General features: G+C 38.1%; 5 protein-coding genes across 12 annotated transcripts in view; 2 read left to right on the top strand and 3 right to left on the bottom strand.

Moving 5' to 3' along the window:
• Positions 1-31, top strand: part of LOC107831860 (uncharacterized) — a 3,008-nt gene extending 2,977 nt beyond the window's left edge. Inside the window, exon 4 of the mRNA XM_075239312.1 lies at positions 1-31. This exon is cut by the window's left edge and continues 730 nt beyond it. Within this exon, the coding sequence (XP_075095413.1) occupies positions 1-31 (31 nt within the window).
• Positions 32-14,075: 14,044 nt separating this feature from the next.
• Positions 14,076-20,577, bottom strand: LOC107831862 (uncharacterized). The gene is made up of 5 exons (XM_016659659.2): positions 19,879-20,577; positions 18,990-19,107; positions 17,408-17,760; positions 16,407-16,505; positions 14,076-15,704 (listed from the first exon to the last, which is right to left on the bottom strand). The coding sequence occupies exons 1-5, from the start codon at positions 20,463-20,465 to the stop codon at positions 14,522-14,524; spliced, it is 2,340 nt and encodes a 779-aa protein (XP_016515145.1). The 5' UTR covers positions 20,466-20,577; the 3' UTR covers positions 14,076-14,521.
• A 582-nt stretch (positions 20,578-21,159) lies between these two features.
• LOC107831863 (DNA polymerase zeta catalytic subunit) lies at positions 21,160-34,560 on the bottom strand. Of its 7 annotated transcripts, XR_012702928.1 has the most exons (16): positions 34,324-34,555; positions 34,162-34,244; positions 32,793-32,850; positions 32,303-32,352; positions 32,079-32,191; positions 31,415-31,457; positions 30,744-30,812; positions 29,688-29,840; positions 29,408-29,579; positions 29,231-29,322; positions 28,740-29,120; positions 24,900-28,510; positions 23,452-23,755; positions 22,261-22,547; positions 21,933-22,165; positions 21,272-21,620 (listed from the first exon to the last, which is right to left on the bottom strand). XR_012702928.1 is itself a non-coding variant. In XM_075238503.1 (15 exons), the coding sequence occupies exons 1-15, from the start codon at positions 34,433-34,435 to the stop codon at positions 21,447-21,449; spliced, it is 6,060 nt and encodes a 2,019-aa protein (XP_075094604.1). In that variant the 5' UTR covers positions 34,436-34,552; the 3' UTR covers positions 21,160-21,446. The 7 variants fall into 7 exon arrangements, 6 of the variants coding, with proteins under 6 accessions (XP_075094604.1, XP_016515146.2, XP_075094606.1 ...); XM_075238503.1 differs by having other exon boundaries at positions 21,160-21,620; positions 21,933-22,547; positions 29,205-29,322; positions 29,404-29,579; positions 34,324-34,552; XM_016659660.2 differs by having other exon boundaries at positions 21,160-21,620; positions 21,933-22,547; positions 34,324-34,551.
• A 5,968-nt stretch (positions 34,561-40,528) lies between these two features.
• On the top strand, positions 40,529-43,770 carry LOC142173836 (uncharacterized). 2 transcript variants are annotated; one of them, XM_075239675.1, is made up of 3 exons: positions 40,529-42,554; positions 42,636-42,797; positions 42,864-43,770. In XM_075239675.1, the coding sequence occupies exons 1-3, from the start codon at positions 42,498-42,500 to the stop codon at positions 43,203-43,205; spliced, it is 561 nt and encodes a 186-aa protein (XP_075095776.1). In that variant the 5' UTR covers positions 40,529-42,497; the 3' UTR covers positions 43,206-43,770. The 2 variants fall into 2 exon arrangements, with proteins under 2 accessions (XP_075095776.1, XP_075095775.1); XM_075239674.1 differs by having other exon boundaries at positions 42,636-43,770.
• Positions 43,771-70,961: 27,191 nt separating this feature from the next.
• Positions 70,962-71,630, bottom strand: LOC107822680 (protein DMP10). The gene has a single exon (XM_016649237.2). It carries the CDS (start codon positions 71,628-71,630, stop codon positions 70,962-70,964), a length of 669 nt encoding a protein of 222 aa, XP_016504723.1.
• Positions 71,631-72,089: the final 459 nt, after the last annotated feature.

Below are 72,089 nucleotides of genomic sequence, written 5' to 3'. Positions count from 1 at the left end.
GACTTGCCTTTTCAGCGGCAGGAGGACTTAATTTCCATAGTATTATTGCAACTACCTAATAACTGTTTCTGCTATTATCTTATTCTTTTCTTGTTCTTTCTGTTTGATGTTTGTATTAACTCTAGAGCTTTGATTTTATTGTAGTGAAGATATGGCTGTGGTTGTGTATATAAAATAAAAACGATGAGCTTTGTTATTATGTTCCTCCCTTGAGTTTCTCTCTCTGTGTGTGTTTTAACTTGTACAAACACAGTTTGCTTAAATAATGTAATATTACGTCATGTCCTTATCTTTCTTTTAAAATTCAGGAGTCTCCGCGTACGTGCTTTGTTTCGTAACCAACTCTCAATACTATAATGTAATTGATTGCTCTATTTTTTTATTTCTTTCATATTCAATGCTTAGATGATGAATTTGTAGAAGAATTGAATTGGATTCTTTAACAAATTAGTTGATTCAAAGAGTTATTTTGTTAAATCAGTTAAAAAATTAATTACTTTTTCTCAAAATTAGAGGAAATAATTTTTCTTGATTAAAATTCTTAATATTTAGCTCATTCCAAGTTTTTAATATTTAACTATAACAATATATCTATCAAATAACAATTATATGTTCAAAGGATAAAAAAAAATTGATCTGACGTTTCACTTAAAATTTTTTAGTTAATTTTAAAGTCTTAAATATTAAAAATATAATTAAATTACAATTATTTTTCGATATCAAATTTAATTTTAACGGATAAAAGATTGACCAAAATGTCATTGTAATAAATTCTAAAATTTATTGTCCTTAACCACTTTATTAGAGTGTAAAATTTTAAATCCTTGATGTATTCAAGTAAAATACCAACATAAAATTATTAGTATACTGTAACATTTAGTTGAGTCGTCAATATAGGCTTGGCCCGTTGGGCCAGCCCATTCTGGCGCGTGAATTAGCAGGGGTGGCTTAGAATTTGTGGAGCCCATTTAAAAATGAGGCTTTTAAGACCGACCCAAGTAAGCCCGTGACCTGTGAGGCTTGACTGAGGCTGGACTAGGCCGGCCCGTGGGCCTAATAAAAATATTTATTCAAAATATAAAAAATATACTGCCTCTAGTGATGGAAAGTGAGAATTGGGTCTTTACTTAGAGGATCCAAAGCTTGATTTTGAGAAGTTTCAAGAGATGGATGTTGTCATGTATTGGAAGGACAATTCTAGAAAATATCCCGATCTTTCAGTAATGGCGCGTGATGTACTTAGTATTCCGATTACTACTACAGCATTGGTGGGCGTGTTCTGACTAAGTAGAGAAGTTGCATCATCATGAAAATGTCCAAACACTTGTTACTACTCGAAATTGGTTGCACGATTTTTCCCAAACTCAAACTGGTAATATGTTTTTCTGTGAATTTGAATATCATTAGTTTTAAAATTTAATTATTCTTAATTTTTAACTAATTAATATTGCATATGAATTGTAGATGTAGATAAAAGTAAAGATGTTAAGACAACATTGTCACAAGCGGATTCAAATGTGTTTGATGAAGATGATGTGTTGAATATCCCATAATCGCCATGGACGTTCACTTGAATAGTTTGTTTTGAGTTTTGACTTTTAGTGAATGAAATATAGTCTTGTCTTTTACTTTTTTAATGTTTATTGTGATATAGTGGAATAGTATAAAAAGTTATTAAGTTTTGCGATATTTTTCCAATAAGCAGGGCTTTGAACCCAAATACGTTACCTACAATGGAAGTAAATATGTTGGTAACAGAACCTATATTTTTTTAACTTTTAAATATTTATCTCTTTTTTAGGTTAGAACTTAAAGAAAAAATATAAAATTATATTTTAAAAAATAATGGGCTGGCCCGTGGGGGCCGCGGTCCACATAGGAGTGGGTTGTCACGACCCAAAATCTATTAAGGTCGTGATGGTGCCGGACATCGCTGTCAGGCAAGCCAACAATACAAACTTCACTTAATTACCCATTTTAGTATTTTTGAAATCAAAACTTCTTCAATGAAATAATAAAGATAAAACTCATAGAGTAAATAATAAATATTTTTAGCAACTAAATTTTTAAACAATTCACAACAATTTCCAAAACCCGGTGTCACAAGTGCATGAGCATTTACTAGGGAATTAAAAATAAAATACAGCATCTGTCTAGAATACAAATTAGACAAGGAAAAGTATAATAACCCTGAAGGAGACTCTGTTGGTTGCGGATCGTAATACATAATGCAGCTCACATATGTCCCCACAATTATTAACCACACCTCTACACCCACAAGGCAACTAGACATATATGTACATGTATAATAAAATATGCAGCAAGTGTAGTATGAGTACAAAAATAACGTGTACCCAATAAGTATCAAGCCTAATCTCGAAGAGGTAGAGACGAGATGACCGATTTTGACACTCACTATGGGTCAATAATATTAAATAATCATGAAATAGAATATTTATATCAACGTGATTCACAGAGTTAACAGTAATTTTATTGACCAATAGAAATAATTAAATTCCTTCAAATGTAGTAATTCTCAATATATTAATTAAATTCCTTCAATTCCAATAAATTTCTAAATTTATCAATTAGTCTCATTTACAAGAATAACAATAATTCCTTAACAAGCAAAGGTAATAATTCATTAAATTTCAAAGATTTTCGATTTATCAATTAGCTTCACAAGCTGCAATAAACTATTAAGGTATCGTGTGATTATTATTATTAAGCACGATTTCTGCCGAGGACGTACGGCCCGATCCAGAGTGTCGTGTACCCTGCCGAGGGACGTGCGGCACGATCCATATATGCATCTATCATGCCGAGACGTTCGGCCCGCTCCACAAGAAAGGAGGACATTTTCCTATGTACCTCCGGAATGAGAGTGTATTTATTATAAGATAAATTCAGGAGGAAGAACAATTTCTCTTAACAATTAATTAACTTAAACAGAAAATCAAGTATATGAGATTTCCATCAATCCATAGATGCATCTATCCTGCCGAGGCGTTCGGCCCGCTCCACAAGAAAGGAAGATATTTTCTTATGTACCTCCGGAATGAGAGTGTATTTATTATAAGATAAATTCAGGAGGAAGAACAATTTCTCTTAACAATTAATTAACTTAAACAGAAAATCAAGTATATGAGATTTCCATCCTTTAATATTTTTATCTAACAATTCACAATATATATATATATATATATATATATATATATATATATATATATATTAATTAAACAAAGAATATAATTTACACAAGTAATTCATGCTTCGAGTCCTAAACTACCCGGACTTTAGCATTAATAGTAGCTACGCACGGACTCTCGTCACCTCGTGCGTACGTATCCCCCATAATTAGCAATAATTATTTAATTTTTAATCACCTATGAGGAAATTTCCCCCTCACAAGATTAGATAAGAGACTTACCTTGTCTCAAAGTCCACTTTCCGATTACCACGTCGCGTTTTCATATTTGAGGGGAGAATTTTTTTTTATTTGTAATAAGCATTACTATAGTGGGATTTCAAAAAAATGGGCTTCATTTTTTAAGCTTCTTATTACCTGCAGGAGTCCCACTGCCATTAGCACCTTTTTTAGTACTCCTTGAGCTAATCCCTTATTGTTTTCGAGCATTAAGGCGGTGAGTGCTAAGTACTTCGATTAATAGTTTGCAGGATTTCTAGAATAGGAATAGGCTTTTTCCTTTCTATTTCTTGCGGGCTATTGATTTCGGGTAGAGACTTTGCTTGCTTACTTTCACACTTCCTTCAGTGAGCTACTTAAGGTTTAAGGTAAGGGGACACCAAGTGGGCCGCACCTCTGAGGACTCAATATGAAACAGAAAGGTGTTGCACAATTCGGTGCCGAAAAATCCGAAGCTATCCAAATATTTTACAAAATAATTAATACATGTTCAAAAATTCTAATTTAGGAAATTGAATAAATTACCCTAACCAAAATAATAAAATTTCTAAAACTCACCCCGATCCCACGTGCCCGGATTCTGGAAATTTTTGGATGAAATTATTACCCAAAATCTCAAGAACTCAAATATATAATTTCTACCCAATTCCATAACTATTTTCGTGGTTAAAATCTCATTTTTATAAAAATCTAGGTTTTTCATCTAAGCCTTTGATTTCTAAGATTTACTAGTTATAATTTACTTATAATCTATGTATTTAACTCAAGGGGTGTAGAATTAACTTACCTCCAAGTTGTTAGTTGAACTCCCTTCTCAAAAGCTCTGAAATCGCCCGAAAATGGAGGAAAAATGGACTCAAAATGTCTGAGCCCCGATTTTTAACCATTCTTCCAAGCAGTGGTTTTGCACCTGCGGAAGGGGTACCGTACCTACGGAAAATCCTCGCAGGTGCGAGTTTCGATCGCCTGCCCCCTCTCTAATCTGCGTGCACTGCCTCGCACCTGCGCGTTCGCAGGTGCGCCAAAATTCCGCATCTGCGGCGGTGGCCTCCCCTTCCCTTTTTCCGCTTCTGCGCATAAACCTCGCATCTGCGAGAGTCGCACCTACGGCTGTCCAAGCGCAGGTGCGAATGTACGAGAAACAGAAGGCTTCAGTTCTTCTTCAAATTTCTAAAATTGATCCGAGCCTCGTCCGGTTAAAACTCGGGGCTCCCGGGGCCCCGCCCGAACATACCAACAGATTTGAAATTATAAAACGGACTCGCTCGAACTCACGGAACATGTAAAATAACATCAAATCTAAGAATCTTACCCTAAACCAAATTGATTCAAACTTAATATTTTAAAGTTCTTTAATTTACTTCCAATGCGCCGAAACATACTTAAACTACTCGGAATGACACAAAATTTTGCGTGCAAGTCTTAAATCACTATACGGAGCTATTCTTAGACTCGAAATTCCAAACGGACCTCGATTACTCCAAAACCTATTCCAAACCAATTTTAAAGAACTTTAAACCTTCAAATAGTTGATTTTCACTATTATACGCCAAAACGCTCCTGCGTTATCCAAAACCCTATTCGAACATACACCTAAGTCCGAAATCATCATACGAACCTATTGGAACCGTCAAATCCCGATTCCGATGTCGTTTTCTCAAAATATTGACTGAAGTCAAACTTGGCCTTTTAAGGCTAACTTAAGGAACCAAGTGTTCCTATTTCAACCCGAACACTTTCAAATCCTGAACCAACCATTCCCGCAAGTCATAAATCATTAAAAATACATACGAGAAGTTTTATTTAGGGAAACGAGATTCTAACAGTCAAAACGACCGGTTGGGTCGTTACAGATGGGCTGAGCATTATAAGGCCCATCAAAATGGTGGGCTAGCCTAAACCAACCCGTCAATTGCTAAAGCCCACGTGGGTTGAGCTAACCGGGTCCGGCCCATATTGCCAGCTCTAATATTTAAGATTCATATTGAATGTCTACAAAGATTTATATTAATATATTAAACTTCTATCTTAGCTAAATGTAAACCTTGACCCAGAGTTGGAGGAAACGAAGTCTTTCCTAATCTATCTCATAGTATTACTGAAACAATATGGGCTCTTCTCGAAGGAGATTCTGCTAATGTTACAGCCCATGTTTTCGTACGTACGAGTACGTCGTAAGTCAATTGACGTAAGGTCAGAAATGAAATCATATTTGAAAAGTTTACAAAGTAAGTTAATCATGTTACCTCGGAAGTTACAAATACTGAAGATCATGAACAACAAGTACAAAGAGGGTTGGAAGGTTCAGAAGCTAAAGGAATTGAAGAAAATAATATTTCGTCGAAAGTCGACAAGTTGGGAATGTTATAACATGTACTTTTGGGGTGAGACCAGGGTGTTTAACATGATAAGGAGGTTATGTTATGATTTATGTTATTCGTATAATAGTCGTGTGTTATGTTTTGAAGTCAAGCGAGTGGCTGAACAAAAGTCGATGAAAGTCATCACAAGTTACATTCATAAGTTTTACTGAAACTTTGGGTCAAATGTAACTGCGATTTTCTCCCAATATACTTAGAGTTATAAGGTGTTCCACCCATCAAATTAAAGATCTATGAGTCTATTTTTTAACTCATTAAACCGTTTTCCAATACAATATTGGAGTAGAGAGATATGAGCGTTTTTGCAAGACTACACAGACTGTCACCTACTTGCTTAAACGAGAATCCAAAACTAGGCCAGTTTGGGTCGCCCAAAAATGGACCAGTTCGAGTCGTTAAAAGAGGACTTTTTAAAGGCCTATCCCCTTCATATATTATGCTGATAATAGGTCAAAATAACCAGACTTATCCCTGCAAAAAAATCCTCCCAAAAAATTTCTCACAAACCCCAATTAATTTTCTCTCCCTTTCAAGTTCTAATTGGAGGTAAAGCCTAGAGTTTGAAGAACCAAGATAGGAGCTGAGTTATCCAACAAATAAGGTAAGTTTACTGCTCTATTTCATCCATTTTGTTTTGCTGTAGATGCATAGTAAGTCATTCTATATTTGTAAGAACTCACGGGACTGTTTTGTGGACTGTTTTATGGTGTTGTTGGGCTGCGTGTTTTACTACTATTTTGTGGAGTTTTGAAGGAGCAAGGGTATGGAGAAACACCACATAAATGCAGGATGTTGGGTTGGTCGTTCGTCGTAATATTTTTGGGTTGTTGACACTACTACGGTGGTCGTTTTGTGTATGAAGAGATTGGGGTGTGTTGGGCTATTTTGTAGTATTTTGTGGTGTATATAAGGTTGAAAAATAATGTATACATATTGATATTATTGTATTCTTGTGTTGTTGGTATTATCTTGAATTTAGAGGAAGTAAGGATTATAGGGGAGTTGCTGCCCGTTTTAATACAAAATAAACTTGTCGTTCGTTGTGCGATAGTTGTACCTTTCGTAACTTAATAATACTATTATTATCGTTGTTGTAGATTAAGGTATGAAGAGGCGAGTTCAACTTGGTGATTGGAAAGATTGTGATAAGGTATGTTAAGGCTAAACCTTTCTTCATTTTGGCATGATCCCGTAACTACATGAGTTTGATAACGAAGCATAAAGAGAAGTTCGTATTTCTGAACTTATGTACATTATCCTAGTCTCATAAGTTACAGTATTGTCTCTTATCGGGACTTCATATTCAGTTTAGTATTGTCTTCTTTTAGCCAAGAGAGCATAGAGTATATATATACACAGTATTACAGTATTTTCACCACCATCGAGCTATAATCGATGGGCAGGCCCCTATTAGGCAACCTCTGATCAGATGGTAAGTTATATACCGAGCCTACTGTGGCCGAGCGCCTATGAGCGAGCCCGTAATGGCCGAGATACAAAGTCTAGTATGGCCGAGCGCCTATGAGCGAGCCTACTACGGCAGGGCAGTTACACATACCGAGCCTTATAGGGCCGAACAACTATTTACATATTATATGGAGAGAGTTGAGTCAGTATCAGTAGGTAAGCGTATCTTCAGATTATTTTTGACTCCCAGTTACATTCAGTTATTATATCAGCAGTTCAGTTTCAGCTTTCAGTTATTCTGCTGCCTTACATACTCAGTACATTATTTTGTATTGACGTCCCTTTGCTGGGGACGCTGCATTTCATGCCTGCAGGTCTTGATAGACAGATGGATAGACCTTCCTAGTAGACAGAGCCAAATATCGGCTTGGTTGGTAAGCTCCACTTTTCCGGAGTTACCAAGTCTAGACCTTGGAGTCCGTTTTATATATACAGGTTTGATGGGTAGGTCGAGGCCACTTTCCCGACCATGATACGGTTCAACTATCTCTCACACACACACACACACACACACACACACACACACACACACACACACACACACACACACACACACACACACACACACACACACACACACACACACACACACACACACACACACACATATATATATATATATATATATATATATATATATATATATATATATATATATATATATATATATATATATATGAGTTTTGGATATTTTTACCCCTTAGATGAGAGAGACGATATTTTCAGATGATTCAGAATATGGCCTCATCGGCCTAGGTTGAGGGTTACCCCTCTAGAGTTCACAGTTACAAAGTGGTACGCTCGGGCCGAGTATGGTACCGGGTGCCGGCCACGCCTCTTCAGGTTTGGGGCGTGACATAATTTTCTTTCCTTAGGTGTCAAATGTGATTGATCCGACAGAGTTAATAAATCTTAAAAAGTTATATAAATATTATCTCATCCATACCAATTTATTTTGCGACTTGGACTTTGAATAATTTTGATTTAGGGTTTTAACTTTGTGAGTTAGGCAATTATCCTTTATACTAATGACATGCTTAATGGTCTAAATCATGAAGTAAAAAAGGATCTAATTCTTTTTTCTGCTTCTCCCTTTTTTTTGTCAAATAAAATTTAGTGACTTCAAATATTAAAAAAAATATAATTTCACCAATCAAATTTAGACAGTCGAAACCAAATTATTTTGCTAGTAAACTTTGTGAGTTTGAGGATTAGTGCAATTTCAACAACAACAACAATAATAACATACCTAGTAATATCCCACACAGTGGAGTCGGGAGAGGGTAGTGTGTACGCAGACCTTACCCCTACCTTGTGAGGATAGAGAGGTTGTTTCCAATAGACCCTCGGCTTAGGAAAGCATAAACACCACATTAATAAAAATATAGATAAGAAGAGACAGTACCAAGAAGCCATATAAAAATAGAATAAAAACAACCAACACTCAGCCCCATACAACATCGTTGGTCTGACTACCACTCTGTAAAACTTACCCTTAAGTTTCGGTGGCACCTTCTTGTCACACAAAATAATGAAAGTGAGTCTCCATTTCATCCATCCTGCCCCAATACGATGTGCGACATCTTCATCAATCTCCACATCCCCCTCAATAATAGACCCAAGGTACTTAAAACTCCCTCTCCTAGGGATGACCTGCGAGTCTAGCCTCACCTCCCCTTCCTCTCCTTGAGTCTCGCCGATGAACTTACACTCCAAGTATTCTGTCTTGATCATGCTCAACTTGAAACCTTTAGGTTCCAGGGTCTGCCTCCATACCTCTAATTTTGCATTCACACTGTCTCGCGACTCGTCAATCAATACAATATCATATGCAAATAGCATGCACCACGACCCCTCCCCTTGGATGTGGCATGTCAGTACATCCATCACCAGAGCAAACAAAGAAAGGCTGAGTACCAACCCCTGATGCAACCCCATCATCACGGGAAAATGGTCTGAGTCCCCACCCATCGGATTAGTGCAATTTCAATACTAATAAATTTGTAGTTGTAGTCGTCCATCATTATTTACCAATAATGTAATTTCTGGTATAGAGAAACTATTTGTTTGGTTGGAGTTTTTGTTGTTAAAATAAATATTTCATATCACTAATGAATTCACAGTATTTCTACCTATTAGAAGGCTCTTGATTATTAATAAATAGAAATTAGTTCTCTTATTTATCGTATATTGGCTTATTTTAACTCGAATTCCTCGTCTAGCTTCACTTTTAGAATAATCAATAGTATTGGATCCAAAAATAAAAAGAAGAATAAATAGTAGTAGTTCTTTTCGTTAAAAAAAATAGTAAGTAGTACTTCAATTTCTTCCTTTAGTGACTTGAGTCCAAATCTAATGCTTAGTGTTAAGACATTAAAAACCTAGAAATTTGAATTCCTATAAAGTAATTCAAATATTAGTACTTTAAATTATATATGAAAAGTTTTAGTTAATATTAATATCCAAAATATTAGGACTTCCTAAAAATGGAAGTTTTAATAAAAAATTTTTTAGTTGATTTCAATATATAAATATTAAGAAATTCATTAAATGACTATTTTTCCGTGTAAACTTTATATTTAAAGGATTAAAAGGATGAGTAATATTTCGCTAAGAGTCTTCGTGCGCGTTGTGCGTGCACTTTTATCATTGAATATACATTTTTCTAAAATCACATAAATATCATTAAAAAATATGCTTGAGTTATAAAAATAATTAATAAAAAACTTTTAGTCTTTAAAAATGATGAATGCTATTTGAAATAAATCTTATATCACAAAAGCCCCCAAATACTTATTGAACAATTCACATATTATTGAAATTCACTAAAACTATATGAATGCCACCTTTTAAACTATTTATCTATTAGGTTTATAAATAAATAAAAAATAACTAATATCTTTCTGTGTTCCCTCTAACATATTGCAATACATGTGATCATGATCAATATTCAGACTCTATAATGTCAGATTACATTGAGTATATTGTTGTTGTGGTGGTAGTCATAATCAACATCAATTTTTATGTTAAAAAATTGTATTTTCAACTGTAAGAAATCTGAAACAATAGTATATATATGTACAAAATTTGCATGCATATCTATATATTAAATTTAAACTATTGTGATTAAGTAGTGTTAGAAAAGTGATGTTAAACCACTCATCCCTAAGGACATTACTTAATAAAAGTATTGGAAAGAAACTTTTTATGTAACTATGAAAATATTGATCGAGATAAAAATTTAGAATGTATGATAAAATCGTGCAATTAAGTATAAAAAAGCAACAATATTATGAAACAGTTGAAGATAAAAGATATTTTAATTCTCCAATAGAATTTTCATGATGAGAAAAGATAAATAATGCATTCCTAGAATTTCTAGAAAAAGATTATAGAATCCTAGAATCATTTGCATTAAAATCCTATTATTAGTTGACTTCTTTATTTACGTTAAAATCTTGGACGTATTCAATCATTTATTTACTCACCTAGGATTTCAGGGATATTTCCCTAAATTTCAAAACTAATAAATTCTTTTATATAAAAGTTGAGTTCAAGTATTAAGTATTAAAAAATTAATATAGAAGGTATTATAGTTATATTAATATAAGGAAGTATTAATTTATAGAAGATCAAATCTTAATGAATTTTAAAGTCCTAGATATTAAGTCTTTTTACATAGTTCAAATAAGGAAAGATTTAATAATAAATTTTAGTTTATTTTAAAGTCTTAAATATTAGAAAAATAATTATAAAAGACTATTTTGTTCAATGTGAACTCTATTTTTAAGGGTAAAAAAGGCGAGCGACATTTCACTAAGGACCTTCGTGCTTTTAATATAATACTAGCTTTAGGGTATGTGCGTTGCACGTGTATTTCACGTCAATCAGTATAAAATATATACAAAAAAAAATTAATGTATATATTGAAAAAATAGTTGAGTTCTTCTGAATATTCAAAAATGATGAATTTAGTTGAATTAATTAAATAATAATTGTAATTATAAATATTTTATTATATGAGATACAAATATGTTATGTTGTTATATCTAGCCTAACATTTCTTTAGAATGCGAGTAACATAAGTTTGGGCTACCAATTTTAAACCAATGACACTAAGTATTTTTATAAATAATACTTGTTTCCTGATCGTTTATCTAGTAGATGCACTGCTACATCCCAAAATATATTAATTCAAATTCTAATCTATTAAATAAAGCAATTTTTCATAAAACTCTAGTCATCGAATTAGGCCAGTCTTGAGAAAACTGTTTTTTACACAAATTTTCTTAAATCTTCATTCAATCATATTAATTGAATTTTTTTAATATGTTAAAGTTGGAACATTAAATAATAACTTAGCAATTTTTCATAATACCCTTGTCACCTCGTATGGGATCTCCAGCTGAAACCCTTGGAAATCGAAACAGACTCAACTGATGTACTCAAATGCCTTGATCATGGTTATCCAACGTATAATACCATTATTCGTGATTGCAGGTGGTTGATGCTCCAACTGGAGAAGGTGACGGCCAGGCATAATTTTAGGGAAGCAAACCAAGTGTCGCACCTTTTAGCGAAGGAAGCTTCCAAGCAGTCCAACCTAAACCAAGTCAAGATTTTTGCTCTTTCCTCCTCCCTTTGTTGAAACTCAGTTTTTGGCAGATAGAGGTGGAACTTCCTATGTCAGACTACTTTCGGATAATATATATACTAAGTTGGCTGAACTTGGCAATCATAATGCCGTAAGTGGCATATCTATGTCATGTAATGTGACTAGTTCTTAGTATTAATAATAAGTATTTCAATTCCTCAAAAAAAAAAAAAAATACCCTTGTCACCAAATTAGGCCAGTCTTGAGGAATTGTTCTTTACACAAATTTTCTTACATCTTCCAATCATATTAATTGAATAATTTTCTTAATATGTTAAAGTTGGAACATTAAATAATAACTTAAATATTTGAAAAAGAGATCTAGTGCATTCCTAAGATCACCATAAAAGGAAATAATTAACAATATTTTTATAATTAAAGATATCAAATAATGGCTACAAATAAATAATGAACCTTTAAAATTACTGATATTATTTTGAAAATTAATTTATCATCAAGATTCTGAAACAAATATTTTACGTAAAAAAATGGAGGTAAGCTACTTTTTATAACAAAAGAGATTAAAAGTTTAAAAACTTGCTGAACATAGGAAATATGTGGTATATGGTAGAGAATTGCATATATAAAGATTGATTTTTCTCATCGAAAGGAAGGTAGTAAACAATGTATTTATTATTACTATAGATTATAAGTACAGTCAGTTTTTCATTTCCATGAAGAATAATAAATAAAATTTGATTTAATTTGTCAAGATTCTAAAATAAATATTTTATGTAGGAAATAAATTAAAGTTACTTTTTTATAACAAAAGAGATTTAAAGTTTAAAACAATTCTGATTTTTTTCTTTTCACATCTTGAATCTTATTCTTTTTTTTTTCTTTGATATTTATGTCTATTTTTAACATGGTAAAAATTATTTTTTGTAACCTCGGTACATATTCTTATCTGTTCAGCTGTTCTTTACACAAATTTTCTTAGATCGTCATCCAATCATATTAATTAAATAATTTTTTTAATATGTTAAAGTATGGAACATTAAATAATAATTTAGAAATTTTTGAAAGGGAGATCAAGTGCATTCCTAAGATCACCAATACAAGGAAATAATTAACATCATTTTTTTATTAATTACAAATATCAATTTATGGCTACAAAAAAATAATGAAGCTTTAAAATTTATGGTAACTTTTTGAAAATTAATTTATAATCAAGATCCTAAAAACAAATATTTTACGTAGAAAAATAAAAGTAAGCTACTTTTTATAATAAAAGAGATTAAAAGTCTAAAAACTTGCTCGACATAGAAAATACGTGGTATATAGTAGATAATTACATATTTAAAGATTAATTTTTCTAATTTAGATGAAGCTTTAGTAAACATTATATTTATTATGACTCTAGATTATAAGTAGAATCGATTTTCCATTTTCATGAAGAATAATAAATAAAATTTTATTTAATTTGTCAAGATTCTAAAATAAATATTTTATGTAGGAATAAAATAAAGTTACTTTTATTATAATAAAAGAATTGAAAGTTTAAAAACATGTTCTCAGGTTGAGTCTTATTCTTAATATTTTTTCTTTTATATTTATATGTTTGTTTTTAATATGGTAAAAATATCTTTTTTAAAACCTCGGTACATAGAATTCGTATATGTTCATATAGACTCAAAAGCTTTTCAGCTTTGTATCAAAACTAAAAGAGGTATAACTTTTATTTAGACAACAAAAGCAATTTTCTTATCTTAAAAGATATGGCGTTGCCAAGTAAAATATGGTTATATGGCATTGGTAAATAAAATATGGTCACTTGAATGTAAGTTAGTTGGACAACTAAATCAAAGTATAACTCTAAATTCCTAAATATTAGGAATTCTTACATAACTCAAATAAGGAAAAAGATTTAATAATCAAAATTTTAGTTGATTTAAAAGTCCTAAATTTTAGGGAGGTAATTAAATGACTGTTTTATCTAGTGTGCACATTATTTTAAAAAGGATAAAAAAAGGCGAACAATATTTCGTTAAGGATTTTTGTGCTTTTAATATAGTATAGATAGATAGATAGATAGTATATTATATTTTTTGAAGAAAATTGCTTATGAAAGATATCATAGGACTTAGGCAACCAGATAGCTAAGAATTGCATTAATCAGATGTAATTCTGGTGGATACTCTCTGCATAGGAACAACGGGGACTAATATCATTATATCAATAGTTAGCAAATTATTGTTTACAGAAAAACTGTCTATAGTTACAACGCGTAGATCTTATCATCAACTGAACTAAATGAAAGAAGATTGAGGATACTGCAGCTTTGCAGGTCAAGCGTACAAGGAAGTTATCATTACTTGTTCCTGGTTAGCTTATGTGTATGAAGCTTCTGCCAATCAACTTCGTATACACACAGTCACTGAAACACTTCCTTGTAGCTCATCTCTTAGTGTAAGAAGCTTCTAGCTCTCAAAGCTGACGTGACGATGGTTATTCAGAAGTTGGCATGCTGTTTCTGACTTCTGGAAAGCCCTTTGTGAAGAGGAAATGAATCCCATTTTCCACACTCGGGAGACCCGCAGTGCTATTCCTGCAGCCAACCAACTCTTGAAATGATAAGCTGTATGTTGGGACTTATCGCACATTTATTCTAGGCCTTCTATGTCTTTCATCGTCTAAGTAACTATCTGAGCGATCACCATAATTACTGCTTCTTCCTCGTTGCTGTTTATAAGATTCTTCACGCCCACGGCTTTTGTAATCATTATATCCATTATCTTGGCTTCTCCTGCTGCTGCCACGTGAGTCTCTGGAAGTTCTTTTTAAGTTATCCTTAAAAGAGGTTCTTTTGTCTCTTATCCTATCACCACGACCTTCGGATGAGTCCCATCTGCCATTTTGACCTGCCTTACCACCTCTTTGTCTATTTTTGTTAAATGACCTACCATTGTTGCTCTCCAAGTCAGAGGAGGGCTCATCTTCACTATAGGAGCTGCTTCTCCTTCCAAAATCCCTTCTTGATCCCCATTTATTCCCTTTATTCTGCCGACTTGTGAAATCCTCATCATCGGAGTCAGAGCTGAGGCCATCGTCCTCTGAGACAAAACTCATGGCACCTTTGTTCCTAGATCTTGGTTTAGAATAAGAAACCTGATTAGATTTCCCATTAGTTTTAATTGGAAGGTCATCATCTGTGTCAAAATCCACTTCAGCATCCTCAGAACCACGAAAAGCCCCTTTCTGATGTCTCGATCTCAAATGTGCATCACTTGTGAGGGAACTGTTCCTACCACCAACAGGCAAAGTGCTATCAGCATTATCAATGTCTTCAGATTCGGAGTTGACCTCAATATCCGAGAAATCTATTCGAGAACTTCTGTTTGTTCCATTACTCTCTATCTCATAACTGTCAACGTCGTCGTCGTCTTCATCATCAAAATCGTTAAATCCTACCCCTGGTTTCCCAGGTGCAGGGTATTCAGTTTCATAACCTTTTGGAGGCCTGCTGCTCTTGTAGAAACCATCTTCATTGTCCCTAGAAGTATCTCTTTGTTCTCGCCTATCTAAGGGAAAACCTTCATCCAATTTCTGAGAATCTGCATACTCGAAGGTAGCAACGTCCGCGCCATCTGATTCATCATCATCAAAATCAAAATTCCATGCATTAGAAACATCTTGCCGGCGAGATACCTTGTCCATCTGCATCCTAGGGCCATGTTGCCTCTCCTGCTGTTGAGTGACCATATAGTCATCAGCCGGGCGCTTGCATTCACAATGAAAACACACCACATTTCTCCTATAATTCAAGAAATTGCACCTGCCAATTGATAAAACGAAATAACCATTTTTGTCATTGCCACAAAAAGGGTAAACAATTATACAAGAAATATATTAGAAAGTGAAAGCTTCAGGTAAAAAAAGTCCTTCAACAAAGTTTTCCCAAACACTCACACAAATAGATATCAGCTAACTTCAACGAGCATGTAAACAAATGTATAAGTTTAACCCGGGCATTCATGCAATCATAAACAGAATTTGCAGCTTGGTCCAGGCAGAAAGGAGATTAGCAGTTGTACAATGAAGAGACGACTAAAGTTGCTTCTTAGATGTCCTCCTCATCTGGATGAACTTGCTAAAGTAGCCACTGCTACTAGATTCAAGCCTCAACCTAGGCATCTATTATTATTTATTACGGTGCTTAAACAACAACAACAACAACCCAGTATAATCCCACTAGTGGGGTCTGGGAAGGGTAGTGTGTACGCAGACCTTACCCCTACCCTGGAGTAGAGAGGCTCTTTCCGATAGACCCTCAGCTCCCTCCCTCCAAGAACTCCCCACCTTGCTCTTGGGGTGACTCGATCTCACAACCTCTTGGTTGGAAGTGGAGGGTGCTTAAATAAATACAGCAAAAATAAACGCCTGCCTAATTTAACATATTGCTGCAGAATTCAACAATATACTCATGTCAGATGAAAAATAGGAAGATTTAATAAGAAAAGGCAAGTAGAGGACATACTGGGGACATTCCCACTCTCCTGGAAGCAGCTGTCTCTTTGGCCGGTTGGCATCACATTGTAAGCATATGGTATTCTTCGCGAAATTCATGAAGTCACACCTGACAGTGTAGCTTGCTGTTAGCAATGTATCCAGAGTAGCGAAAAACGCAAAAAAGCGCTAAAGTTTATTGGAGCTTTAAGAGCAAAGTGCAATTAAAGTGTGGGCTTAGCGAAGAAAAGCGTCAATGAAGGAAAAAAACACTTAAAGACAGAACTCATGGGTGAAGGTGCCACGCGCCTTAGCACCTTCACACCTACCCTAAAGCGCCAATTATGCAAGGTGAAACGCACAACCTGGGCTTTACCGAGCTTTAGGACTTAAGCGCGCTTTAAGTGAGTCTTTAACAACACTGAATGTATCAACTCCAGATTTGACAAATTATGTTCAATTTTTTTCTTCCCGACTCTAGAAGTTCATAACAACCTGTTGTTGAGAAAAAAGTTCATAACAACCTAAACTACAGGATCAACTACAATGGTAAAGATTGAACTAAGAAAGATGATAAACAATTTATCACCATGCAGTTAATCCCATTCTAGGTGAAGTCTTGCATTGCTTTGTGGATTTCCAAAGAAGATTGTCAAAGGCTCATTTGAGGCGCGCTTTAGCCCTGGAGCTCAGAGAAGCTCATTGCTTCACTTAGGATGCGCTCCAATGTAGGCAAGACACTAAGGCATGTACCTCATTGTTGATAAGTTCCATCTTGAATAGAGTGGTACTAAACAATAAATATGATTGGCAAAAAGATACATTAATTGTTAAGGAAATCATTATGAATGAAGTTATTATTCTTTTTCGTCTTAAATACACGTTTTTGCCTTTTTCTTCGTTGCGCCTTTTTAATTAAAACCCACATGTTTATTGCGCTTAAAGCCCTGATAGACCAGGAGCGCTTTTTAACGCTTTTCACCTTTGACCATGATAGCAGACTTAGTGCAGAAGAAAAGAAATGAAACCTACTTTGGACACAGCCAATCTCCTTTTTTCATCTCAATGTCGTCACGTCCTACTCGTTTCTTCGGAGGGGGAGGTGGCTGCTTCACCTTTGGAGGTGATTTTTTAAAAATTGGAGGTGGAAGATTTGGATCTATTGGAACAGCACTCAACTTGACTACTTCGTGAAGCAATTTACGAACAACAGTCTTCACAGATTTCTTCTTCGTAAGGCTCTCATTAACAACGGATCCATTAATTGCATCGAAACCATAAGTCAGTAGGACACGCATGACATCAATTGTCCTTGCTTCATCCTCCTTATTGGTAAGTAAATATGCCCTTTCACAAGAACTCCTCAAATTGCAAGAACTGCAAACCTGATACAATCATGCGATAAGTTGGATTGGTCATTGAAAAATACAGATAGCAAATGCCCAGATCCATAGTAAGCTCAATAAATCATGAATTCATCATTAGTGAATATTCACCTTGCGAAAGAATAATGTTCACCTACTTTAGCCTTTTTAAAGCTTCCTCACACTGATTCATGCCATGTTATGTCCTAATCGGGTGGCAATCTTCAGATGCTTAAAGAATGCAATGTCAAGCACTCCCAAGTCCAAGACAAACATTACCAATAATTCAGCTAATCTGAAACCATCTTTATATGTGAGTCAAGTGAAAAACTTGATTTTTCTTTACAAATCTTAAGCTAATATAATGTTGACTTGAGTAACCGCCTGGTATAAAAGCTTAATCTGCTAGAAAATGAATGCTTTTATTTAGTTAATAGAAGAGCCTTTGATATGGCAGAAAACGCCCTTGCACATTTGAGGAATAACCTCTTGTTTCTAGTTTCTTTTGGGTGCAGCCATGAGGTTCCTATTGTATAGAAAATTGGGTGTTTCTTAGAGAACCATTTTCGATAGAGGCTCTCTACCTTCTGGTATATTGCTTGTACACGGAACATTCCCATATTAATATAGTTATTTACTTTAGGGGAAAAAACAACCCCCTCGTGTCATGGGCCAAGAACGTGGAGATGTTTTGATGGAAGAAGGCAATGAAACTCAAATTCAAGACCTATGCCTACTACAATACTATATTAAATAGTGTGAACCCCTCAAGAATGAACACTATTGTTTAGTAAATTATGCCTTTAACGTATATACTTTTTTCATGTATATTGCCACTCCATAGGCTGCTTACAAAGTATTACGGGTGACAGCTAGAGCCTGCTGCTTTCTAAAAACTATAGAAGTTTAATATTCAACAACAAAATCTGGTGCTGCAAAGTATAAAGTTTTATCACTTTCTGAAAGCAATGTACCAAGAGGAGATCTTAAAGCATTTCAATAAGAAGAAGATTAAAATAGAAAATGTTTTTCAGCAAATGCACGAAATGACAAGAACTGTGAACTTCCTCCATCACATGCCAAATCCTATCAAGACTTCACATATAGCAAGAAAATTAAATTGAGCGCACAACAAGAAGTAAATACAAGAAAATGGGAATGAAAAAAAAACAGATTTCCATAAAGAATCAATAACAGAACTTCTGATAAGGCATGAAAAACATTTTTACGACAAAGAATCAAAAACTTACATCTCCTTCGTCCAGATGGACGTGTTTCCTCAATAACTTGGCAGAAAAAACCACCTTCTTGTCTGCACTAGGACATCCATAACCAACCAAAATTTGGAGATCCTGTCTCGACAATGACCTGAAATCAATTAATCACTCTATGCATCAAGAGTTATTGTTTGACACTAGAACATCGTGGCACTCTTTATAATCACTCCCTAATTCTTTACTTCAAATTTTGCCTTTAAATCTGGCAACACAGAGCTGAAAAATGTCACTGAAAGGTCTCACTTCATTGTCCTTTAACAAACAGCTAAAGCCTAGAGCCCTAATTTGGAGGAGATGTCACCTCAATACCTGCTGAGTTCAAGCGTAGGCAGGGCGACAAAAGGTGATGGTAATCAAATAAAAAGTCATCGCTTCCTTTTGGACAATAAACAAAACAATCTACTCTGGTTAATTACCATATCAAATGCTTTTGAAAGAATAGTGAAAACTCACGGTGGGTCACTTGGTGGGCTGCCTAAACCTCCAACATGTAAGGAATCGATTCCCCATCTAGTAATCCCGTCCCCCATTTCCCCCTCTGCTTCCCACTATGTATAATTATGGATCTCATTGATCTATCAAAACTTTAGAAGTACTTCTCACAGTATAGTAATATAAGAAGAGAGCAAGAACTCCTCAATAGTAAGAGTCAATTAAATTACTAACATAGCTACCTAAGGTAAACTTGAAATAAAGGGAAAATATGAATACCATCATTTCTAAGCTTCACGACTATGGCCAGTCAATACTATGGCAACAAGTACAATGCAGCTCAATTGAATTCATCTAATTGCCAAAAGTTCAGCATGCAAAAATGGGACAAAAAATGATTTAAAAAGCGTTCTTTATTCAAAAAGCAGACCTCAATATATCGAAACGATCTTTGCCAAAATTAAGAGCAGCAGTCTGAACAGTCTTCCAATCCCTAGTAAAATCAAAACCCTCATCTTCAGCAACCTCAGCTACATTAAACCCCAAATCCTCAATCAATTTATCCTCATCTTTTCTCTTATGATCAAAGTAATTCTGCTGAACTAAACGCTCCATTAACTCGATCCACTCGGGCCACGGATGCACCAATTCCACCTTCTTACTCATCAACCCGCCACCACCACCTAACCCATCATTCTTCTCCATTTCCGATGACCCCACATCAGAAAAGTCCGAGCTTGGACCTACCGGCTCTTGGCTTTGGTCTTTGGGCTTTTTGGATTCACGCCAGGCCCGAATACGTTGAAGGGTTTGGTCCTTTTCCGCCCGTTCTTTTTCAATGGCGTCAATTTGGTCGAATACGAAGCTCATGCGAGCTGATAGAGAAGAAGGTTTAGAGGGGGTGGTGGGGTTGGGTGTGGAATCTGAAGTGAAGAGTTTTGTTTGTGAGAGGGTAGCGATAAGATAGGGTTTATAGGAGGAAGATAAGCGCCTGAGGAGAAGACGAGAGAGAACCATGGTCGTTTGTTTGTATTGTTAAACCCTCACTACTGACATTGAAGTAGGAGGGAAACCTTAAAACCCTTGTAATAACTAATAAGTGAACAGAACTTTGCTTTTACCTTAAAAGCTTTCGATTACTTGTGTTCACGTACTCGTAATTTTACCTGTGTAAATTTTAACATCCATGTTTTTTTTTTCCTTTTTATTATGAGTTGGCCATAAATAACGGGTTCACACACTTCTTATTTTAGCAGGGGTGCTTATGGGTTATCGATTTTCAAATATGCTTACCGCTAGCTAAATCAATATTGATCATTATCCTCTTCATATTTCTCCATTCCGTCTGCTAATAGATGTAGGTTTAAAAATTCTAGATGCTCAAGAATTGTTAAACAAGGGGAACTTTGAATAGTTTAATTAAATGGCAGCTACGGATTAAGAGAATTCAAAAGAAAGCTACATTCACATGGCAAGCTAACCCGAGAAGCGCACAAACTGCTTGACAAGAAGATGTGTGTACCAAGGGAACTAAATACTTCTATGCCATTAATTCTATAATTAAGGAACATTTTTCAGGTTTTCTTTTATTCTTAGATAATAAAAAAAAATACAAATGGCAAAGACCTGGTGGTCAATGCCAACTATATTCTTGAGTCATTATCCGATGATAATCATATGGTGTAGCAGAACGGGATTCCCAGACATCAACTTTTACCATCACACAAGAATAATTTTTATTTTTTGTCAGGAAAATACAAATTTCTTTACAACATTTGAATTACACATTCAATTACTAAATACTCCGATGAAAATCAGATTCGTAGTATACAAGGCTTAATTTATTTTACAAGGACTATTAGAAGATCTGCTAGGGAAAGTACATACATTTATATTTACAAAAAATTCATATAATGTGGTACAACATATGTATAAATTTTGTTCTTCAGATATCTAAATACCCTTCACACTACATCTTTGACGCAGAAGAGGCATTAGTTAGAACCATTCCACGACACAACTGGGATAAAAACCTGCATCTGTAGTAACAGCAGAAAGAGATCGCAGTTCTTTCTGGATTTTCCTCCTTTCAAAGAAAACAGAGCACGCAAGAGAGATGCATTTCACCCCACTTTCTACTAGCCAATCTCCTCCTCCACAGTGCCGACATATCTAGAAGGATGTAATAATCATAAGCATGCATATCAGAGATAACATGCTGCGAAGTGTAAGAAAGCTTTATAATATTGTAGCCCAAGGGAGGAATGTCCCAGGAAAAAATGTGTTCTGTTTAGTGGATCATTATCATGGTTCTATCGATGACAAATATAAAGGAAGAAAGGAGTAGCTCAATTAGCAGGTAGGGGGAGAAGGAAAAAGGATCATTATCAACCCAGATTTTGCGGAGCCATATGTTTTTGTGCTAACATCTAACAATATCAATTTTATAAAAAGAAGATAATGCTCAATGACTCGAATACTCACAGTAGCAAGGTGTTGGATGTTTCTTTCCAATATTGAAGTTCTTCCTGTTAATGCAGCAGCAACTACAGCTTCGTTTCTGGAACAGTTTTGACAGACGTAACTAGATGCCTGGATCAACTCACCGCATAGGATACAATGTTTTGACATATAGTAATAATCAATTCTAGTTCTGTGCGCATTTGCTGCAAATGGGTGACGTTTACCAGCAGCCTCCCGCTCTGGACGAGGCATATCTGAAAACCACTGATTCAAGTCAGCTCGAACGAGCCCAAATACTCGTTGCAATGCTGGGATTATCTGTTTCTTGATGTAATATATGTCATTTAACCTGTAAGGTGAATCAATCGAAAGAAGATCCAAGGGATCTACCACGACATCAGCCAGCCTGGCACCAGGTTCACCATGAACCACAACATAAGGTACTCGCTCTGCATACCGAGGTTCTGCCCTAGGGTCGACTCTCATTGCCTTAGTGGCAACAATTGCTGCTGGTGGAAGTGAAGAAGCCTGTGCGGAATAGGTGCCTAAGCGTACCTCTTTTGCAAAGACAAAATCCTGAAGAGATACTCTGCCTGATATAATCTTTTTCCACTGACGCACCAAGTAATGTTTCACCTGTGCACAAATAAAAAGCATTTTAAAAAAGAATTAATAGATACTACATAGTTAGAATTCCCATGAACATACACATCAACCTGACGGCATTAACAATAACTGTTTCAAACCGAACAGAAAAAGAGTATCTAGTAATTTACTAGGAGTACTTTAAATTGAACTGGCTTGAGCTGTTGTAATACTTCCTCTCGTTGGTGTTTTACAGCTTCCAAACTTAGGATTCACAAACAGCATTCACCATACAGATAAGTAAGATCAACTAAATTTCAATCCAAACTAGTTGGGTCGGTAACACAAATCATCCCCATCCCCAAATGGAAGAGGTGCATGCAGGTAAGCGATGTTCATCTGGAGGACTCGTATAAAATCACTTCCGAAGGGATTTCCTTCAGGACTTAGCAATCAATGTAAGTTATACTTCATACTCTAGAGGGCTGAAGGAGTATGATGCTATGGTTAGGATGAGAGATTTACAGGACTGAAGATAAATATTCAGCGAACACCTCACAAGCATATACACATAAAAAAAAAAAGACTGCTTAATGTCAAATACCGGCCTGGTTCTAGAGAAGATTAGGTAGAAATCAATCATATTACTCTACCGTAACTGTTGCTTAACATCAGCTCGACACTTTTCATTTTGCCTATTGATTCTATGACAATGCCATTTACACGTAGGGAAATTTTACCCTGCTTAGACTGGCATCATGCAAAGAAGATGGTTAGTCAAATGCCTGAAAAATGTGTATGATAAGCCATTGACAGACATGTCCTGATCTGGCAGAACTCGCTATAGAGCCCCCAGCACTACTCAAGCATGTTCTCTAACTTTGTTGATTTTAAATATTCAACGAATTTAATAACACTGAAGGAAGCCACATAGGTCCTTACACATGAAGATTACCTTCTCAATATCCTTATATTCAAAAAAGACTCTTATAGAGCGCTCCATTATCTTGGACACAGCCCCACATGTATCTCTTCGTACTGTCTCAATACCTTTAGCATCAAACACTGGTTTGCTTTGGCCAAGGTTCTCGTAACTATAACCAACATATTGTTTCTTAGTAAGGAGGAAGCACGAATCGTAAACCTTTTCCATCTTTAACGTGACTGGATTTGGATTCATTGCAGTTACTTCTGATGCAATTTCATGACCAATTCGAAAAGCTTCTTCAACGGAACGTCCTTCAAGGAGTACAAACATGCTGCGAAAACAAAAGCATGGATTAACCTTGAAGAACGAGAACAAAACAATACTGGGAGAAATGAACTCTAAATTATCAAGGGCAACACATCAAATCTGATGAATGAATCCATGTTTTTTCCTTCTCTAATGTGACTGTATATGGGTTCATTACAGGTGCAACTTTGTGGCATACTTGGAAGCTTGTTTAACATGTATCCTTTGAGGAGAACAGAGATGCTACAAAGAAAATGAAATAACTTAACAGCTCGTGCTTCATATTGCAATAAAATAAACTACGTTTTGATTTGACAGCGAATCAGCAAAAGCTGGTTGCTGAACTTCTAGTCTACATTTCAACATCTCTCTCTGAATCCATCTCCAAAAGAATTCACTGACAAAATCAGATGTTTCTAAAATCAGAAATATCTCATACAAAATGCAGTCAAAACATGCTACTGCAAACTTGATTTTGTACTAAACATGGACACTTCAAAACTGCTTTATAGCCAAAAATCAACCACCAATTTCCAGTAGCATTCACAGACAAGATCAGATGGTCGTTGAAACTTTTTTTGATAATTGTGGTGTCCGGGCCAGCTTCCAGTCACCTCGACTAATTCCATCAGATACCTGCGACATCTCACCAGCAACAGGTACTAGGTAACTCTCAGATGGTCGTTGAAATGAAAAACATCTCATACAGTGCAATCAAAACATGCTAGTGAGAACTTGATTATGTCCTAAATATAAACATCTTAAAACTATTTGGCAATCCTAACTTAGTTACCAATTCCAGTACCATCCCTTATCTACATATGACTACAGATCACAGAGTAGCTCAGTCAGACACAAAAAGTGCAAAGTCGGCAAGCCACAAAAATTATTAGACTTTCTGCTAGACTGATTGGATAAAAAATAATCTTCAAGCCAGCAAGTGCGTGTGCATGAATAAACTCATTTCATCATCATTACATGTTTCAATAAAGCTTGCATTACATGGCTTCTAAATTATTTTCCATTACATTACACCTCCTTGTTATTTCGTGCAACTCAAAACCATGTAGCATTTCAAGATCAATGCAAGCATTAGATATCTATTACTGCTTGTTGAGATTTTAAAACCTGGCAAGCATTTCAAATAGATAGTCGGCATAAACAAATACCTGTCTGTATCACCATATATGACTTTAGCATTCCACCTATCATTTGTGTTAACAAATGAAATTGCACTTTCCAATGTTCTACGGGCACACTGGACAATACTGTCAGCGAGCTCAGCACAGGGCATGCGTCCACTAAATCCAGCAGCTGTATACCCATAGGTCACATTGGCTATTAGCTTCAAAGCAAGTTGCCTTGCATTGAATATCCGATGAAGAACTTGCTGTCCAGGAGCCAATTTCTTCATTGCTGTTTTAACCATAATCCTAGTATCTAAAATTTCTTCCAATAAGCGAGGTAATACCCCCTTCCGGACCTTGGGAGGCACATACATAACACCATTTGGAGTGAGCAGTATTTCATCCTTTAAATTATGCATCACATTTTTATCAGGTGAATATGAACTAACACCGAGGATATTAGTTTTTGCAGAAGTAACTTTACCAAGGCAAGTACAGAAGCAGAGGTTATATGCAATTATCATAGATGGATAAAGTGATTGAAAATCCAAAACGACAACAGGGTCTGCATAAAATCCAGATTTTGGTTCCAAGACAAGGGGTATACATTCCATGGCAGGTTGAGAAGCAACTTGTTGGTTTCCAGGAGCAACAGCAACATAATTTTGTGCATGAGCCAGCCTCAGAAACATTGATTCAACACGGTACTGTGAACCCCTTGAAAGAACTGAAAAGAAGTCGATGCCAAAAATCCGTGCAAGCTCTGATGTTCTATTTACCACGTCAAGTTGATTCATGATATGAAGGTTCAGCTTTGCCCTCTCTAAAACATACTCTATACATCTGTATCTTGCACGTCCAGGACCACTTAAAAACCAATTTGTCAATACCTTGGTAGGAATATATGGAACTTTTCGTCTCAGCACTGCTTCAGCTACGGCTTCAAGTGTGTACAAGTTCAGCTTCACTTCGCCACGCATCAGTCGCCAAATGTTAAGGACAATTCTACCCCCAACATGGACACCACTGGCGTGAGTTCGGCCCCATTCATCATCAATTATTGCAGAATCTTCATGAAACATTGGGTCAGTTGCAACAGCTTCAGAAAAAACATCACTTAGTTTTCCTCCTTCAGAGTCTCTAGAAACTATATTTCCCTCTGATGGAGTGCGAGATATATTGTTAAGCAAACCAATGCCAAGGTATGCAGCCCGTTCAGCAAGAAACCCAAGGGAACCGCCTTGAATATCCCATCCCATAAGTATGTCTGGGTCAAAAGAATTAATCATCTTTATGAAATGAACAAATACTTGCCTCTCTTCAGAGAAAGTGAAAACTTTACACTCAGATAATCCATCAAGGTCTTTTTGAACAGATTCACCATTGCAATGCACAAGTACGTGAGTATCAGATCTTAGATCATCATCTTCCTGGAAAACGAGAACAACAATTCTTACGGCATCAACTCGAGGATCAGGTCTCAGATCACCCCTGGATTCTGCTTGGACCTCTATGCTCAATATTGTTAACTGCTGTCCACAACCGATACTAGCAGGGTCCCGAAAACCAGTTTGACTTAAAGGAGTTAGCCTTGATTTTCCATCAGGACCGGATATCTGGGAGAGATCTTGAGAGCCACGCATTGATGGTTCACATTTCAAGATAATATTTTCATTTTGTTGTTTTATTCTTGCATGGGGAGAAACAGAATTCATTTGTACACTATTGCTTTCCTGATAATTTTCTTTAGCTTGAAGATAATTTGGATTTGGTTCTGAAGCAGAGACAGAATCCATCAAAGGTTGAGCACCAAAGGTGGATTGAGAACCCTGTGATTCTGCTACATCATCAGAGCAAACCTTTATTGACGGGTACACTGGTGGGCCAGAAACTACATTCATTTTAGAAGATTCTATACAATCAAGTGACAGCCATTGTTGAACACATTCACTTCGTGGTGGTGAATAAACAGGAGTCAGCATGTATAAATAAGACCCATCATTTTGATAGTGAATGGGTACACCCAACATATTGTCTTGACAATGAATGTAGTTCCTTGTTCCAGAACTAGTACTGCAAATCTTTTCTCCTACTAGGCATTTCCCCTCAAAGAAAGGGGAGCATTCATCTAAACCTCTATCCTGGGCACATGTCCTTGTTTTATTTTTCCTGTTCCCCACATGGTAACTAGGGGCACCACATGCTAACTGAGCATTGCGTCCAGGTTCATCTGTGAACTCCACCTTAGGAGGTTTCTTGATGAAGGTCATGCCTATAAGTTCCACAGAGTCACCAGATACACCAGTTACTGCAGATGTTGGACTATTAGGACCAACAGGAGATTGACTTAAACCTACTGCATTTTTTTGCAGCAATTTCCCAAAACCAGTAAATTTACCTTCAGTTTCAGATGCGAACTGAGAATATGGAGCAAATACAGAAGTACAAAGATCAGAATTTGAAGTTTTAGTACATTTCACACAGCTGTCAACATTTTCACGACTAGAGCATCCACAGCTTCCCATGTAAATGGCAGTTTTTTGATTCTCAACATCAGGAAGCTGGAATAGTTCTTTTGTCCCCTGTGAGGTGGATGCATCACTAGTTCCATAATTTTGCAAACTTGCAGATGTTCTGCGGACAACCTCAACATGAGGTCCTTCAGAAGAAAGAAACACTCCATCTTTTAATGCATTTGCCAGCAGAGAGCAGGATGAAAGAGGCAACTTACCATATGAAGGACAATTAGATTTGTCAGCTTTGATATCACCAGGATCAGCCTGCATCTGAAGTGCAAGACATGAGTTCCTCTCATGACATTCTTTTGGTTGATCCGTGATTGCTGATCGAGATATCAAGGAATCAAGAGGCATTTTCTCTTTCTCATCATGTCTGGATTCTGCATAAAGAAAAGAATCTTCTTTTCCTTTTGCACCAAATTGTACTTTTTTTACCTGATTTTCATATTCAGGAAACTCAGCATGATAGGATCTTTTTACCCTCATCAAATCACGCGTAGAGCATTCAACTATCATACTAGCTTCCATTTCACAATTAGCAGATGCATTCAAACTGCCCGTTAGAAAATTAGGGTATTTGTTAAAACTCATGTGAGAAGAAGTTCCTCTGTCATCTCTTTCGCCACAAATGTGATTGCTAGATGTGTTAGCTGGATTTGGATGTGAACAATCATTCACATTTTGACCCAAAGAAATGGGTAAAGAGCACCATCCTGGTTTTTTCTTTTTGTGTTTATTGCTAATGGCTAAACTAGCATTATTCAATAAATCTGCTTGGGAAGATGCTCCGAGTTTTCTATGTGGGCTTGGATCATCATTGGAGCCATCCAGCTGAGGAATCATCACACCCGGCGAACTTCTGCACGAATGATCACTGCTGATGGACTCAGAAGTTTTTCTGTCTAATTCTTCAAAATGACAACCGTGAACAGAATCAAGAATGTCCTCACACTCTTGCTGAGATTCATTCTCATAGGCCACATTTGCCTTCTCCAACACCGTATTAATAGTCGCTGCTGGCATTAAAGGACTCAAAATGATTTCCCGAGCAAGGTCATCATCGGAGTTTATGTCCTCTGAAGCTTGAGAAGATGCAAGCCAATTTAGAAGTCTCAAGGCATCCTGATCTGAAGCCTAAATTGCAAACAATATGAATCAGAAATGGATTCTGAAGATTACGAATTGGTTACTTGGAAGAGCTAAGAAATGTAATGCAAAGAAAAACAAAATAAAAAAATGCTCAGCATGTCCAACCAGAGATCACATCCAAGCAAAGCATGAGCCCTAGTAAACAAAGTAACAACATCTAAAACAAAATCCATCTTGCATAGAATGAGCAAGAGTTAACCAGGAGCTAATTTACCTTCAAATCCTGTGATGGTACCACGGAAACAGCTGCTTTCAATTTATCAGCTAACATCTGCTTGGGACATGCATCAGTTTCCTCCCTTGATTCAACAACAACATGATCTTGAAATAATCCTTCTTCTGAGCATCGGGATGGTTCCCGTATACTATTTAAAGAGCCACAATGTACATGTTTGGCAACGCTCCCATCATTCATTGATGAGTTGATTGACTGTGGAATATCAGAAGAAGAAGTGTTCACATCATTGCTTAATTCCATTAGAATCTCTTCATATCCAAGCCCATGAGAAAGTGTTCTCAAGACATCATCTCGAAGGGGTTTACCAGGATCAGGAGGCAAACCCACTTCGTGCACCCCATTCCTTGCAAACTCCTCCTGATACAAGAAAATAGCATATAAAATACACCAGAATGATTAAAAAATCGAATGGACCTCAATAAAATTAAAAATCGAATGGACCTCAATAAACTTGGCTATTGACAAACCTCCCAAATTGGTATTATTGACTGAACCATTTTCTCTTGGGAGCTGGTCTGTGAAAGGGACATACAGGATATAAACTGCTGATTCAGAATTGCTGCATAAGCATATAACGAACTTAGCAATTAAGTCAAGGTGCAAATACATAAAAGTTGTCTATCAAGTCATGAAAACCAACCAACCATCAACAATAGCATCTCCTTCAAGGTCAGAGATACTTTGTCGCTTAATGTTAGGGATATCCGGATTTGTTGAAAGGTCAGCCTGACTAGAGCCTGTCCATATCCAATCGTCCGTAATTGTAGAAGATACCCAAATTGGTGTGTTGAAACAAGCCTCACCACCTAAATCAACCTAATAGAAAGTTCCCGTGACACTGGCTAATCAATATTTTATGCTTTAATTTATAGCATGATTAAACTAACAGCACATGTATCTACTGTAGTGTGAATGCACTTTTACCTGAAACTCTGCAGTCATGGAAGTGGACATATCAGAATGCCTTCTTCTATCAAAGCATTTAGCCTTTCTTGGAGCGAAAGTATCTGGTATTGGATTGCGGAACTTCATCTTTGATACATGTAGATGACCCATCCCATACAAGCTATAGTCAACCTGCACGTTTTATGCATGAAAGGGAAAAGAACATGTTATAACTAAGCCAGAGAGAGAATTAAGCAAGGGAATCTCAAATTCATTAGAAAGTAAGGCTGCATTCTAATGCACTTGTAAAGATAGTATATGGCATCCACCTATGCAGAAATTTTAGGAACTAAGATGCCATATCTTCATACTTCAGTGCATGTCCAACACCACCAGTTATTAACAACGAGTTTACCCAAAAAGAAATCGTAAAAGTAAACTATCATGATATATGGAGACAAGTACACAGCAGCATATATTGATGTAAATATTTTCAGTTAACCACAAAATCTGAAATAAAAAAGAAAGAAAGAGATTAAACAGTTTGCTTTCTTAGTTTTGGGAAATCACTAAAACATTTCTTCTTAAGAGTCAACAGTCAAGAATATACTTTACTTTCTTAGTTTTGAATCACTTATTTTTCAAATTTAACAATAGATTTACAGTTTGCTTTCTTAGTTTTGAATAATCAACCTAGATTTCTGAAACTAAGAATCACCGGTTGACAATAGAATAAAATAACAGGTGAAACATGTTCTGATATCAGTTTGAGATCTGACACGTGGACCTCAAGAATAACACCAACAAAAAATTACAAAAAGAGCCTATAGCTTCTGATATTCACAAAGAGAGCCAAGTAAAAAAGTCAATTGCTTTAATGCACAGGTGATCATCACAAGATGAACTTGCTGCGAATACTAGTATGTATAAGTGCCCAATTAACAATTTTGACATCTCTATTCGCCTTTTAAGTACTTCTAAACTTGATATATGCTTGAGATAGAACTTTTCCACTGCCCCTGGAAAAATTTTAACCCCCTATCACTTTAGTATGTCATATAGGAGTTTACTATCCATGAATTAAAAGGTGGTTACCAGGAATTGAAGAAGGAAAGGTATATGAGATTCGTGGGGCTGTAATGACTTATCCATTACTGCACCTCCCTGTATAAAAGGAACAGAAAAAATTAATGATAACAATAAAAAATAAAATGATTGCCCATCCTTCAATTCCTAAGAAACTTCAGGTGTCAAGGAGACAGGTGTTTCTTTGCCAGTTACAACATTAAGCTAGCAGATATATCACACTCTAATTTACCAAGGAATAAATTAACTATTTTTGTGTAGACCAAGCACCACAGTGTGAGAAAAAAAAACTCTAGTTAAGATTATGCATGAGACTGGTGAAGTATGTTTGGGCAAAAAAAACATAACATGCACCAAGAATATATCTTACTTTAATGCATGAGACTGGCGATATATCAAACTCTAGTTAAAGCTGAGACTGGCGATATATCAAACTCTAGTTAAAGTAATAAATTTTATTAAATGTTTGGGCCAAAAAAAAGCCCATATATCAAAAAGTTGAAAACCTACAAAAAGAGAAACTATAACATGCACCTTATCACGTAAAACTATGTCTTGCCTAAATTTCTACGTCACGAATCACAAAGGCACGATGTTAGGAAATTTCGGAAGTAAGCAAATGCTAGCTCTGTTATGTTTGACCAAAAATACCTAGAATAATAAGGACTCATAACACGTACCAGAAGTAGATTGGCAGCGCGCGAGACATCCTGTGGATGATAGCTTATATTTATGTCAAGGAACTCCTAGGCAAACCTCAAAATAAATAAAGACATGAGCACAACACCAAATAGTTTCTCAAGCAATATTATGTGTCTCATTTTATCTGACCTGCTTTCTATTTTGGTGCATCCCAAAAATATGACCTCGTTCCTACAATGAAAGCATTTTTCCGTCCAGAAATTCAAACTAATATGAAGTAATACGAGTTTATATTACTTCAGATTTGAAGTTACATCTTCTCCAGCAACTCTTAAATTTTTCACACCTTAAACGCTTCCCTACCAGGCTCGATATAATAATCATTCCAGCACTTTACACTTAAAACTTCGTGAAAATCATACCAGCATGTATAAAATGAGATGGAGAGAGTATAAGAAAACTACATACTAAACTCTTTACTCGTCACCCTAAAAGAATAAGAAGCTTCATTCCATAGCAGGTTGAATGACTATTCAGGACAGTTATTTAACGAACCCCAACGCTTGACGAAAAAAAAAAAAAAAAGAAGAGACAGAGGAACACCTAGCCATACTTATTATTGAATTTACTATGCCTGTTTACCACCTAATTACATTAATTCTCAGCAAAAAATCACTGGCACAAGGTAAAATCGTAGGATACAGATAGATCTTCACAAACAGTTCCTCAGAAGAATGATAACCATAAAACTTCCTTGCTCGTACAAGGCTGCAACCGTGGACATGTTGACGTTTTGAGCCAGCATTGCCTTTAAGCTGAAAGAAAATTTAAAACAAGTTCATGCATAAGTTGAAGCAGCAATTTGCAGAAAAGTGTCACCTGTAAATTCAAATGCTTAGAAGGCACTCCACTGCGATCAGACTTACCTTGAGCACCTTCTCAAGAGCAAGAGCTAGAGCATTCGTGCATTCACTCCCTAGCCGATTTTGAATCCAGAAAATTAAATAGAAGAAACATAGTGAAAGATCAATGTTAGTAGAAACGAAATTATCCAGTCAGTTTCTAAAATTTATTATACCTGCCCAATTTTGTGTTTACTTGTGCTGATTATGTTCTACACACTAGGTGAACTACTAACGCACCCCAGAGTTTCATACTACAAAAACCTAATGAAAATCACTCAAAGTGCATAACTCAAGGCATTCCAAAAGTTTTTAACCAATTGAAACTTCCTTTTTTTTAGATGAAATTTGAAACTTCTTTTTGGATTAACCAAAATAAAGGCATTCCAATAAACAGTTTCTCCTCTTATAAGTAATGAGTTTCGGGATCAAACACATACCAGTTCCCCTTCCTCTAACTATCCACACCACGGGCCCCGAAAAAAAAGAGAGAGAAATTAAAAGGTACATTTACCTTTTTGATCTGATTGGAGGAAGAGATCTGACCATGGAACATAAAAATAAGGCAGAGCCTGCAACATGATGCATGTTAGTTCAGCCAGAAAGTCAAGAGCAAATATTCTGTATGGAAAAGTTAACTTGTTCAATTTCATGTCAGCAATATGAGAAGGGTGGCAAAGAATATTTCATGCCGAGACAAAACAGGATTAAACAAAAAAAAAAAACTTAACAGACAAGCATTCTTGTCCTTTAAGCATGCAACCTTTTTTTAATTAGAACGTGCCAACAGCAAATAACAATTCACCCTCCTTCTTATAAGATCCTTCTTATAATCCTACTCAAAGGATTAAAGCATCTTGTTGAAGATGATAATTTTTCACGAAACTAGAAAGATAACTCTCCTTTTTATATAATAAAAAAAATCTTGATCAACATCAAAACATTTGTCGTCAAGAACTGATAAAATATCATTCATGTTCGCTGTAGCACTAGCAATTCCAATCACTTTGCTAGGTATATTCATATCGCAGAGCACTCCTACGACATTCCTCTATTTCATCCATCCTATCATAACTTTACCTATTACATCTTCATCTTATGTCATTCTCCGAGAAAACTGAGTCTAGATATCTGAATAGTCAACATTTAGATACTACAATCTCATCTTATCTCACTCCACCTCATTCTTCTTATTGGTCTAATCTTGCAGTGCATATGTTCTATCCTACTTCTAGTCATCCTAAAGCTCTTACTCCCTTAGTGTTTCTCCATATTTCTAACTTTTGGTTGACTCCCTCGCTAATTTTCTCATTAACAGAATTTAATCTGCAAATAGCATGCATTACGGTATCTCATCATATATAATACTGGTTGACTAATCTATAACTAAGGTAAACAAGTACAGTCTCAAAGCCCTTGGTGTATATAGTTCCAAGAAACTTGTGTATCTCTTCTCACTGTTCTCACAATTTTCATCACTCTTTCGAACATATCTTTTATGGAATTTATCTACTTAGAATGAATTTCTTTCTTCTTAGTCACCCACCAATAGATTTTTCTTGGCACTATATTATATTCTCTCCTCCACATCAATAACAAATTTTTATGTAGAGATCCTTCTTTCACTCCCTACAATTTTTTATAAATCTACCAAACATTAATCTATATTAGTTAACCTTGTAATGTCCTTAAATTTATCCTCTGCCACTATTTCCCAAAATATCATCGTGTGACAATGTTACTAACTATAGTTGGCACAATTTTGAATATCTAAATTGTCCTTATACATCGAAACCTAAGTACTACTATTTCTCCACTTGTTTGGTATTTCGAATAAGAAAAATAAAAATAAAAATTGTAAAGAATAAATTAAAAATTCTTACCCCATGAAGGTGCAAACAGGTCTTCTGGCCAGCAGGAGTGGCACCATACACTCTGATCACAGGAACCTCATTTACTCTCCCACCTGTTCCAACAAAACGAAGTTAACAATCACAAACATGTGATGTGCGTCCTAATTCAAGCGTGCGAGTAGTTACGCATACCTTGGAAACTGCTGTAACAAATGTCGAAGCCAGGAATTGGAGCGGCCATGTAATAGTCTATTGAAACAATTCGAACACTGAAGAAGTTCGAATCGGTCTGAGAATCCCCCATTTTCTTCTTCAATTTCCTGCTTCATCTACTTTTGGAATTGGTGTTTAAGTCCCGTTTGGCGCCGCTTTTGCGGTTTTATATGAGGGGCGCTTGGGGAACTTTTTTATTTTTCCTTTCAAGTTTTGGAAACTTACCTCGCAAGATTTGGGTCGGTAGGTCCGGGGCCATTCTGCCCCGTCAATGTATTAGGATTAATTTACTTTACTTTACTACAAAATTCGCTACACTATATGTCTCGAGGATGTGAATGGACAACGAATTACCGTAAGTTGTAACGATATACTAATTAAAAAAAATTACATCAAATTAATTTTTGTTATGCCATTAACGACATACATAAATTGTTTGGAGTTCATAAAGTGATACTTGAAATCAAATGGTTAAGTTCGGTGTAGAGTTAATTCTTATTAAATAAACATGTATGTGAAATTTTAATCTTAAAATATGTTAATTATGTAAACATAAATGCTCTTTGTAAAATAATTGGAGTAATACACTTAAAAATGTTTTTATAATAACATGTTGGGCCTATGGTTTATATATAAAAGTAAAAACAAGCATAATATCAACTACTATAACTAAGAAGAATACAAATTATTTACAAAAGGCTAATCTTTAAATATTACTGCATCATTTCAAGCCAAAACATTGAATTACTTTTATTAATTATTAATTCAGCTATTCTCATTTAGAAGAAAACTTTACTTCGACTTAATTTTAAATATTAATATAAATTTATATTTTTTGTATATATAACAGAAAGAGTAATCTTATTAGGAAATAACACATACTCAAATTAGAACTCGCGATATTATTGTTCAAACTATAATAACTTTATTATCTTCATGATATTTGAATGTCAAGTAAACATTTCAAGGTTCAATTGCCCAAACAACTGTCTTAATTCAAGCACTTAATGAGAAAAGTCTATAAAAGGAAAGAGCACAGAATTGGTATTCCTTTAGACATATTTGTTTCTATATTTTTAGGTCCACTTCTAATGTATCACATGCTTTTCCTTAATGCTAAAAGAAGGCATCTCATTTTATTTAAAGTTATTAACAAATGAAATATCAACGAAGAAAGTGTAAACTCTTTAATTATTCATAAGTTGACGAGGTTTAAATAAATTAGGGACTTTTTTTCTTAACTTTAACACACGACAAAACTATCAAAATGTGTTTAATATGAATTTTTATGCTACCAACAAGTCTACTTATTATTTTGCTAAAAAAACTTCATTGTAAATTTCATGTTACAATATGAGGAAAAAACAATACACAAACACAAAAAAACAAGTTAATGAAAAATTGGAAACCTTTTTATATCTTTTCCTTTGATGTTTAATTCCCACAAAATAAATTTAAAACCAGATGATTAGCTCGGAAATTCAATAGTTTTTATTGAACAAAGCTTCTTATAAATTTTCATCTTTAAATGTATTATTTAAATTAACATGAATGATTTACGGGGCTTTTGCATCTATACCCGGTTTTTAGGTCAAAATTGAACATATACCCACTTTGCAAAAAAAATTGCAAGCCTAGCCACTTTACGATCATCAAGTCTTAAGTTAAGAAAAAATTAGTCTGAAGTGAAAAAATTGCACTTCAGATGCACTTAAGGTCGAATAGACCTGAAGTGCAACCAATGGTTTCATGCACTTAAGGCTAATAAGTCTGAAGTAAAAAATTGCACGTAAGGCCAAAAAGTCTTAAGTGCAACAAACGTTTTCCTACACTTAAGGCTAATAAGTCTGAAGTGAAAAATTGTACTTCAGATGCACTTAATGCCAAATAGATCTGAAGTGTAACCAATGGTTACATGCACTTAAGGCCAATAAGTCTGAAGTGAAAAATTGCACTTCAGATACACTTAAGGCGAAAAAGTCTAAAGTGCAATAAATATTTTCCTACATTTAAGGCCAATAAGTCTGAAGTAAAAACTTGCACTTCAAATGCACTTAAGGCCAAAAGATCTGAAGTGCAACCATGGTTTTTATGCACTTAAGGCTAAATAGGACTGAAGTGCAAATTGTCGAGAAACAGGAATTTGTTTATCGAATTTTAACAATCCAATATACAATTTAATACCTAAATCTACTCAAAATAAGCTCAAATTTAAAACATAACCTCCAAATATCATCAAGAACAAATTCAAAGCATCAATTTGTCAAAACAACAATAAATCTAATGAATTCATTTTGCAATTAAGAAAAAGAAACCCTAAACAATAGTAAAAAATAATGCGTCACAACAGCTCACCACTGTAAAATATCATAAACTATCTTAAAATATATTCACAAACAACATATAAAATCAATGTCACCCGAAGAAGAAGAAGAAGAAGAAGAAAAAGGAGAAAAATGCCTAAAATTGTTTAAAAAGTGGGTACAAGTTAAAAAAAAAATTAAAAGTGGGTACAAATATTTTACATGATTTATAAAATAATTAAAGTAATACAATTAAAAAATTATTTTTATAATTATGTGTTGGGCTCATGCTCAGCATGGGCCATCTTTCATCTAGTAGGAGTATATATGAAAATTGGCTCTACTTCTTCTAAAATAAATAATTAATTAATTAATAAAAAATGAAATGTTTGCGCTAAAAAATAAAAATACCAAGAATATACTAAGATGCCGTTATGATATTTTTGGATTTTATCATGCTTGAGAAAGAAACTATGAACTGAAATTAAAATACTTCCAATTATTGACCGCCGGCCGAAATAAATATTTGTCAGTATTTTGACTTATCTTTGTCTGTCTGAAAAGGCCGTCAGAAATTAAAATAATTCTAGCAGTGAATTACCTCTTTATTAAATGACATGTAACATTAGTAGAATACTGTGTACGGTCAAAACCGATTAAGTTAATTGTACGGACTGATCGAGATGATAATACTTCGATCAAAGGGTATTTGCGTGACGACATGTCGAGATCCGAAGTAAGGGCGTCAGGTTTCGAGCTCTAAAATCGATCAATGACATACTCGGTATTATTATCGAGCTCATATCCAAATCGAACTACGAGGCAAAGCGAAGATTATCGAAGACGCATAGACCGACTAACACTCACCCCGAATGTCGAACTCGAACCAAGGCCGAGGGCTCGATCCAATACCGAGCTCGAGCCAGTATCGAGCTCGCAGACAAGAGCCGTTGCAACCACACTAGGGGAGAGAATCTTGGCGGGATTCGAGGAAAAGACAATTCATCATGGGTTCTCCACTATATATTTTTTATTATAGATAAAGTAAGATCCCTCTATTATAAAGGGGGAATCCTTGCAAGCATAAGGCAGATTCACACGTTATAACAAAAGACTACTTCTCCTATTGAAAGAGAAACCCCTTGAGTTTGTTTTACTCTGTCATGCTTTTTCTTCTTGCTCCTTAATTTATCTCCCGTTTCTATAGTCAAGAATCTATACATTTTCATTTCTCTGTACGATTTATGTCAAACTATATCAAATATCCTTAGAACTACTTATAAATTTAACTATATCCGATTTTTCGGGTAAACAAATACTTTTTTTCTCAACAAACTGGAGATCACAATGTGTGATAGTCAATACATCTACATCATTATTCTTAGCCTTAGGATTTCGTTCTCTTTTAAATTTTAATTTTGCATTTGCAAACACTAAGTGCTTATAATTCAACAAGCGTATATATAGTAATGCCCGTTAACGTTCCAAAATACAAAGAGAAGTATTATATCATCATCATATAATACTGTATTATAAGTGAGAAGCTCTAAGTACAAAGTTGAATTACAAAAACATCTCATCAAAAGCTAAGTGACAGTTTTACCCTTCAATCAATTATTATTCTTAGTTATTTTTTGTACAAAAATGTAAATGTACAATAAAGTACTACTTTATTAAATTTGAATACTATTCATTGAAGCATAAGCCACTATAATGTCTCTTGAATATATCAAATTTAATATTTAATGTAGGTATATTTTGGGGACGTTGGTATTCTTTTCTTTTTAAGCACTAATCACCTACATGGAATACATTGAGTAATACAGTGTCAATTATGCACATGATAATGTAACTGTAAGCATTTATACTAAACATACGTTATTCATTCAATATATTATTTGTGGAGCGATAAATAACCCCATACACCAAGCTCCCAATTCACTGATTTTTGAAAGATTCAAAATTTTTGAACACAAATATTCCAATTCTAATGGAAATACCAAAGATTATATTTGATATATGTACAGTTTTATAACCGCCAAAAGCAATAAATTCTTGGACACCAATATTTTACTATGAATCCTTGGGCTACTATAGAAACTCTATAATGTGACGAGGAATCACAAGAAGTTGTCGATGAATCCAACAAAAGAAAAAAGGATTCATGTGGTTGTGATTTTTAAGACTCCAACAATAGTTGATTTCGTCAAAGAGAGAAAATGAGACAAGCAAATTATCAGAAAAGAACCAAAAGTTGAGCTCTTTATCTCCACCTAGCCAGAATTGAACTCAAACCTTTTAGCCAAAAAAAAAAAAAAAAAAAAACTCAAACCCTGTATGGTATTCTCATTTTTTGTCAGGTAATTTTTATGTGTTTTTTTTGTTTTTGTAGGTTCTGAATTTCTCTTCTTTTTATTTCTAAAATTCTTTGGGCAAATTTAGTGTATTTATTTTATTTTGCTGCTCAAGCTTGCTGACTAAATCAATGTTGCTTCCTTATCATATCCGTAAGTGAGGTTTCATCTCAGAGTTATTTCGTACCTTGTGTGTGATTTTTCATATTGTTTTGACCATTAGGCGTTTTTTATTTTTAATCTTTCTAATTTTAAAAAGTTCAAACTCTTCCCTGGCTTTTAATTTTCGGTATGTCCTTGAGCCCAGAAATAGAGGCTACAACAGTTCTTTTTGCATTTTTTTTTCGAAAGGAGATTAGTTGCAACATGATTAGCATTTACTGAGATGGAAAAGAGATGAAAAAACTGTGAATATTGAATCTCAGGTTCAAGGTAATGGCTTTTCTTGTAGTACGTCGCTGTACTTTTGGAAGATTATGTTGGTAATATTGGTGCATGATCTTGAACACTTTGCGGATCAAATGTAGATTATTTAAGAATAGAATAGCAACATATAGAATACTATTTATGTGATGTATTTGTCTTTTAACTTGAAATAACCCAAGAATTTATAAAATCTTAACTCATATCACGAAGTTACATATTATTTCTATTTGTGCATTACTAATGCTTTAATATAGTATTTACCCGAAAAATCGGATAGAGTTAACTTGATAAGTAGTTCTAAGGATGTATAATATATCTTGACACAAATCGTACAGAGAAACAAAAATGCGTATATTCTAGACTATGAGAATGAGAGACAAGATAGTGAGCGAGAAGAATGAATGAGATAAAGTAAAACAAGCTCAAGAGGTTGATCCTTTGATATGAGAAGTAGACTTTTGTTACAATGTGTGAATGTCCCCATGCTTACAACAGTCCCCCCCTCTTTATAGTAGAGGGATCCTACTTTATATACAATAAAAAATATATAGTGGAGAACCCATGATGAATTGTCTTTTCCCTAATTTCCGTCGAGATTCTCTTCCTTAGTGTGTTTGCAACGGCTCTTGTCTGTGAGCTCGAGCTCGATCGGCCTCGATGCCGGTCGGTATTGCTTCTAGAGCTCGATGTGGACTCGGAACCAGGTGATGATTTGAGCTCGATCGGCCTCGATGCCGGTCGGTATTGCTTCTAGAGCTCGAAATCATCTCATCACAGTTTGATTCGGACCCGAGCTCGATAACGACTTTGAACTAGGTGTTTGACCTATACCTAGAATCTGAAACTCGTTCATACCATCTATGGAACCCTCCTTGATACTACGAAGTCTTTTTTCGATCCATTATGTCTCAACCTCGATTAATCGTACGAAGGCCGAAATCTATTTCGCTTGTATACAGATAGTCCCCTCGTTTCTCGGGAAAGGATGTGGCGAGAAACGATATGATTTCCCAACAGCTCGATCAGATATATGTTGACGTTTGCATCGATCCCGACCATGACGTACGTGATAGCTGTCCCATCAGTTTAGTTTCACCAAGGCATTTAATGTGTGTTAGATGGTGGTCGGTCACCGCTGATATTGAACTGTCATTGCTTCAATCTATAAATAGTCCTTCCTTCCATCATTCATCACTTTTACGTCTTCAATCTTTCAAATTTTCTAAGTTCCTTTTCATCTTTTCTGAGTTTTCTGTCTACAAATCTGTGAGTTTTACTGCAAATTCTTTCTTAAAACACCAAATACTCCTGTTCTTTGTTCACAGAATTTTAAATGGCAAAAACGTCTAAAACTGTTTCGCAAAAAGAGACCGCTTATTCATCTCGACCTGCTGGTGGCGAGGATGTGGAAGAGCCCTGTCCTGAGGAATTCATTCCAGTAGGGTGCTCGACTGTAGGTGATTTTAAAATTAAAAAGCCTTCTCTGATACCGGGTCGGTGTGAGCCGATGTCAAAGTACCAATATTCAATTACCGAGAAAGTTCTCGATAAAGTCATACAAGAATGCAACTTGGATAATAAACTCGTAGTAATCCCATCGCCTGATGAATCAATTACTACCCATGTCGAAGGGTTCTTAAGTGCTTACATTTATCCTTTCACGTTTGGCCCTCTAGACCCTGCCATCGTTGCCTTCTGTAAGAGGTACGATGTGACCCTCGGCCAGATCCACCCTTCCTTTTGGAGGATAGTGATTCTTCTTCGATTTTTCTCGAGCAAGGTTGAGGGGATTATCTTCACCCTCGATCATCTTATGCGCCTTTACAGTCCCCGACTTTATCGAGGAGAGTTGATCAAGCTTGCTCGTCGAGCAACCAAAGTGCCATTCTCGAGTATAGACGAGACTCGGGATCGGGGTTGGATGGGCCGTTTTGTTTGAATCAAAACCTCGGACTTGATCCCTGCCGATGACTTGCCATTTCCCGAGAAATGGAATATGAGCTGTGAGTAAACGTTTCTGTTTGCCCGTTTTGATTTTGTGATTGCCTTTTATTTTGTTGATCAATTTTTCTTTTCTTATCACGGCCGTAGCTCGGATGCCGGAGCCGATCCCGGATCTTAAACAATGGGTCGAAGGTCTGGTGATGCAGAGACCGTACTCCGAGCGTGCTTGGATCGAATTATCAAAGGATCGATGGGAGGCCCACAGTCATGGTAAATCTTTTTATCGATTTGTCTCTTTATTGATTTATCTGGAAAATCTCCCTTTTTTCCCTTTGTAGGACTCAGGAAAGATGTATTCATGAGGCCCCCATCTGGTGGTGAAGAAGTTCCTGCCCTGAAGCAGATAAAAGAATGGAAGAGAAAAGACGTACCGGGCTCTCCGAGCTCGGAAAAGAAGAAACCGGCTAAGAGATCTCGAAAGCCGAAGGGGGGCTCTGGTGTTATGTCTTCGGAATTGGTCCGCCATTTAAGGGACGATTCCAAATAAGAAGAGGAGAATTTAGCTTGTGTACGGGCTAATGTTGTGATTCAACAATCTTCCAATTTGGTGGAAGCAAATTAGGGAACCCTGACCATAATCCCAGAACAAGAAGAAGTCGAGATTATCCCTTCTTGAGCTAAGATGATTGAAAGGGATACCGAGGGTGGGTCTTCTTGGGAAGTAGAAGATATTTCAAGGGATGAGTTCGGGATAGTTGACATTAGCGGATCCCCTCAGATTTCGGATGCCATGATTCGAGAGGCCAGCATGTTAGAGGATCGGTCCTATGACGACATTTAGGAGTCGGCCGATATCCACGGTTTTCTGGAGGGGCTTGAGTCAGGTGTCTCGGAGGAGGTTACCAGTTTTGGTAGAATGCTGGTACCCAAAAAAGCTTCGTGGTCGGGTTCTACTGATCCTTCATTGATTCACAAACTGGTGGAATGATTCCCAGCCCCGAGTATCGATCCCGACCGTAGGCGGAAGATAGTGCTCTCCGTACCTGAGGATACCCGAATTTTTTCTCCCCCTGTGGGGATTGCCAGTTACCTTCGGTCCTTGGTGACCGAAGAAGATCAATCAGTGATGAATGCAGTGGGGCCCGCCTGTCTCTTCAACGAGGCCCAACATGCTTTGAATCAGGTAGCTCTGATGGCGTTTTTGCCGCTTCTTTTTTACACTTAGAGTTGTAGTTGATTCTAATGTTTCTCCTTCTGTTTGTAGGCTTTGGTGTTGCATCACAAGGCCTTTCTTCGAATCCGGGAGGAGCATAATGCCGAGGTTCGGAGCCTCACTGAGAAGAGTGACTCGTACAAGCTCCTTAGTGAAAAGCTTCGAGCAGATTTGACATCGGCTCGGGAAGAGCACGAGGAGATGGCTGAGCAGGTATTTCGAATGTTCCATGACAGTGAAGATGAAAAAGAGATAACCACTAACGATTCGATTCTGCAGGTTTGGCAGAGGGTCGAGCAGATTGGACGGCTTAACTCACAAGTAGATGCGCTACTGGTCGAGGCAAAAGAATTTAAAAAGTGTATGGATATCCTTGCCTCGAAAAAGGAAGCCGTTCAAGCTCAGTTGGAGCTGTCTAATACCCAACTTCGGTCTGTGAAAGAAAATTCTTTAGGGCTGATCGTAAAGATAAAAGAGCTTCAGCATCGGTTGGATTTGGCCACTTCAGATAAAGCAGATTTGGCCAAAGAACTTGAAGTGGCCAGATCTGAGGTGATTGGGGCCAATAAAAGAGTCGATGCCAAAGTGGTCCAGTTCAAGATCGATGTTGAGGTTAACTAATCCAAAGCCAATAGCATGGTCGAACATGCAAAATGGCAAGCTCGGAGAGAAGCTCTCGAGGAGGTCAGAGCTCAGGTTGGGGTTGAGATTGAAGTCGCTAGGGCGGAGGAGAACAAAGCTCGAAGGTTGGCCTTTCTTGAGGAGGACTCTGATGACTCGGGGGAGTCTGAAGATGAGGAAGATGCCGAGAACACGGCCTCTAATGAAGTTTGAATCATTTAGGGCTTTAGATAGTTTGTTGCGTCCTTTTGATACCACTTTCAATTTTTGTATAAAGAACTTCCTTTTGGCTGAGTTGCCGCCTTTGTACAAAAATTTGTAAATATAAATCTTTCTCCCTTTTGAAGCAAAATATCCTTTAAGCTAAATAGACAGTTTGAATTTTGATCTCCGTTGCCTTCGGGCCTTGTGGGTAGTTCCCTTTGCTTTATCATGCTCGAACGGCCTTCAGCCTTAAATAGTCAAGTGTTCATTTGAACTCAAAATAATGAGTAATTTACTTGAATTAATATAGCCCGCAGGCATTGATTGGTCGAGTGAGTGCTTGCTCGAACTCGAAATAAAAGTAGCCCGTAGGCTTAGTAGTCGAGTGAATGATTCGAACTCGAAGTAATGTAGCCCGTAGGCGTAATGGTCAAGTGAGTGCTTGCTCAAACTCGAAATAAAAGTATCCCGTAGGCTTAATAGTCGAGTGAATGATTCAAACTCGATGTAATGTTGCCCGTAGGCATAATGGTCGAGTGAGCGCTTGCTCGAACTCGAAATAAAAGTAGCGCGTAGGCTTAGTAGTCGAGTGAATGATTCGAACTCGAAGTAATGTAGCCCGTAGGCATAATGGTCGAGCGAGTACTTGCTCGAAATCGAAATAAAAGTGGCATGTAGGCTTAGTAGTTGAGTGAATGATTTGAACTCGAAGTAATGTATCCCGTAGGCATAATGGTCAAGTGAGCGCTTGCTCGAACTCGAAATAAAATTAGCTCGTAGGCTTACTAGTCGAGTGAATAATTCAAACTCGAAGTAATGTAGCCCGTAGGCTTAATGGTCGAGTGAGCGCTTGTTCGAACTCAAAATAAAAGTAGCATGTAGGCTTAGTAGTCGAGTGAATGATTCGAACTCGGAGTAATGTAGCCCGTAGGCATAATGGTCGAGTGAGCGCTTGCTCGAACTCGAAATAAAAGTAGCCCGTAGGTTTAGTAGTATAATAGATCTCGAGAATAAAGGATTTTTTCTTGGATACGAGATATCGGCAAAGAAGAAATTTTTCTTTGTAAGTCATTATACACGCGTTCATGTTTTGTGTTAGGGCTCAGGCCAACTACATGGGCATGGCTCGTTTGACCATTTGGCCCTTACAATATTTCCTGTCGAGACACTGTTGCCATAAAATAACGAAGTAACTTTCTTTGCATCGAACTTGATAATCATCGCAGATATGTTCAATGACACTGCCTCCTGTATTCGAGGTTGATTGTAAGGAGGCCTCGGATACTGTTGAATTGTTCTAAGTTAGCACGATCAATGGTTGCCTCGTTAAAAAATCTTGCCAAAAAACCTACTTGGGAAAAACCATGCTCTCTGGCCTAAAGGCTTCGAGTTGAATAATCCGTCCATCTTAGCAGTAGTATCGTTTTAGGCGTTGCACGTTCCGATTGCTTGGTAGTTGATTGCCATTTTATCAGACCGAGCTTGTAGGATTTCCACTATATGGCCGGTATCGGTCTCTGGTCGACCTTTGGTTGGTAGTTCTTTTAGTAACGGACCTAGAAACCAACTGGTCGTCTTCGACTCTTATTTTGGATTGATATCGATTTTGCACATCGGTCCAAGTAATAGCTGGGTATTCGATCAGATTATGCTTCAGCCGCCATGAAGCCATCGAGCTTCGCTCGTTTAGACCTTGAGTGAAAGTTTGAACAGCCCAATCGTCTGTGACTGGTGGCAGATCCATTCGTTCGATTTGAAAACGAGATACGAACTCCCTTAGCATCTCGTTATCCTTTTGTATTACCTTGAACAGGTCCGACTTTCTAGTCTCGACCTTTATGGCCCCGGCATGTGCCTTTACGAAGCAATTTGCAAGCATAGCAAAAGTATCTATAGAGTTAGATGGTAAATTATGATACCTTATCATTGCCCATTTGATAGGGGTTCACCGATTTTTTTTCAATAATACAGATTCGATCTCATCATCTTCTAGATCGTTTTCTTTAATGACACATGTGTAAGAGGTGACATGTTCGTTGGGGTCAGTCGTCCCATTATACTTAGGAATTTTGGGCATGCGAAACTTCTTTGGGATTGGTTTAGGGGCCGCGCTCGGGGGGAAAGGCTTCTGTAAGAATTTTTTAGAATCTAAGCCTTTCAATAACGGGGGTCTCCCCGGGATTTGATCAACCCTGGAGTTGTACACTTCCATTTTTTGTTGCTTTCTTTGATCCGTTTTGTCAGTTCTTCGAACATCTTAACAACTCCTGGATTAGTCCCTGATTCTTGCCCGTTTGACCTTGCTGCAACTGGCTCTCTTATGCGGTGACCTCTCGAGGTGGAGTGGGCTCCGATCTGCTCGGTACCTGTGTTCGACTCTGCAACTGAGCTATCGCTACCTGTTGAGCTTATAACATTTCGAAAATCATATGCAAGCTGATTCCATTTTCCTCAATATTATGGGTGTCTCGAGATACAGATCGAGTGTCGCCATGAAAGCTTTTTTTAGGTTCAGAAAGTAGGTTCGCCTCAACGGCCACATGCGAATTGATGTCCATCGGTACTTCGATTCGAGCTCCAGCGGTGTTGACAATTGGTCTTTTGGTACTGGGCGTCAAGTTGTTGTTCTCATCCTGAAGACCAGCTTCGTTGTCGATAGGTAAGGCCATTTGATCGATGGTTAGTCGTTGCTAATTTAAAATCCAAGATACTTTCGGAAACAAGCGCAAAACACAACGGTGTGTTTTTGCAGATTCGTATTAAACAACCACTGTTAACCTTAGCCCCACGGTGGGCGCCAAACTGTTTACCCAAAAAATCGAATAGAGTTAAATTTATAAGTAGTTCTAAGGATGTGTGATATATCTTGACACAAGAGAAACAAAAATGTGTATATTCTAGACTATGGGAATGAAAGACAAGATAGTGAGCGAGAAGAATGAATGAGATAAAGTAAAACAAGCTCAAGAGGTTGATCCTTTGATCTGAGAAGTAGACTTTTGTTACAATGTGTGAATGTCTCTATGCTTACAACAGTCCCCCCTCTTTATAGCATAGGGATCCTACTTTATATACAATAAAAAATATATAGTGGAGAACCCATGTTGAATTGTCTTTTCCCTAATTTTCGCCGAGATTCTCTTCCTTAGTGTATTTGCAACGACTCTTGCCTGTGAGTTCGAGCTCGATCAACCTCGATGCCGGTCAGTATTGCTTCTAGAGCTCGATGTGGACTCGGAACCAGGTGATGATTTGAGCTCGATCGGCCTCGATGCCGGTCGGTATTGCTTCTAGAGCTCGAAATCATCTCATCACAGTTTGATTCGGACCCGAGCTCGATAACGATTTAGAACTCGGTGTTTGACCTATACTTGGAATTTAAAGCTCGTTCATACCATATACGGAACCCACCTTGATATTACGAAGTATTTTTTTGATCTATTATGTCTCGACCTCGATTAATCGTACGAAGGCTATCTATTTCGACCGTATACATATAGAATCATGTAAAGAGTAATTATTACATTGATTTGTTGTTGAAATGTACATAAAGGTAGAAATAAGAAGACTTGAATAATTTATGAAAGAGAAGTGATATTTCAGAAGGGAAATATAAAACGACATAGTAATATATAGTGTTTCAAGAGAACACCGAGGAGATATAGTAGGTGAAGAATTAACTATTTCGACATATTCATCAATGGTCTCGAGGATATTCAACGAAACTTATCTTGTTTTCTCTTTTTATTTTTATTTTATTACAAAAACAAATGCTTTAAAAATATACTGGAAACTTTCCTTTATATTTTATTTTATACCTTACACATAGTTTTAATAATAACTTTGTGATCTTAAAAAATGTTGTACTAATTGACATGGGCTACACGTGCAACGCACGTGATTAGAAACTAGTAAGCATATAAGTAAGAGAATTTTTCATAAAGCACTATAGTTTAAAGATAATTGTAGTTTGTCTAATTATCTTTTGTAACTACTGTTCAATTATTACCAGCTTGTATCACTTGTATTCAAACGTGCAATGAGTACATCATACAAGGGTATATGCAAATGATCCAACATGTATCGACCGTGTATACATGAGCTTGTATCACTTGTATTCAAACGCGCAATGAGTATATCATACAAGGGTGTATACAAATGATACAACATATATCGATTGCATGCAGACTTTTATACGAGTGAAACCGGGGGTAACATATAACCCAATTTCCTGGTGGGTCAAACGAAGCCAGGATATGATTACACGGGATCGGAGCCGAAGTTGAGAACTTCTTGTACCAAAGGCCCGAACGAAATACTCGCCATCGGACTTGATAAAACGACGCACCCCGGACCCGGGATGGGTTCTGAGACTTCGGGAAGCGCATGAACGGTTGCACACGACTAACAGAGGGTCGTGATATCCACATCCAACTAGATATCACGGCGTAGATCTTGCCCGATGTCAACAACATATCAGTAATTAACGAGAAAGAAAGATTTTTACCTTTTTTTAGACTTGTACTGGGGTGAAACTCTCCTACTATATTAAGAAGAAGCTTTTATTTTAATATGAGATATTGTAACATGCATACCAAGGAAATACAAAATTATTCCTCTGCTTTCTAGCTACTACAAAGTCTTTACTTTACTTTTGTTCTTCGTTCTTGATTGGCTTCGAACCCAAGACCCAACCGAGGGCAAAAACCATTGCCCAATACAAGTTCAAGCTAGGCTATAACGTTACGACTGGTTTGATTATTCATTGTTATTTAACTCATTTATCTAATATTCTTGATTATTTGTGTTGAATTAATCCACATATCTTTAAAGCTGCATATAAATTTAATTGTTATTCATTTTAAGGGTAAATATTTTGGCGCCCACCATGGGGTTAAGGTTAATAGTGGTAGCTTGATACAAGTTTCCATAACACACTCTATTTTACGCTTGTTCTTTAAGGTTTCAATTTCATGTCAACTTAAAAATGTCAAATTCTCAATCTGCTCACTTGAACGTTGAGGCTAAGTCTGGCCATCATGGCAAAAACAACAACCTGGTGCCTAGCAATAAGGTTCCCCCTGCTGACCCCAACGAAGTCCCAGTTGCCGATCCAATCGACGCCAATTCATAGGTTGCTATCGAGGCCCACCTGCCAACCGACCCTGAAAACAACATTCATAAAGGCCATCGACCAACAGTTCGAGAAACGCCCGAATGCGAATGTGATTGGATAAGCCCAGGACTAATCTTCGAAATACTGCAGGCTCAGCAGGCTGCGATAGCACAACTACAGAATAATGGCCACCCTCTTGGGAGGGTCGAGCCCGAACGGTCTTGGGAGAACACCTGAAAAAACGAGCAAACCACCGAGATGTCGGATAGAGGTGATCCTGGGGACAACCTCGAGATAATGAAAATGCTTGAAGAATTGATGAAGCGGGTGGAATCAGGTGAGGAGAAAATTTATTCCAACAACAAAAAGGTGGAGACGAATAACTCCAGGGTCGATCAAATCCCGGGATCACCCCCGATATTAAAAAGAAGGATTCCAAGAAATTTTTCCAAAAGTTTTTCCCTCCGAGCGCTGCACCGAAGCCAATCCCGAAGAGGTTTTGTATGTCCGATATTCCCAAATACAACGGAACCACAGATCCAAACGAGCATGTGACCTCTTATACATGTGCCATCAAGGGGAATGACTTGGAAGATGACGAAATCGAGTCGGTGTTGCTAAAGAAGTTCGGGGAAACTCTATCAAAAGGATTAATGATGTGGTATCATAACTAACCCCCAAATTCTATTGATTCGTTTGCTATGCTTGTAGATGCCTTTGTGAAAGCTCATGTTGGGGCCATCAAGGTAAAGACCAGGAAATCAGACATTTTCAAGGTTAAGCAAAGAGACAACGAGATGCTCAAGGTGTTCGTATGAAGATTTCAAATAGAACGGATGGATCTGCCTCGGGTTGGGGATGATTGGGTCGTTCAGGCATATTCTCAAGGACTTAACCCATGAAGTTCCTTGGCTTCACAGCAACTAAAATAAAATTTAGTAGAATACCAGGCGGTAACTTGGGTCGACATCCACAATAGGTACCAGTCAAAAATCAGAGTCGAGGATGACCAACTCGGAGCCCCCTCTAGGTCCGTTTATCCCTCAAGAACCGATAAAAGGTCTAAGAGAGTCGTCGATCATGAACCAAGATCGATCCGACACCGGTATCAACCATACAACGAAGATCGAAAGGGAAATGAGTCCGGGCATCACCCTACGAGGAACGAAAAAAGAAGCGATCGAGGGACCAATATCCAAAGTCTGATGAGCAAAAATGGTTTCGACAAGCCGCTCGGGGCCAAGGAGGCACCAAGATTGTCGGAATATAACTTCAGCGTCGATGCTTCTAGTATCGTATCAGTCATCGGGCACATCAAGGACACCAAGTGGCCTCGATCATTGTTATCCGACCCTACCCAGAGAGATCCTAACTTGATGTGTAAATATCATGGCAATCATGGCCACAGGACCAAGTATTGCCGGCAAATGAGAGAAGAAGTTGCTCGGTTGTTTAATAACGGGCACCTATGAGAATTTCTGAGTGATCTAGACAAAAACCACTTTAGAAATAGGGACGCCAACAAACAGACCAAACAAGAGGAACCTCAACACATCATCAACATGATCATTGGAGGGGTCGATGTCCCTCAAGGGTCGATGATAAAATGCACTAAAGTATCTATCATAAGGGAGAAACGCACCCGAGAGTATATCTCGGAGGGAACCATTTCGTTCAACGATGAGGACGCTGAAGGCATCGTACAACCACATAATGATGCACTGGTAATATCCATACTTATCAATAAATCTCGAGTTAAATGTGTGTTGATTGATCCAGGTAGCTCGGCAAACATCATCAGATCAAGGGTCGTAGAGCAATCAGGGTGCTGAACAGATTTAACATGGCATGCAAAACCACCAAATGGGAGATAACCCTACTAGTGAACATTGTCGGGACCATCCAAGAAACAAAGTTCAATGTAATAAAAGGGAACATGAGATATAACACTCTATTCGGAAGACCATGGGTTCACAACATGAGGGTGGTATCTTCAAACTTACACCAGACATTGAAGTTCCCTACACCGGGAGAAATCAAGACGGTATACGGAGAATAGCAGGCTGCAAAGGAGATGTTCACAGTTGATAAAGTACTTCCGGTGCCCGCCGTCTCGATATTAAGGAACATAGAGCCGACCAGAAAGGCCAAAGTTAAATAGAAACTATCGATGATGGTCCCGGTTGGACCGGAGGAATGAGGAGTCGACGAGAAAGATGATTACGGAATTCTGAGATCATTCATAGCTCCTAATGATACCGATGCCACCAAATCGACGGTCGAAGAGTTGGAGCAAGTCACATTGATCGAACACCTGCCAGATCGAAAGGTATACCTGGGCACGGGGTTAACCCCCGAGCTCTAGAAAAAACTCATTAATTTTCTTAAAGCTAACATAGCTTGTTTCTCTTGGTCCAATCTTGATATGACACGGATCCCGCCGGAGGTAACCGCTCATAAGCTGAGTTTGGATCTGAAGTTGCACCCGGTTAAACAGAAGAGGAGACCTCAGTCCGAGGTCAAGCATGCATTCATCAAGGACGATGTATCTAAACTCCTTAAAATAGGGTCCATTCGGGAAGTTAAGTACCCGGACTGGTTATCTAATGTAGTGGTAGTACCTAAAAAAGGAAATAAGCTAAGAATATGTGTAGATTAGAAAGATCTGAACAAGGCATGCCCTAAGGATTCATTTCCATTGCCTAACATCGATCGGATGATTGACGTGATGATCGGGCACGAGATACTCAGCTTTCTCGATGCCTATTCTGGGTACAACCAAATTTGGATGGACGCGGGCGACCAAGAAAAGACTTGTTTTATCACTAAATTCGGCACCTATTGTTATAATGTAATGCCATTCAGATTAAATAACGATGGTGCCACTTATCAACGCTTAGTAAACCGAATGTTCATAGAACAAATAGAAAAATCAATGAAAGTTTATATTGATGGCATGTTAGTCAAGTCCCTCCGAGCAGAGGACTATTTGAAACATTTGCAGGAATCCCTCTACATATTGAAGAAATACAATATGAAGTTGAACCCAGAGAAGTGTGCATTCAGGGTCGGATAGGGAAAATTCCTTGGGTTCATGGTATCCAATTGGGGGATTAAGATCAATCCTGACAAAATCAAAGCCATAGAAGACATCACCATGGTGGACAACGTCAAGGCCGTTCAGAGGCTGACCGGGCGAATAGCCGCCCTGGGCCGGTTTATATCGAGTTCCTTAGACAAAAGCCATCGGTTCTTCTTACTGTTCATGAAGAAGAATAATTTTTCCTGGACCTCGGAATGCCAACAAGCTTTGGAAGAACTCAAACGGTACCTATCAACCCCCCTGCTGCACACTCCGAAGAGCGGACAAACAGTTGTACCTTTACTTGGCGATTTTCGAGGTGGAGGTAAGTGAAGTCTTAGTTCAGGAAGAGGAAGGTACACAATTTCCTATTTACTATGTCAGTAGAACTCTAGGCGAGGCCGAAATAAGGTATCCTCACCTGGAAAAGTTGGCGCTCACTTTTCTGAGCGCCTTCAAAAAGTTAAAATCGTACTTTCAATGCCACCCCATATGTGTCGTAACCTCCTACCCACTGAGGAACATCATACACAGACCCTAGTTCTCGGACTGATTGGCCAAATGGGTCGTTAAAATTAGTGGTTACGATATCGAGTATCGACTCCGAACCGCCATAAAATCTCAAATTTTGGTAGACTTCGTGGCTGACTTTACGTCGGCCTTAATACCCGAAGTCGAAAGGGAATTATTGCTAACCTCGGGTACTACCTCGAAAATTTTGACCCTTTTCATGTATGGTGCCTCAAACGCAAATGGGTCCAGTCATGGAATCGTATTAAAACCCCCTATAGGGCATGTAGTTAGGCAGTCTATTAGAACTATGAAATTGACTAACAATGAGGCCGAGTATGAGGCCATAATTGCAGGTCTCGAATTAGCTAAAAGCCGTGGGGTCGAGGTGATCGAAGCTAAGTGTGACTCCCTCCTCGTGGTGAATCAAGCTAATAGGACATTCGGAGTGAAGGAGGAACGAATGAGAAGATACTTAGACAAGTTACATGTAACACTGCATCAATTCAGGGAATGGACCCCGCAACACGTGTCCTGAGATTAGAATAGCGAGGTCAATGCTCTGGCTAACTTGGGTTCGTTAGTCGATGTCGATGAATTAAGTTCGGGGACGGTAGTATAACTCATGAAGTCAGTAATAGAAGAAGGCCACACCGAAGTAAATTCGACGAGTTTAACTTGGGATTTGAATAACAAATACATAGACTACTTGGAAATCGGAAAATTGCCCTCGGATCCCAAAGAATCGAGGGCCCCATGTACAAAGGCTGTTAGATTTAGCTTGGTCGAAGGGTCATTGTTCAGAACAACATTCGACGGCCCACTTACAGATGCTTGGGGCCGGGAGATATCAAATATGCCTTGAGAGAAGTTCACTAAGGCAATTGCGGGAAACATTCAGGTGCAGAATCTTTGGTTCGGAAATTAATCAGGGGCGCCTATTACTGGACCAAAATGGAGAAGGATGTGAAGGACTTCATACGAAATTGCGACGACTACCAAAGACATGCACCAATGATCCATCAACTAGGGGAGCTACTCCACTCGGTCTTGTCCCTGTGGCCATTTATGAAATGGGGAATGGACATCGTCGGTCCCCTGCAGTGGGCAACTGGTAAGTCTCATGTCATACTATTCATAACCGATTATTTTTCCAAATGGGTCGAAGCTCAAGCATTCAACAAAGACCAGGAAAAAGAAGTCATTGACTTCATCTGGGACCACATAATATGTCGATTCGGGATACCGGCTGAGATCGTTTGTGATAATCAAAAATAATTCATCGGCAGCAAGGTAAATAATTCTTCAAAGATCACAAAATTAAGAAGATACTATCAACACCTTACAGCCCTAGTGGGAACAAGCGGAATCAACAAACAAGACCATACTTCAAAGCTTGAAAAAGAGGTTGACCGATGCCAAAGGGAAATGGAAGGAAATACTGCATGAAGTCCTGTAGGCATACCGTACGACCTCAAAGTCTAGTATCGGGGCCACCCCATTTTCGTTAGTCTACAGGACCGAAGCCTTAATACCAATCGAAGTAAGAGAACCGAGCCTCCGGTTCTAGTATGTGACAGAAGGGTCAAACGGCGAGGCCATGATCACGAGCCTAGAACTATTGGATGAAAGGCGGGAGATCGCCCTAGTTCGGTTGGCCGCTCAGAAACTGTCACGACCCGAAATTCTCACCTTCGGGACCGTGATGGCACCTAATATTTCACTTGCTAGGCAAGCTAAAGTTAGAATAATTTAAACCATTTTCACAATTTATTTTAATTAAATAGTAAAGAAACCAACAACCGAAATAATATCTGAATTTAAATGAACAAACCAAAATAATAATGATGTCTAAATACCATCCCAGAACTGGAGTCTCAAGTGCACGAGCTTCTAGAATAATACAAACAAGGGTCTGAATAAAATAAAGTTGTCTGAAAGAAAGTACACAACTAAGATAAAGTAGAAGGGGACTTCAGAGCTGTGAACGTTGTGCAACTATACCTCAAGTCTCCTTTGATAGCTGAATCCGAGAAAATCTACAGTACGCCGTAGGGACCAACTCCGGTATCTGCACATGAAGTGCAGAGTGTAGTATGATAGCAACCGACCCCATTTACTCTGTAAGTGCCGAGCCTAACCTCGACGAAGTAGTGACGAGGCTAAGGCAAGTCACTTACATTAACCTGTACGCAATAATAATAATAATAATAATAATAATAATAATAATAATAATAATAATAATAATAATAATAATAATAATAATAATAATAATAATAATAATAATAATAATAATAAATAATTGAAGTCAATTCAGCACTCATAATCCCTCAATTAATTTCCGTTGCGGAGTGCAACTTGCTCCAACAATATAAACTTAGAATAAAATCCGTTGCGGCGTGCAACCCGCTCCAACAATATAAACTTAAAATAAATCTGTTGCGGCGTGCAACCCACTCCAACAATATAATTTAACAATTCTTAAATGTAAAGAAAATATTCCAATAAATATCATATTAAATAAGAAATTATTATGCAACAAAGCATACAATGATTATGCAACAAAGCATACAATTAGAAATTATTAGGCAATTTAATATTTAATGTGCTAAATATCAAGTAGCAATTAAGACACATAATTCAAATAAGCATGTAGCAATTATAGCATGAATTCAAGACATAATATTAGACCAGGAATATGAGAGAAATAATTAATATAATAATTAATTCGTAATTTAAATTAATTTATAATTTTTAGATAAATATGCAAACAATCAATTTGACAACGTATAGGCACTCGTCAGCTCGCCTATACATCGTTACGCATGAAATTCATGTAACAACTAATTCAAGGGTTCTATTCTCTCAAGTCAAGGTTAACCACGACACTCACCTTATTTTGCAATTTCAAATGATCACTCAACCACGGCTTTTCTTTTCGAATTATTCTCCAAACCAATCAAACCTATCAAATTATTGGCCAATAATTCAATTTGAGCTTTAGAAATTATTCACAATTCAAAAGAGACTTAATTTAAGTCATTTTTGGAAAAGTCAACCAAAAGTTAACGTGAGGCCCACTTTTTGGAACCCGATGAAAAATTTACGGAATCCGGACACTCGTTCCGATACGAGTTCAACCATACTAAAATTATAGAATTCCGACATCGGATTGTCTTTCAAATCCTAACTTTTTGTTTTTGGAAAGTTTTACAAAAATTTCAATTTCTTCCATCTAAATCCGAAATAATCGATGAATATAAACATGGATTTATGAAATATAATCACTTTTGGGTATAGAACACTTACCCAAGTCGAAGTCGTGAAAAACCCCTTTGGAATCGCCAAATCCGAGACTCAAAACCCAAAAATGAATAAAAATGGCAAACTCCCGATTTTAAGCATTTTGTCCAGCATTTTCACATATGCGGACATATTTCCGCATCTGCAGTCTTGCATTTGTGAGACAAGGCTCGTATTTGCGGAATAGGGCAGCCAAGTAGAGGACTGCATCTACGGACCTTCACATCGCAGAAGCGACTGCGTAGATCTGCGAAGGGAATCGCAGAAGCGCGAAAGATCACATCTGCGATCATGGCACCGCAGAAGCGGGCATCGCACTTGCGTCCCAAGCTTCGCAGAAGCGAAGCTTCTCCTATGGCCTCAAAGTCGTAGATGCGATATTGCCTCCACAGAATCGATCACGCATCTGTGACCAAAATTGCGCAGGTGCGACACACTAGAACCAGACCTGCAAAGTTTTACCAAAATGGTCTGAAACTCGTCCGAAGCTCACCCGAGCCACTCGAGACCTAGTTCAAATATTACAACAAGTCCCATAACATAATACAGACTTACTCGGGGTCTCAAATCTTGTCAAATAATATCAAAATTACAATTCACACCTCGATTCACACTTATGAGTTTATGAAATTTTCACTTTACAAAACCCGTGTCGAAACGTATTAAATAAATCTGGAATGATTTTAAATCTGGCGCACAAGTCATAAATGACATAACAGAGCTATTCCAACTCTCGGAATCTCAATCCCAGTGCAGTATCAATAAATTCAAATTCACGGTCAAACTTTGAAAGTCTTTAGCCTTTAGATTTCTAGTTTCCGTTAAATGGTGATAATTCGAGCTAGGGACTTCCCAAAGCACGATACAGACCTACTGGAACTGTCAAAACACTGATCCGGGTCTGTTTGCTCAAAATGTTGACGAAAGTCAAATCAAATGAGTTTTGAAGATCTATTTCACATTTTTATCAAATTTTCACATAAAAACTTTCTGGAAAAATTTGCGAACTGTGCACGCAAGTCGAGGAATGCTGAAAGGTGCTATTCGAGGTTTCAAATCACAGAATGAATGTTTAAAATTAAAGATGACATATTGGGTTATCACATTCTCCACCTCTATAACAAACGTTCGTTCTCGAACGGAATTAGAAAATTACCTGAGCTGATGAAAAGGTATGGATATCTACTCTGCATGTCTGACTCGGACTTCGAGGTAGTTGCCTCAATCGAATGGCCTCTCCATTGCACTCAAATTAAAGGATAACTCTTAGACCTCAACTGTCGGACATGTCGGGCTAGAATAACTACCGGCTCCTCTTCATAAGTCAAATCTTTATCCAATTGGACTGAGCTGAAATCTAATACATGGGACGGATCACCATGGTATTTCCAGAGCATGGATACATGGAACACCGGATGAACTACTGATAAACTAGGTGGTAGTGCAAGTCTGTAGGCTACTTCATCCACCCTTTCAAGAATTTCAAAGGGTCCGATAAACCTAGGGCTCAACTTGCCCTTCTTTCCGAATCTCATTACACCTTTCATAGGTAATACCCGGAGCAATACTCTTTCTCCTGCCATGAATGCAATGTCACGAAATTTACGGTCGGTAACTCTTTTGCCTAGATTGAGCTGTGCGAAGTTGATCCTGAATAACCTTGACCTTATCCAAGTAATCCTGTACCAAATCAATACCCAACAACCGTTCCTTTCCCGGTTCAAACCAGCCAACTGGCGAACGGCATCACCTCCCGTATAATGCTTCATATATAGCCATCTGAATGCTTGAGTGGTAGCTGTTATTATAGGCAAACTTCGCAAGTGGCAAGAACTGATCCCAGGAACCTCCAAAGTCTATAACACAAGCGCGAAACATATCTTCCAATATCTGAATAGTGCGCTCTGACTGTCCATCTTTTTGTGGATGAAATGCTATACTCAACTCAACCCGCGTGCCTAACTCACGCTGTATAGCCCTCCAGAAGTGCGAGATGAACTACATTCCTCGATCAGAAATGATAGACATAGGCACACCGTGAAGGCAGACGATCTCGCGGATGTAAATCTCAGCTAACCACTCTGAAGAATAGGTAACTGCTACTGGAATGAAATGTGCTAACTTGGTCAACTTGTCCATAATGACCCATACTGCATCGAACTTCTTCTGAGTCCGTGGGAGCCCAACAACAAAATCCATAGTGATACGCTCCTACTTCCACTCAGGAATTTCTAATTTCTGAAGCAAACCACCATGCCTCTGATGCTCGTACTTGACTTGCTGATAATTTAAACACCGAGCTACATATGTAACTATATCCTTCTTCATTATCCTCCACCAATAATGTTGCCACAAATCTCGATACATTTTGGTGCCACCCAGATGAATAGAATACCGAGAACTGTAGGCCTCTTCAAGAATTAATTCACGAAGCCCATCCACATTAGGCACACAAATACGGCCATGCATTCGCAGAACTCCATCTTCCCCTGCAACAACAATATTTGGCACCACTGTGCCGCACTGTGTCCTTAAGGACAAGCAAATGTGGATCATCATATTGTCGCTCTCTGATACGCTCATATGAGGAAGACCGAGCAACTGTGAAAGCTAGAATCTGACTAGACTTTGAAACATCTAACCTCACAAACTGATTGGCCAAAGTCTGAACATCTGCAACTAACGACCTCTCACCAACCGAAATATACGCATGGCTGACCATACTCACAGCCTTCCTACTCAAAGCATCGGCCACCACATTGGCCTTTCCGGGATGATACAAAATAGTGATATCATAGTCTTTCAACAGCTCCAACCATCTTCTCTGCCTAAAATTAAGGTCTTTTTGTTTGAACATGTACTGTAGACTATGATGATCAGTGAATACCTCACACGATACACCGTAAAGGTAATGCCTCCAAATCTTCAGCGCATGAACAATGGATGCCAATTCTAAGTCATGAACAAGGTAGTTCTTCTTATGAACTTTCAACTGCCGCGACGCATATGCAATCACTCTGCCATCTTGCATTAATATTGCACCAAGCCCAATGCAAGATGCATCACAATACACCGCATAAGATCCTGAACCTTTGGGTAATACCAACACTGGTGGTGTAGTCAAAGCAGTCTTGAGCTTCTGAAAGCTTAACTCACACTCGTCTGACCATCGGAACAGGGCACCCTTCTGGGTCAATTTGGTCAGTGGGGATGCTATGGACGAAAACCCCTCCACAAACCGGCGATAATAACCTGCCAAACCCATGAAACTCTGGATCTCTATAGCTGAAGTAGGTCTAGGCCAATTCTAAACTGCCTCAATCTTTTTAGGATCCACTTTTATGCCTTATGCTAATACAACATGCCCCAAAAAGGCAATTGAGTCTAACCAAAATTCACATTTTGAAAATCTGGCATATAACTGATTAATTTTCAAGTCTATAGCACAATCCGAAGATGTTACTCATGCTCCTCTCAACTGCTGGAGTAAATCAAGATATCATCAATGAATACAACCACAAAAGAATCCAAATAGGGCTTGAACACCCGATTCATCAAATCCATAAATACTGCTGGGGCATTTGTCAGCCCAAATAACATCACTAGTAATTCGTAATGCCCATACCGAGTCCGAAAAGCTGTATTAGGGACATCAGATGTCCTAGTATTCAACTGATGGTAACCAGACCTCAAATCAATCTTTGAAAACACCTTGGCACCATGAAGCTGATCGAATAAATCATCAATTCTTGGGAATGGATACTTGTTCTTGATAGTAGCCTTGTTCAACTGCCGATAATCTATACACATCTGCATTAAACTATCTTTATTATTTACAAATAACACTGGTGCACCCAAGGGCGAGACACTAGGTCTAATGAATCCCTGGTCAAGCAAGTCTTGTAACTGCTTCTTTAATTCCTTTAGTTCCGGCGGGGCCATACAATATGGTGGAATAGAAATGGATGCCCGGAGCCAAATCAATACAGAAGTCAATATCTCTGTTGGGTGGCATCCCCGGAAAATCTGCAGGAAATACATCTGGAAACTCACGGACAACTGGGACTGAATCCACAGAAGTAATATCCGCACTATGATCGCGAATATAAGCCAAATAAGCTAGACACCCCTTCTCGATCATACGCTGAGCTTTCACGTAAGAGATAAACTTGCTGGTGGAATGGCCAGAAGTCCCTTTCCACTCTATTCGAGGTAACCCCGGCATGGCTGAGGTCACCATTTTGGCATGACAATCCAATATAGCATGATAAGGTGACAGTCAGTCCATTCCCAAGAAAATATCAAAATCTACCATATCAAGAAGTAAAAGATCCACGCTAGTCTCAAGATTCCCAATAGTAACAACACACGAACGATAGACATGATCTACAATGATAGAATCCCCCACCGGCATGGACACGTGCACAGAAGCACTTAGAGAACCACGAGACACAACCAAATATGAAGCAAAGTAGGAGGACACATAGGAATAAGTAGATCATGGATAAAACAAAACTGAAGCATCTCTATGGAAAACTGGAACAATACATGTGATCACGATATCGGATGACTCGGCCTCAGGCCGAGCTGGAAAAGCATAAAATCGGGGCTGGCCCCCACCACTCGGAGTTGTATCTTTGGGACGGCCTCTAACTGGATGGCCTCCACCTTTAACAACCTCACCTCCACCTCTAGCTATCTGACCACTGCCCCTAGCTGGCTGGGCAGGTGGTGGAGCAACCCGTGACGGTACAAAGGCACAAAAATTCTGCTGAGATTTGTTACTCGACAACCTAGGGCAATACCTCCTGATGTGACCAATGTTCCCACACTCATAACACACATCCTGTTGTTGTGGTTGCTGAAGCTGAAGCTGACCCGAATGGGCCGGATAACCGTTGTAGTGACTCTGGAGCGGTGGTGCACTGATAGGAGCTGAATGTGCAATGAATGCTAGCTGCCCAGTGTAAGGCATAATAGGACTATGACTCTCTGAAACACTGTGAGATGCTGAAACACTGTGAGATGCCTGAAGTGATGAATAAAATGGCTTGGGAGGATGACCCATACCATAAGTACCCCTGCCTCCAGATGAGGCGCCTCTGAAATTACCGGAATGACAGAGCCTCTTATCTGACACTGGCCCTCTCTCTTGAGCACGAACTAGCTTGATCCTCCTAGCAATATTCACAGCTGTCTGGAAGGAAATATCACTCCCTGTCTCCTTGGCCATCTGAAACATGATAGTATAAGTGAGTCCATCAATGAATCTCCCCACTCTCTCTTTTTCATTAGGAAGCAAGACGATGGCATGACGTGCTAAGTCCACAAATCGAGTCTCATACTGGGTAACAGTCATACTACCCTGCTGGAGATGCTCAAACTGCCCCGACATTCCTCTCTTAGTGTAATAGGAACAAACTTCTCTAGAAATAGCTGTGAGAAATGCTCCCAGGTAAGTGGAGGCAAATTCGCTAGTCTAGCAAATACATAATCTCTCCACCACCTTATGGCGAAACCAGTCATCTAAAACACAACAAAATTGACTATGTTGCCTTTAACTATTCCTATGTTTCGCAGTACCTCATGGCAACGGTCAAGATAATCTTGGTGGGACTGCTAGAGCCTGATTCTGGGGAGCTATCTGCTCCGGAACGGGAGTAGTGGGAGTTTGTGCTAAGTGGGCATCAGTCGGTTAGGTTCGGTTGTGAATGTCGGTTGGGCATATCGGTTTATCGGTTTTTAAATATGCTAAACCGATAACCGAACTGATAAGATATCGGCTATCAGGTATCGGTTAGTCGGTTATCGATCCTTATCGGTTTACCCGATAAGAATAAAAAATATCCCAAAAATTCATATTTTATTATAGAAATCGTGATCATACTGTTAAGAGAAAGGAACTGAATTTTTGCTCTTAAGAAAAGAGGGATTAAATTTTAATTTTAGAAAAAGAAAACCTTCTTTGCATTTGAAGATCCTAATGAATGATCTAAATTTTCAAAGTTATAAGTTAGTAGGAGTAAGGAATAAGACATTTAACAATCTAATCTTACTAACTATCTCTCTACGGGCGAGCATAATTAACATGAAAATAATAAAATCCTAATCTTATGAATACTAAAGAATCAATGCAACAAAAGAAACAAATAGAAAAACTAAAAATCTGAACAATTAATTCTTTAATGTTTAGAACTAAAAATCTTAATTGAAGAATTAATATGAGAAATTCAGAAAAGTTTAAAACTTACTCTAAGGATTAAGGTTTGAAGATGAAGAGTAACTGCCGAGAGATATTGAGAGAATGAGAGAATGAAGCCATAAGATGGATTTATATACTTTGTGGGTAAAATTATAGTTTTGTTAAAGCTTATTGGGCTATCGGTTAAACCGTTAATGAAAGTGGGTAAATCGAGACTCGAACCGATAACCCAATAGTCAAACAACATTAAACCGTTATCGAACTATTTACCCAATAACCCGATATCGATAACCCAATAGTATTTTATCGGTTCGGGCTATCGGTTATACCCGATATATGCCCAGCCCTAGTTTGTGCTCCTCCCCCCAGCCTGTGAGATGGCTGGTGTCACTGGAAATGTACCATTCTAGGCCACACCCTCCATTAGGCTCACCAAACGGACTGGAGTATCCTAAAGTACTAGAGTAGCTATGAATCCTTCCGGGACCTGAACTGGTCCAATAGTTACAGTATGAGCTGGAACCTCCGCTTCCAAATCTACCTGAGGTTCTACAACAGGCGCCGCTGCTCGAGCCCTAGACTTAGCTCTACCTCTGCCTCTACCTCAACCTCTGGCACGACCTCGGCCTCAGCCTCTACCCCTGGTCATAGTTTCTATCGGGGGATCTGTCCCCTGTCCGTCGGTAGATATATTACGTGTTCTTGCCATCTGTGAGAAAATAAGAATAGAATGGTTCAGTCATCGATGGTAGAATAAAATCGCACGATAGAATAAGAAAGAAGTGATATTGTTCCTAAACTTCATAGCCTCTGGAAGATAAGTACAGACGTCTCCGTACCGTTCTTTCAGACTCTACTAAGCTTGTTCGTGACTCGTGAGACCTAAGTAACCTAGTGCTATGATACCAACCTGTCACAACTCGAAATTCCCACATTCGGGACCGTGATGGTGTCTAACATTTCACTTGCTAGGCAAGCCAACGTTAGAGTAATTTAAACCATTTTTCACAATTTATTTTAATTAAATATTAAAGAAACCAACAACCGGAATAATATCTGAATTTAAATGAACAAACAAAAATAATAACGATGTCTAAATAGCATCCCAAAAGTGGAGTCACAAGTCCACAAGCTTCTACAATAATACAAATAAGGGTATGAATAAAATAAAGCTGTTTGAAAGAAAGCACACAGCTAAGATAAACTAGAAGGGGACTTCAGAGCTGCGAATGTTGTGCAGCTATACCTCAAGTCTCCTCTGATAGCTGAATCCGAGCAAATCTACAGTACGCTGCTGGGACCAACTCCGGTATCTGCAGAAGAAGTACAGATTGTAGTATGAGTACAACCGACCCCATGTACTCTGTAAGTGCCGAGCCTAACCTCGACGAAGTAGTGACGAGGCTAAGGCAGGTCGCTTTACATTAACCTATACGCAATAATAATAATAATAATAATAATAATAATAATAATAATAATAATAATAATAATAATAATAATAATAATAATAATAATAATAATAATAATAATAATAACAGGAATAGAAGTAAGACGAGCTAAAAATACAACACAAAATTATGCTCGCTAGTCGAATATAGTATAGAAAATATCGTATCCACAGGGATTGGATTTAAACAGTGTTTTCGTAGCTTCTAGTTTTAATTGCTATCCAAGATGATCAACAATTTAGAGTTGTGCGATTTAAAACTAAAATTTACTAAAAGTCTAAACTATTGGCTAATGACAATCGCAACAAGAGTAAGTAGGAAGATATCAAAGGGAGAAAATATAGGTTGATTGGATAGGTGTAAGATACTTGTTTGAGAATTAACTCTAGTTACTTCACTTCTATGGTTCAAGTGAGTCTCTCGAATTTACTCTATTATGTTCAAACATTCAGTAGAAACTTCTCTCTCGATTAAGTCTATGAACTAAGTTAAGCTTGGTGAATATATTCAAGAAGTCGTAGTGGATTGATCCTTAGGAGAACTTCTTTCGATTATTCTCCTAACTAGGTCTAAACATTAATTCAAATAACCTCTTTCGATTACTAACAAGAATCAATGAATTCAACCAATAAGATAATGCAAAACATCACAAATTATGCCTTTTTCGATTACATAAACAAGTGAATATATATGCAACAATAAAAACACCCAAAACGCTTTAATACATAAAACTAGAGTTAATATCCACAAACAATTCTCAAAATACCAAATCCATCAATCCCTAAGGAAGAATTACTCCATGGATATAGAGAAATTTATCACAATTAAGTTTAAGTCAAAGAAAAACATAAAACATCCAAACCCTTATCTTGAGTGAGGATGAATGGTGAAATCCTTGTGCTCTTGCTTCTCCCTCTTCTCCTTAGCTTCCTTAGGTCTAAATTATGTCCAAAGTCCTCAAAATACCGTCTTTCCATGTATATAAACCAAGTAGAATCGGGCACAAACAAATACACCTTCTCCTAAGCAAAATAGGACACTTTTTCGGACAGGACGTGCGCGGCCGCACGCCTGGAAGCGTGCTCGCACACTTTTCACCCTGTTCTGCCTCATATGCGCGCCCAATGCGCGGCCAGTGCACAACCGCGAATATGGGTGGCGTTTTGTTGAGAATTTGGGAAAATATAAAACATGAAAGTTGTATCCCTTTTAAATATCTTTCTAACGATATATTGTGGAGTCCAAACAGAGTTCCGAGCAAAACGTTATGTGTATTTTACTGGACACTGCGCAATATACCTTCTAGATTCTTTGTTTCATTCCACTATCATCCGTTGATCCCCAAACACGATCCCGACTTAATTTTTGGGATTTTACTCAGACTGCAAAGCTCCCGAATAGCATGAATTCATTCCATAATATCTACATAGATCAAAATCACTCCTACAAGGCATAAAACACACAATTAGTGCAAAACACTAGCGATTAAAGCTCCAACTCAATTAAAGTGCAGTAAATTAGAGTGCGATAAAGCGACTAAGACATGAGATTATAGCCTACCATCAAATCCGCTCTGATAATATAAACTTAAAATAAATCCGTTACGGCGTGCAACCCGCTCCAACAATATTATTTAACAATTCTTAAATGTAATGAAAATATTCCAATAAATATCACATTAAATAAGAAATTATTAGGCAACAAGGCATACAATGATTATGATTTATTTGGGAAATAAGTAATGACAAGTAGCAATTAATTGTGGAAATCAGGGAGAAAATATGCAATTTAATATTTAATGTGCTAAATGTTAAATAGCAATTAAGACACATAATTCAAATAAGCATGCATGTAGAAATTATAGCATGAATTCAAGACATAATATTGGACAAGGAATATGAGAGAAATAATTAATATAATAATTAATTCGTAATTTAAATTAATTTATAATGTTTAGATAAATATGCAAACAATCAATTTGACAACGTATAGGCACTCGTCACCTCGCCTATACGTCGCTACACATGAAATTCACGTAACAAATAATTCAAGGGTTCTATTCCCTCGAGTCAAGGTTAATCACGACACTTATCTTGTTTTGAAATTTCAAGTGATCACTCGACAAAGGCTTTTCCTTTCGAATTATTCTCCAAACTAATCACGCAAGTCGAGGAAGGCTTAAAGGTGCTATTCGAGGTCTCAAAACACATAATAAATGTTTAAAATTAAAGATAACATATTGGGTCATCACAGAAACAACGAATATAAAGATACTACAACCAAAGAGCCAACCTCCGACACTTTAAGATCGGGGACTTGGTGTTGAGAAAAGTAACATTACACACCCGGAACCCGAATGAGGGGAAGCTGGGACCAAATTGGGTAAGACCATATCGAGTCTCGAAATTACCGACAAAGGAGCGTACAACCTCGAAGTAGGAAATGATTTGCTACTACCGAACAACTGGAATGTGACGCACTTAAAGCGGTACTACTGCTAAGGTACGAACTCAACTACTCTTTAATCATGTTATGAATCGGACTAACATTTGCAGGTAAATGACCAAGGATGGATATGGATATTAGGTCTGAAAGCACGCGTTGTACTCATTTTCCCTTGAATCATTTTTGTCCCAAATGGGTTTTTTGGCAAAGTTTTTAACGAGGCAACAGTAAAACATGCTAACTTAGATTCGAAGGATGGTCTCAAATCGGAGTCAATGGGCGTTCACTTCGCATCAACAATATCCGAGCCCTCTCAAGCTCGAACTCGAATACTAGGGGCCAATGCCCTTGGATTAAGGTTTTTATCAAGGAAATATTTAGCAAGGAAAAAAGAAAAACTTGTATGTTAGAAGCTAAGGCTCGGTGGTTAGGATTCATTATAAGGGCCAAACGATCGTGTGAATCGTGCCCACATAATCCACTTTAGCCATGATACAAGCTTTTACGCGCTCTCGATCATGTACTTTACACACTGAAATGAAAGAAAGTTCCGCCTTGCTATTATGTCTTCAATTTCGAATCCTAAAAAGCCCACGGGCTGCCCCTACTCGGGGGCTATCGAGCCCATGAGCAACCCCTACTCGGGGACTGCCACCCGAAGAAAGTTCGGACAAACCTATTAGGTGTGGCCCAAATACAAAAGGCTACGACCACCTTAAAAATGGCTCGGAAACGTCCGAAGCTCGTAATCAGAAAGTAAGACCTTTAGAAAAACTCGAAACCTGCAAACAGGTTACCCTCAGCAAAATTATCCTCTAAAATCACTTAAGCATCTTGAAAGCTTCTGGTCACATCGAGGTATCAAAGCTTCGAGCAAATAAAGTTGTATTGAAGTCGGGCTCCGTTCGAACCTCCGAAAAATGAATGCCATGTAATTACATTTGATTCTATAATAAGGCATAAAAAATACTACATATATAGAAATTATCAAAAGATGTTGGAAAAGTAAAGACACGATATTGTCAGAAAGGGAAATATTCACATATATTCCAAAATATATTTAAAAAGGCCCAATAAAAATGGCCTCAAAATAAACAAAAAATATATATACATAAGCGAAAGCAAAAAAAGGTACTAAGGCATCTACGCCTGGTCTTCATCGGGGCCCGACTCGTTTCCAGAACCATCGGAGCTCTCAGATACTTTGACACCCTCAGGCTCGTAAAGCTTCTTTGACTCGGCTTCGAGCTTCTTCACTTCCTCGATCTCGGCTGATAAGATGAATCCTCGGGCGTGGATCTTTATGAGGGTCTCCCTTCGGGACAACTGCTTCATGTATTCAGCCTTTGTCTTTAGGCGGATCTCGGTTGACTTCACATCAGCCTTGTATTGGGACACCATTTCTTCGGCATCATCGAAGGTTATGTCCAACTTGGACTTCAGTGCCTCATATTCTTTACCGAGGGTATCCCACTCTACGACAACCGATCTCAATTGTGCTCGAAGACCGTCATTCAGCTGAGACCATTTGTTAGATTTATCTTTCGCCACCCGGAGTTGGTTCTCTACCGATGCCAGCTCCGCCTTTGCAGCTTCCTTCTCCTAGGCCAGTCGATCAATCCTGCCCTTCCACACTTCATTCTAGGCCTTGACCTTGTCCATCTCGACCCGCAACTAGTCGATCAGATCCATCTTCTGTTGGACCTACAAAGTTGTGTTGTTAGTCATCGCGACTAGCTGTCTGTTCTTATCTTCAAAAACCTTTACCTTTTCAACCATGTCGGTGTGTTCCCATTTCGGGGTCGAGGCTTCCTTCCAATTTTTTCCAGCTCGGCCTGGAGAATCGGGAGGTCGTTAAGGGCCTCGTCCTATTGCTCACTCAAAAGCTTGTACATGTCCGTCTTTCGGACCTGCTCCTTGAGCTCAAACTCGAGCTGACTGGTTTCTAAGAGGTACCGAAGGAAGCTCTCGTGCTGAAGCACTGAAGCCTATAAAGTAATGGAATTAAGTAAGAGACGTCACAGAAAAACTTAAATGATTCATAAGGGGAGTTTAAAGGTGTTAGAGCCTTACCCGGTTCAGTGCACGCTGTGCCTCGTTGAAGAGACTTGACGTGCCCACCTCATTCATCTTTATCTGGTCCTCCTCGGTTGCTATGCATCAGAGGTAGCTGGCTATGCCTACCAGAGCGGATATGACCCGGGCATCCTCCGGGACTATGAGAACAACCATCCTCTTACGCTCTGGGTCCACACTTAGCGCAGGGAATTGCTTTACCAATTTTGGGCTCGTACTCAGCCCGTTAGCTCCTGAAGGCACGTCCTTCTTCAGTATCTCCAGGTGGCCTAGCCTGGAGAAATTTTCTAATGTAGACATGTCCATGCCATCGAAGAATGAGTGGAGAGGATCCTCTTCACCTTGAGCTCCTTCACTTGATTTTTCCTTGCCTGCTTGGGCCTCTTCGAGCATGGACTCGGTATAGGAGGGTGTTTCGATGATGTCTATCACACCAGTCTCCTCCTTCGGAATAGGAATGGCTTCTCAAGAGGTCACATCCCCCATCTCCACTTTGGCCTCTTGAGTTGGAAGGGGATCGACCTTGTGGCCCCGTACCTCGGTCGCCGCCTGCTCCCTGGCATGGGTCGATCCATGAACGACAAAAATGTCGTCTTCTTCATGCTCAAAGAAAGTCAGAGTCCAATACCCAGGACTCCGTATTCTTCTTGGGCTTGCGAGCCTGGGTGGTCGCCCTCTTTTTAATCTTCACCTCGGGATCCTCAGAACCCGATGACTTTCTTTTCTTCTTCTTTTCCTCCGTAGCAGCCCCGGGTTGTCCTGAAACATAGGGTTCGATGGGTAAGGACGTGTCCTCATCGCCATCCAACGGCCTAAGTTCGGTGTTCTAGGCAAACCTACGAGGGAAAAGAGAAGGTCAACATCGTGTAAGATTGGGGCATAGTAATAATTATTCAGTGGAAAGCCTTACCATGAGAACGGGCATCCCATTTGCCCTTCAAAAGTTTGTGCCACGTGCGCTTGTAGTATGACATCTATTGGCAGATCCCTTCGATCTACCCCTTGAGCCGATGAACCACATTACGAACTCGAGTAATAGCTGCACAACCATAAATAGTGGCGATGAGAGAAAAAATGAAGGGACATTGACACTTAAGGAAAGACTACACTTACGAGATGTGTTCCACTTCTCGAGGAATGCCAGGAACTCGGGAGGGATCAAGTCTTTAGTTTTCACCCGAACAAAGCGCCCCTGCCAGCCTCGTTGTCGATCCTCATCGATGCTCGTAAAAGGGGCATTACTGGCTTGATGAACGAGCTTGACTATTCCCCCTAAAATAATTCGGGGATTGTACAGACGGAGTAGGTGGTTGATGGTAAGCCGAGGAGATTCAGCGTTGTTCACAAAGTGGCGTAAGAGTATCACGATCCTCTAGAGGGACGCGTGGATTTGCCCACGGCACACTTCGTACCTCTTGCAAAAAGGCAAGATCACCGGGTCAACCGGGCCCAACGTAAAGGGATAAGTGTAAACACTTAAACACCCCTCCACATGGGAAGTTATATCGTCCTCAGTTCTGGGCACTGCCACGACCTTGACTTCCCATCTACAGTCCTCTGGGACTTTGGGAAGAGTATCTTTAGTAACAGAGCATATATATCTCCATGCTCCTTCGCCTCGGTCTTGTTTGACGGAGGCCTTCTCGACCTTGAAGTCATCCCCGATGGAACAACCCTTGGGTATGAAGCTTTTCATAGGAGGCTTGGGGAGCGCCTCAGGAGCATCCACCTCGACATTTATGGCCGGGTGAGAAGACGAAAGGGCCACTTACTGTGGTACTGATTTGGAGGTTTTGTCCATTCTAGAAATGTATGAAGGTTTGAAGAAGGCATATGAAGATTTGAAGGTTAGAAGTGAAGATATTAATTTCTGGGTTGAAAATCTTAGAAAATCTATGAAAGTTTGGAGGTTGAAGATGAAGATGTGAAGGTTCAAGAAGCGAGGTATGAAGATTTGAGAAAGTTGAAAGCCTTTGTAAAGTTCGAAGGTAAGACTAGGATCAGAAAGTGAAAGAAGTGAAGGGGTGAAGCTTTTATAGGGGGAGATGTAACTAACACGTGGCGTTTCACTTTCGAAGGCAACCATTCGATGATCGACACGTGTCCGAAGTTAGAACGACGCGACTGATGGGACGTTTCAGCTTGTCCGTCATCTCGATTGTAACATGCGAAAGAAGGAACCGGGGTTCATCTATCGTTCCCTATCGTTTCGGCAAACCTACTCTCTGGAAAACGAGGGGACTACCTGTATACGGGTGAAACCGGGGGTAACATATACCCCGATTTCCCGGTGGATAGAACGAAGCCAAGATATGATTACACGGGATCAGAGCCGAAGCTGAGAACTTCTTGTACCAAGGCCCGAACAAAATGCACCCCGGACCCGGGATAGGTTCTGAGACTTCGGGAAGCGCATGAACGATTGCACACGACTAATAGAGGGTCGTGATATCCGCATCCAACCAGATATCACGGTGTAGATCTCGCCCGATGTCATTAACAAATTAGTAATTAACGAGAAAGGATAATTTTTACCTTTTTTAGACTTGTACTAGGAGTGAAACTTTCCTACTATATAGAGGGAAAGTTTTATTTCAATAGGAGGTATTATAACACGCATACCAAGGCAATACAAAATTATTCCTCTGTTTTCTAGCTACTGCAAAGTCTTTACTTTACTTTTGTTCTTCGTTCTTGATTAGCTTCGAAACCAAGACCCTACCGATGGCAGAAACCATAGCCCAATCCAAGTTCAAGCTAGGCCATAACGTTATGACTTGTTTGATTATTCATTGTGTCTTTAACTCATTTATCTAACATTCTTGATTATTTGTGTTGAATCAATCCACATATCTTTAAACCGCGTATAAATTTAATTGTTATCCATTTTAAGGGTAAACAAAACTGTATACAAGAGTATATACAAAGGATACAACTTGTATCAAATGTATTCATACGCGCAACGAATACAACCAGGGTGAATACACAAATATAGAAAAATAATGAGAGTCGAACTCAAGACCCTTGCTAACTAAGCGGACGCTCAAACCAACCGGGCTACGAAGGCTTGTTGCTCTTATTTCAGTCCAGAACAATTAATCTCTTGTTTCATGGATTTACTATAAAATTCAAATATATCTACAAATGGTAAATTTGTTGAAAGTATAGCAAACGATAAATATAGTGTATATATTTGACGTAATTTTTCCAATAAAACTAGATAAATTGATAACTACCCTGTTATATAAAGTTAAACCATACTACTATTATGTAAAAAACAAAACACAAAGTTATTGTATACGCATTAAATCTTCCATATTTCCACCAGGAAAAAGTGATAATCAATTAATTAATCAAAGCATAAGTGTGTTTAGGCCGGCAAGCCAGCATATCCTATTCCTCTACGCGTAGTAGGGAAGATCAAGAAGAAGAAACTGGCAAAAAACCCAGCTGCTAAGGGCAGGTTCATTACCAAGGCATTTACGTTGGATCCTGGCCTCTGCTGGTTACTGAAGAAACAAGTTTGCACGTCAGAATCACAAAATGCAAAGACCAAGAACACCAAGAGAGAAACAAATGCGTGTACGAAATCTAGGCACTTGAGCTTGTATTTCCTCATGTTTATTCCTTCCAATATTTTCTCGGGATCATTATCGAAGTTAAATAAGTGTATCCCTCTAGTGGTGGCTATACCGTAAAACGACTTCCCGTCGGAGCTGAGGACGCAGCTGTCGGTGAAAGAAGAGAAGAAACAGGCGGCGGAGCAGAATCCAATGACTGCTGCAGTCAACAACTTGTTGGAGAGTTGGCAGACGCCCTTATTGGAAAATGAAGGAATTAGCATTCGAAATGCTAGGACTGTTCCGTTGGGTAGAAGGTTTGCTATGTTGGCTGCAGTGTCTAAGGTTTTGTGTATTGGATGAGCCGTTTCGCCGACGACTTTTGACCTAGCCGCTGGAGGCGGTTGTTGTGGTGGGGATGGCGAAGACATCGGCACAGGCGGAGGTGGCAACCGTTGTGATAAAGATGGTTCAGCCATTGATAAATACGTGCATATTCTTGTTGTTATGTTTTTTGTGTGTATATATGTGTGGTTCTTGTTTGGTTAAAATTGGAGGGTAGCTTAAGGGGACACATTGAACATGTGATAAGAAACGTCAGACTAAGGATTCTGTTGCATTTTATATGGTCCTCTATGAAAGTAGAACGTCATATTAAAATTCCTTTTGGCATGGACATGGAGGATACAGGTTGCGTCTATTGCTGCCTAGCTAGTTTGTTTGTTCGTGTGGAGTCTGGTTCTTTTTCTCCATGTTGCGTAACTTGTGCTATATAACCACCTCTCGGGACCTATAACTCAAGACTCATACCACTTGCATTGCTTGTGGTAATACTATTAGAAAAGCGCCTAAAACTATCAAGAAATACCGTCCGACCTGGAAAAATCGACTGATTCCCGATCGACTCTAATTCGTCGAAATTAGGCTGGTTGGTAATA

The sequence above is a fragment of the Nicotiana tabacum genome, chromosome 19 (genome assembly GCF_000715075.1).
Source record: "Nicotiana tabacum cultivar K326 chromosome 19, ASM71507v2, whole genome shotgun sequence".
In the NCBI taxonomy this organism is placed as follows: Eukaryota; Viridiplantae; Streptophyta; class Magnoliopsida; order Solanales; family Solanaceae; genus Nicotiana; species Nicotiana tabacum.
The sequence above is the reverse complement of the archived record's forward strand: the minus strand, read 5'-3'. Positions and strand labels throughout refer to the sequence as shown.

Excerpts from the sequence above, each read along its gene's own strand:
- LOC107831862 (XM_016659659.2), bottom strand. The coding sequence starts at position 20,465 with ATGGTTCTCTCTCGTCTTCTCCTCAGGCGCTTATCTTCCTCCTATAAA. Across the intron at positions 19,108-19,878 it reads GATCGTTTCGATATATTGAG|GTCATTGTCGAGACAGGATC; the intron begins GTCTGCTTTTTG and ends AATTGATTTCAG. Across the intron at positions 16,506-17,407 it reads GGAGATTGGCTGTGTCCAAA|GTGTGACTTCATGAATTTCG; the intron begins GTAGGTTTCATT and ends CTACACTGTCAG.
- LOC107831863 (XM_075238503.1), bottom strand. The coding sequence starts at position 34,435 with ATGGGGGATTCTCAGACCGATTCGAACTTCTTCAGTGTTCGAATTGTT. Across the intron at positions 29,121-29,204 it reads CAATAGCCAAGTTTATTGAG|GAGGAGTTTGCAAGGAATGG; the intron begins GTCCATTCGATT and ends TTCTTGTATCAG. Across the intron at positions 28,511-28,739 it reads TACCATCACAGGATTTGAAG|GCTTCAGATCAGGATGCCTT; the intron begins GTAAATTAGCTC and ends TTTGCAATTTAG.
- LOC142173836 (XM_075239674.1), top strand. The coding sequence starts at position 42,498 with ATGAATGCAGTGGGGCCCGCCTGTCTCTTCAACGAGGCCCAACATGCT. Across the intron at positions 42,555-42,635 it reads CCCAACATGCTTTGAATCAG|GCTTTGGTGTTGCATCACAA; the intron begins GTAGCTCTGATG and ends TTCTGTTTGTAG.
- LOC107822680 (XM_016649237.2), bottom strand. The coding sequence starts at position 71,630 with ATGGCTGAACCATCTTTATCACAACGGTTGCCACCTCCGCCTGTGCCG.